Source organism: Coptis chinensis, chromosome 5 (genome assembly GCF_015680905.1).
Source record: "Coptis chinensis isolate HL-2020 chromosome 5, ASM1568090v1, whole genome shotgun sequence".
NCBI lineage: Eukaryota > Viridiplantae > Streptophyta > Magnoliopsida > Ranunculales > Ranunculaceae > Coptis > Coptis chinensis.
In genome coordinates this window covers 95,465,495-95,535,711 of record NC_141460.1, presented here as the reverse complement: position 1 = coordinate 95,535,711, position 70,217 = coordinate 95,465,495, and the positions used below count along the sequence as shown (strand labels likewise).

Sequence of the window (70,217 nt, the reverse complement as noted above, 5' to 3'; positions counted from 1 at the left end):
TACGACACAATTTGTTATGAAGTGCTTATTATGTTATTTGTGGTATTAACGTTGGTGCACCCATAGTTCGTGATTTTGAACGGAATCACGGATGAATTCCGACAATTATTTCAGTTTTCCAAATAACCGAATCGAAACGAAACATCATACAATAACGGAAACATCATACCACCAATGGTATTTTGAGTAAATATATGGAATACCGGCGAAATTATGGATAATCAACTATCTAACAAAACTGCGAAACTACTATGGAATTGGAGCATAAAAAAATTAAATAGTATTTGAATTTTTTTTGTAACAGCCATTAATGGCTTTTTCAGCTTCTTCTTCATCAATTTGTAACTCAATAACTTTAGAGAAGATGAAAGAAAATAGGATTTGCATAAGAAAATAAATAAATAAATGAGTAGAGGAGAATTGGTAAGAGAGTTGCAAAGATTGGGAGAGATGAATGAAGATGTGTTGACGAAGATGAGTGGAGGTGAAAACAGATGTGTTGACGAAGATGAGTGGAGGTGAAAACAGATGTGTTGACGAAGATGCTACAATAATAATATTGCAAAGATGAATAACCAGTTATTTTCAAATGTATTTACTCAAAATAAAATACTACATGCTACAATAATAATATTGCAAAGATGCAAAATAAAAAATAAAAAAACATTCTCAAATTGATCATGGATAAAAATAATTATGAAGATCCATCGTGTCTTAACTTTCTTTGGTAGCTGAGATAACAAAGCCTCTTTGCTAAGCAAATGCTTCAACATAACAAAAACAGACTACGACATCGAGCACATGAGTTTGCTTTTTAAGTCAGTTATCACGCAAAGTCTTTGGTAGATACATCTACTAAAGCTTTGACTCGTAACCCTGAAAATTTAACACCAAAATTAATAACATTACAAAATCATTCCACCATTATTAACGGGTTAATCCCCACTAAAACATGTTTTCTTTTACATAAAGGCTTGACTAAAATATTATGTTAAGTTGGTATTTCTTCAGCACCATTGCAGATCTGGCATGATGTCCATTTGCTCACATAGAACTGGAGCACATGTCTCAACTATCACACCCTCTCATTGATAATTGAAATATTTTCACCCAAGAAAATATCAAGATTAAGCATCAGTAACATATAATATGTGAAAGTGAGCTGGGACCACTTTCCAACATACTTGCCTTTGAATTTTCTAGTTGTTAATTAGGAAGTCTAATGAGGACTTGAAACACTAAGTCCATACAGTCCTTCACAACACTCCTTGTAAGCGTCACTTGCACCTGGAGTCAATATACAAAACGGCATGCAAGTATATCAAAATAAGGAAAAATCAAATCAATGCATATCAACTTGGGGATCACCTACTTTTCTTGGTTTTCACTAAAGCATCTAACATTGCATATACATGTCGGTTGGCATAAGTATAACCTCCAATGAATTTGAAGCAACAAAAAAGCTAAACGTAGTTATTATTTCTTCCAATATACTCACAAACCGGTATATTTAACACCTTGATGACATGTGGTTTATAAAAGTAAGATGGAGCACACGATTTGCATCAACAGTTCTCAATATTGTACTCCACATGGAGAACACCAAAAAACAATAAATCTCTTAAAATTCCCATAATGGTCTTTACTTAAATGTATGTAAGAGAAAACACAAAATAATCTGCATCGGTTTATTAATTAGTTATCCAAGTTGAGCGATGCAATCTAAAACCATTTCGCAACCTGAAATAAGGCTTGCATAGTTTCATTCAAACTAAAATAGCTGAATTTGAAATGAAATGAAAATGAAAACTTACCAAACATGATCGGATTCATTAAACTTGTTCAATTATAGAAATCAGAAAATAGAAAACCTACCAAGTGAATTGGAACTGTATAATTGTATCATTAATAAAAAGAAAAAGAAAGAGTTTATTAATTAGTTATCCAAGTTGAACGATGCAATCTAAAACCATTTCGCAACCTGAAATAAGACTTGCATAGTTTCATTCAAACTAAAATAGTTGAATTCAAAATGAAATGAAAATGAAAACTTACCAAACATGATCGGATTCATTAAACTTGTTCAATTATAAAAATCAGAAAATAGAAAACCTACCAAGTGAATTGGAACTATATAATTGTATCATTAATAAAAAGAAAAATAATGAAAAACTCTGCAAGTACCAAAATTGAATTCTGAAATTGGAATTAAGATTCGCCCAATGAACAATGATTGAAAAAAGTTAGTTTTAAGAAATTGATGAAGACAGGAAGACTTAGACAATGATGTTGGAAATTGCAGTTGTTTTATACCTTATAGAACCCTTCTAGAGTTATGGGGGATGGTTACAACAAGTGAGTTTGAGCAAGTTCGGAAACCACCGATCTTGGGAGAGAGAGAGTGGGGAGTTGGGGTTTTATACGTGAATTGTGGTTCTATTGAATAATTGAATTGAATGGGAAAGGAAAATGGATAAACAAAAGAGGCTAGGGTGTAACGACTATACTAATGACAGTTTTGAATAATCCAATTAATTTTCTGGTGAAGAAAAAGAAAATTTTGGATTTAGTAATGGGGCGGGGAGAGGAAGTCGAAGAGGGAGTTGAGTAACGACTGCCACTAATGAGAGTCTTGAAAAATCAAATAATTTTTCTGGTAAAGAAAAAGGAAACTTCAATGATTCCGTTTGGAATACAAACCGCCACATGTTTGCTAGGCTTTCTAAAGAATTGAGTGCATGGTCTTTCTAAAGTACTCTACCGTTTCAAATTTCATTATTGTAAATTTAGTGGATGCTATATCGTTTTTTATATTTAGATTTTGGTAACTCTTCATGTGATATAATTTTAACTTTCAATATATTACCCTTTCATGCTAAATTGTATTTTTTGTGTTACATATTTTTTTACCTACAACTTCAAGACAATCTTCTCATCAGCAAAATAAGATCAAGTATTAAGAAAAAGGACCTTGAAGATGAGGTCATTGCGAGGCAACTTTTCAAGAAAATAAACACAAACTCTCAACACAAACGATAAATATATAACCAAGCTAGTTGAATGCTCCTAGCCTTCTAATAGATCGTATCATTGTATCATGCTCTTGAAATTTAACAATTGTGTCGGGTATTAAGAGCAGTACTCTCAACACAAACGATAAATATATAACCAAGCTAGTTGAATGCTCCTAGCCTTCTAATAGATCGTATCATTGTATTATGCTCTTGAAATTTAACAATTGTGTCGGGTATTAAAAGCAGTAATGCTACACCGACCCACTTATTTGACCTACTATTTGAACCTACCGATGTGTTAAAAGTCCTAATTATATCATTGATTTACATAGAGATACGTGTCCGTGTGTATTGCAATGCAAACTAACGTTATCCAAATATATATAGTGAGTCGCAATAGTAGGTCTAAAATTAAACTAGGTCCGTGTAATACCACTCTGTTAAAAGTCACAAAGCAATGCAATCAACATAAACGTTAAATTTTTGTACGTTCCGCCCTGTAAATTTATATATATTAATTGATTCTCCACGAACTTGATTAGTTATATAACTATAATATCAACCGTTTTGGGTAGAACAAATTAGAGATAATAGTAGGTGGGGGGAATTATTGTTAATAAACTAATAAGCAAATTAATTTATGATAAAATATCAATAACATAGGAATACCATAGAAAATCAAAATTTAAGAAATGGGGTTGAAAAAGATGTACAAATCTACCCAAGTACCCAACGATCTTACTTGATACAAAAGAAACTCGCTACTGATATGGTCAAGAAATAATAATATTATTACCAATAGAGATTGCAACAAGGTTTCGCGAAAAGAATGAATGATAGTCACAACGGTGCTCAATAGGAAAAGGCATATATTTTTAACAACGACAAAAACAAAAATTTCAAACTGAACTGAAAACAAATTGAACTCAAAACCAATATTGTACTCATTGCCTCATTGGAGAACATTAACCATTCTTCTTCCGTGAATAACATTGTGTTAGACTTATGGGTTATGGCTAGCTTCTACCAGCATACTAACTACCTCGAGTTGTTTATCAAAGAAAAAGAAAAGAAAAGAAAAGAAAAAACGTACCTCAAGCTATATTGTCTTGCACCTAGACACCTTCATCATCAACAAATTGAAACTACAAAATAAATCAATTCAAACATGCTAAAAAGTTGAAATCAAATAAATAAATTGTTGATGTTTAATTGCTACTATTAATGTTAAAAATTGCACGACAAAAAAACATACACAAATATTTGTGGGCAGTCGCAAGAGAAATGAACAAATATAGTTTTACCTTGCATGGTTAGCAACTCTGAGAACATCATGAAGTCATAGTTTCTTGAATCTCGAGATAGACTAAAATTGACGAAGAAACATGTATGTACTGCTCTTAAAGCAACAACAACACAGTTAATTAGTATTATATATAATTCGTATCAAGACAAATATGTCTTAAACATTGGTAATACCATATATGCAACATGGAGTGAACAGAGTAACAACGTACGTAACAAACTAACAATGAAATTTACGTCATATTGTTGAACCCCATATCATTGTCCTTGGTTTTTAGAAATGCATTAAACCTGCCAATAGTATTCATTAGCTTCACAAAAATATGTAAAAGTACCAAAATCAAAGTTACACACCATAAAAAAAAAGGGCTAACATGACTAAAACAAATTAGTTAGAATTAAATAGAAATAATTTAAAACTTAATCAGAAGCAATAAACGAAGAAAACACATAAAATGTTGATGAGAAAATAAAATGAAAAATGAAAAATAGAGAAGAAAAGCAATGGCAAAAACAAATAAAACTAAGAGCTAGTCTAAGAGAAATTGTCATTTTTATTGACTATTGAGTAGTGGTTACATTTTAGAGGTGCCTTTTAATGGTGCTAATTAATGTGAGAATACTAATTAACCTCATATCATAGCTTGTTTACCGTTTTAATTAAGAAGAACAACAATTGTGGAAAAATTAAGATAATTCCAAAGACTAAAATGTAACGTAGGTACATTATATTGATGGGTAAATTGATGATTCATAATTATGAGAATGTTACAAATTGATTATGAGTATAATATTGTGTAAAAGGTCATTCCAAAAGACTACGGGCGTTTCAAAATTTCAAAAATGGTGTAGAAAATTTCTTGGATGGTGTATTAATCCTTACTATTAATATAGTCGTTTTTTTTTGTAATTGATTAATTGAAAATTTCTTGGATGGTGTATTAATCCTTACTATTAATACAACCATTTTTTTTTTTTTGTAATTGATTAATTTCTTTTAATACAATCTTTAAAAACACTTAATAAGTTTAATATAGGTAAGGAATCGACTTAAATGTCATTGAGAATTAGCATCAAAGAGGTTTCAAAATGCTCTAGATCGTACATTTGCCCCAATCTAACTCAGAACCCACGCGATTTCTTAAATTAGCATTAATTGGTTGAAAATGAACAGGTAAGAAACCAATTGGTTGAAAATGAACGGGTAACAAAACGTCACATAAACCGTCTAGCACGGTTACAAACTGACAATCTTAAATTGGTTGATACTCGAGTGTATTTCAAGCTTACATCTTGGGGTTTAATATATTTCAAAATCATACATAATATGATGAAGACTTGTCAAAGGCCTATTTAATGTGTTAAGTAAACACTTTAAATGTTATTAAGGAGACCTTTCAAATGTCCACATTACCCCATATGTGTCAAAAACATCCAATGTATGTATTGAACACAAAATATTTTTTCTCTATTAAATTTTTATTAATTAAAATATTAATTACGATTAGGCATCCAATGTATAACCAATGTATGCATTGAACACAAATTATTTTTAATTAATCGAAACATTGATTACATTAGACATCTAATGTATGCATTGAATTTGTATTTAAAACCCCTCTTTATGCAAATCCCCACAAACATCTAACTCAGATCCCCACGCGATCCTGACCACTCTTTGTCTACCCATTTTGTTTTATTATAATAGAAATAGATAACAAACTAACAATCTTAAATTGGTTAATACTCAGGAATATTTCAAGTTTACATCTTGGGTTTTAATATATTTCAAAATCATATATAATATAGATGAAGACTTGTCAAAGCTGTATTTAATGTGTTAAGTAAACATTTTAAATGTTATTTAGGAGACCTTTCAAATGTCCCCATTACCCCATAGGTGTAAAAAACGTCCAATGTATGTATTGGACACAAAATAATTTTTTCCTATTAAATTTTTATTAATTAAAATATTAATTACGATTATGCATCCAATATATAACCAATGTATGCATTGAACACAAATTATTTTTAATTAATTGAAATATTGATTACATTAGGCATCTAATGTATGCATTGAATATGTATTTAAAAATCCTATTTATGCAAATCCCCAAGACACATCTAACTTTCGGATCCCCACACGATCCGACTACTCTTTGTCTACCCATTTTGTTGGTGAAGACAAAATATTATTTTCCTACTAAATTTTTATTAATTAGAATATTAATTACAGTTAGGCATCCAATGTATAACCAATGTATGCATTGAACACAAATTATTTTTAATTAATTGAAATATTGATTACATTAGGTAACTAATGTATGCATTGAATTTGTATATAAAACCTTCTCTGTGCAAATCCCCATTACACACATCTAACTTTCGGATCCCCACGCGATCCTTTGTCTACCCATTTTGTTTTATTATAATAGCGGTGGAAATATTCACCCAAAGATAACTTTTGGTATTCAAAACGCATTAATATATTTTCAAATAACCATTAACTATCTTTAAGCCCAAAAGTCTTCAAGTAGACCTTACACACTCTTGATTTACAAACTGACAATCTTAAATTGGTTGATACTCGAGTGTATTTCAAGCTTACATCTTGGGGTTTAATATATTTCAAAATCATACATAATATCGATGAAGACTTGTCAAAGGTGTATTTAATGCGTTAAGTAAACACTTTAAATGTTATTAAGGAGACCTTTTAAATGTCCACATTACCCCATATGTGTCAAAAACGTCCAATGTATGTATTGAACACAAAATATTTTTTTTCCCTATTAAATTTTTATTAATTAAAATATTAATTACGATTAGGCATCCAATGTATAACCAATGTATGCATTGAACACAAATTTTTTTATTTTTAATTAATTAGGCAAACATTAATTACATTTAAAACCCCTCTTTATGCAAATCCCCACACACATCTAATGTATGCATTTGTCTACCCATTTTGTTTTATTTATCGATATTTAAAACCCCTGTTTTATGCAAATCCCCACACCCATCTAACTCAATATATGATCCCCTATTAAATCCCATTAAATCCAATTTTTGTCTACCCATTTTTAGTTTTATTATAATAGATATTTTTATTATGTCCTTACATATTTAGGTCCACATTAATTCCATATGTCAAAACGCCCAATTTTATTGAACACAAAATATTTTTTCCTAGTACAAAATATCGGGATATAAGTATTTATCGATATTCAATTTTACGGATATGTATTGTGGATATATCCCCCTTTTGTCTACCCATTTTGATATTTGACATTGTTCCAAATATCCCGCAAATATCATGGATATATTCAAAATATCGACAAATATTCGTGGATATTGTGGATATTTTAAAATATCGACAAATATATCATGATATATTATTTATATTTATTTGAAATATAATGGTAAATATTAAATAAAATTGTTATATACATAAAATATCACCAAATATCATAAAATATCTTCAAATATCGCAAATATCATCAAAATATCACCGATATTTGCAGTTGTATATATTTCTGTACATATCGTGATATTTATATATCTTTCTCTGAAATGGATAGATATCTTCAGATATCGCGATATATCGGGATATTTTGTACTATGATATGTGATCTATAACTTTGTGGTTTTGTTGATTATGAGCTATAATAACATTATTAACATGTCTTAATTAAGAGTGAGAATTGAAAGAAGGGGAGAAACACAGACATGGCTAAAGCTGTATCAGAGTCATTCCCCATGAATGGTGGAGAAGGTGTTTACAGCTACAAGCGGAATTCCTCTCTTCAGGTAGGCTTACATAGCATATATATAAGAAAGTCTATATCAACTTCACTAATTAATTGATTATTCATTTATCTCTAATGAAGTACTATTGAAACTTCATGTTTCATCATGTAGAGAGAAGGAGTGACTAGCAGCAAGTTCATAATAGATGAAGCGATCTGTGAAAAACTCGATATCAAACGTTTTTCGACCTCAAATCCATTTACAATAGCAGATTTTGGCTGTTCCACCGGACCTAATACGTTTATCGTGGTACAAAACATATTGGACGCCGTAGACCTCAAGTACAAAAATTCTCCCAGTCTCAGCACCCATATTCCGGAATTCCAAGTTTATTTTAATGACCACATTGCTAACGATTTCAACATGCTATTTAAATCCATCCCTCTTGAGAAAAAATATTTTGCGGCTAGTGTACCAGGTTCTTTTTATGGCCGGTTATTTCCTCAGAGTTCTCTTCATTTTGTACACTCCTCTTATTCACTCCATTGGCTCTCTGCGGTACCATACGAATTGTTGGACAAAAACTCTCCATCTTGGAATAAGGGTAGGATCTCTTATGCAAATAGAAGCGTGCAGCAGATGAAGAACTTGTGCCTGGTGGATTGATGGCACTTATTCCTTCTCCCAAGTCCGTTTTATTTCGCCTTTTTATCTCATGGGATCTTGTCTCATGGATATGGCGTATGCAGGACTCATATTTTCGTCGCTTGTATTCACACTGACATGAATTTGTCTTTCTTTGAAAAAAATGCTAGAAATTTGTTTTCCCAATGAAGAACTTGTATACTCTCACAGATGCCTGGTGGATTGATGGTTCTACGAAGACTCTTGTAATGCCTAATTTGCTTCGTCTATTCAAGTAATATTTTGTGTTGTTGTTTTAAACCATAACTCTCAATTAAGCATATTCCGGATCAACCAATGTATAAAAATGCAGGGAATACTAAGCGAAGAGGAAATAGATTCATTCAACTTACTCCCAAGTGGAAGGATTAAATAGAGCGTACTTATTGAGAAAATGGAGCCATTTCTTCAAATGATACCTAATGCTGAGACATGTTCTAAGCACTTTAGAGCCGGCACGGAGGGGGTTTTTAAGGAACACTTTGGAAGTAAGATCATGGATGAGTTATTTGACCGGTTTACCAAGAAGATTGAAGAGTCAGCAATCCTCTCTGAAGGCCAAGTTACACCCAATGAATTGTTTGTCATTCTCAAGCGCAAAATCAGTAATTAGAAGATGGCCATCTTTTTACTCAAACTTGTGCGTGCTTGTGTAAATAATTTCATTTCTGAATGCTGAAAAGTTTTAGTCGGTTGAAGGCTACCATAACTTTGATTGTGCTCTACTGCTCTTTTAAATGCTATTTATAATTCTTTGCAAGATGAACAAATTGGCTGATGCTCGCTCAACGCTCGGTCTCAAGTTGAGACTCTCGAGTCTCAACCTATAACATATCTACTACTGTACTACTTAAATTTAACAATGCACAAAAATGGACATATGTAGAAGGACACATCTCTTTGCCTCTTTGCACAGAACCTATGCAAAAATTTAACAGTTTTTTAGATTTCAACCCTCAGCAGCTTTGCCAATTAGACTTCCACCTCTAATTTCACAGCATGACAAAGTCAGCCCTCTTTGACTGAATGACATCCGGTTAGTACATATACAATGTCAAATCTACCCCTCACCATGTAAAATTACCAAAATACCTATTGACTCTTCCAAGACCAAAATCAATCAAATTGCCACTTGGCACCATCCTGTGCATTTAATCCAACACACACAAATATTTTTCTTAAATGACATCTACTACCCCTACTCAAGTAAAATTACCAAACTACCTTTATTCATTTTTACCTCTTCTGCCACGTGTCATCATCCTAACACACAAAATCAACGGTTAACAACACTCAATTACACTATCTTAACTAGCCAATTACCCCGCCTGCGGCCGAGCCTGCTACATTGATAGTTCAGTTTTTATTTTTATCAAACTATTAACAACTGCAATACAGGCATACAGGCAGTACCCAACATTACCTGTAATTAGCTGCATTACCTACTATTGGCAGAGTATTGACTGACCTTCCTCCATTGAAATATAATTAATGCATGAGTTGTATAAAAAATTAATAGCGGGCTGCCATATGAAATTAATTTTCCTTTGTACTAATTCTTTTGAGGAGTAAGTGTAATGATTCTTGTCGGGGCAAAACGTTAACCCGACACTCCCGATGTGATGGTGCTTCCGAAGGCTCGAAAGATATGGGGGATTGGAATTTTTGAGGAAGTGAGACTGCACCAACGTTCTGGTTGACTACATACCCAGTGAAGAATCCGGGATCAAGTCTCTTAAAACGTAGTTCTGGAGGATGCAGAAGTCTCCGTATATATAGCAATCCCCTGCCTTGGCGGCCAAGAAAGGGATTCTCGGAGATTGCCTTCCATGATGAATCCTAGTATGATCCTATCTAAAATAGGATCATTCCCCAAGATTTCATTCTATCCTTGTGCAAGATCTTATCGGATTGCACTAGGATTCTTAGCTTTCGCGGATCGGATTATTGGATCAGAATCATCCGAACGGATTGGATCCATGGATCTGGGCCACTCGGATGGGCCCTGGACTTGTTCTGAACTTTGATGGATTCGAAGACCAAACGATCCGAAAGTGTTTATTTGGACAGCCACTGGACTGGTCCGCTGTTGGGCCCATATCCGGTTCCATGGTTCGAGTACACTTTAGACTGAAAATGTATGGTACACACAATTCTTTCAAGGAATAATAAGTATAAACAAATTTATCAGTATATGTATATTCTTATTTGCTATAAATTTCTGATGTATATATGAATTTCTAAGGATTCATCGTGATTTTGTTCAATGTGAGGTTGTGGGGCAGAGTTTTATGCTTCATCAGATTAGGAAGTTGGTCGGGCTTGCAGTTGCTATCATGAGGGATTGCGCACCGGAGTCTTTGATTGAAACAGCTTTGCAAAAGTAAGTACTTTTCAGTTTCTACATTTCTCCGTGATCTTGAATTCCAACAATGACTTCTTTATGCATATGCAATTTCTTGAGAACCTCACTGATGCTCATTCTATCGACAGCTGAATGTGATGAGCATGCAACACCAATTTCTAGTACAAAAGTCAGGCACTCTCTCATTCCATCTGTCATGCATATCTGCTCTTCAACACCATTATCACCATTTGGAATCTCTTGAAGAACAAAACACGTATCTAAAATGTCCATCAATCCTACAGTTAAGTTTACTTTACAAAAGTTGTGAAGGTTTAGGCTATCGTCAAACATTGCATCAGTTGGTCTCTTTCCTGTAAACATCTCCAACAACATTACTCCATAGTTGTACACATCTCCTTGTGTAGAGACCTCTGCACCCATTACATACTCTACACAACATTCATTGATTTCTTAAGTACGATCATAGATTTCAAAAAATTCACAACAACTAATTAAAACAGTTAAACCCATACCTGGAGGGATATACCCAAGAGTTCCTTTTACGCCCATTGAACTTGTTTCACTTTCAACAGAAATGCTAGTGTTCCCGTGAAGAAACTTTGCTAGTCCAAAGTCAGCAACATAGGCGACTATGTCATCATTGAGAAGGATGTTGCTTGGCTTCATATCACAGTGAACAATTGGTGTTGGACAATAACTATGAAGATAGCATAATCAACATCAATCGCTATATTTAAACTTTGGAAAAGGTTCAAGTTTCTCAAAGGCCTTCGTGATATATCTGATGAGCTTCGATGCAACCAACTTTCTAAGCTTCCATTTGTTATGAATTCAAAAACTAAAGTCTTAAAGTCATTACCTTCGAAATCAATACTGGCGCAAACAGTCTTGATTTTCAATAAATTCCGATGTCGAACCTTTCTCAAGACTTCACACTCTGGCCATGAAACTCTTGGATGCACCTCTTTCCATGAGGTTGAGCACCTTCACTGCTATAATACTTTCATCTCTATTAAGAACACCATTATATACGGATCCAAAATTTCCCGTACCAATCAAGTTTTGTGGAGAAAAACCATTTCCGTTGGAGACTACTTTTCCAAAAGAGTTTTGAAGAAAGATTTGCTCGACGCTTTTGCTTCAAGCAAAATGCAAGAAACATGAATGATATACTTAACAGAGGGAGAAGAACACCAAGTATCACCTTTAAAGCAAGAGACATTTCCTTTTTCTTTGACATTTGGATAGGGCATTTCGGCAAATGAAGTTCGGTAACACCCCCGCATAAGTTATTGTTTCCACCAATTGAATATGCACTCACATTTTCAAAGATCCCTCTTATTGGTACGTCACCCTCAAAGTTATTGAATGATAGATTTAAACTTTCCAGAGCACCAAGGTTTTCAAGAAGTTTAGGAATTTTTCCTAACGGGGTTATTTAAATGAAAAGATCGATATCTTCAATACCTTTCAAACCGCCAAAAGAAGAGGGGACGACTCCTTGAATGAAATTACCTTGTAAATAAATATCAGAAAACAAAAATGAAATTTGGTAACTCAACTATGCATTTGGTGTTCATTATCAGCACAACTACGAAAAGCATATGAATGGGCATTTTACAATACAGATTAGGCAACATTACCCCTATGGTCTTTCCAATGAAACAGCTTAAGATTGGCATGAGCAACACTGAAATAAAGCAGTCGAACTTCTCTTCTAATGCAGATCCTAAAGGTGGTCCATATGGTATAGCCAAACCGAATATAAATGGTGTCATTACATAACCTTGCCCAGATGATCGGTGACAAATGTAAACGCTTAGCAACATAATAAAACTACATAGGTAAATTTCCCGACGACCGTTTTCCTTTTGGAGTCTTTTTGATGACCCATAATCTTTTGGCGGACCAAAAACACAAAGAATGGCTAGCAAGAAAGCACCTGATGTTATGGATCCTAAGGTATTTGCAAATGCTTTTTCGCCTTTGAGCATGAAACTAATCTTAAAAATTACAATAGAAACCACTGAACAGATATCAGATATAAAAGATGAAGAGGAGGCTAGACGACCAAGCCCCGAATTGAGAATCTTGAGGTCACTGAGGAAGCAAGTAATAACAGGGAAGGCAGACATAGACTCTGTACCAACTACAATGCTAAGCACTCTTGATACGTTAGTGTCAACATTCACCTGATTCTTAGGACAATAGGCGCTAAAACACCAAATGTAAAAGGAATTATGTATCCTAAGATACCTATTGCAATGGCTCTCCTTCCAGATTGCAAAATAATGTTATGATCTATTTTTACTCCAATAAGAAATTGGAAAATTGTGAAGCCAAACAATCCAAAAGTTTCAAGTACAACTTTTCCTCAATGCGGGAATACTATTCTCGTGAACTCCTTACTCGACCGAGGAATGAAGGACCGAAAGCATCGGACCACCCCGAAAACATCGTGAAAAATAATAATCAAGAAGCATTACATATCGTAGACTTAAGTATACTTTTCCTTTTGTTTTCATAGTGACGCAAGAGTATGTGCACTGTGTTTTTACTATTTGGCCTCTATATGCCTTTGACTCGATTGGATTTGTTTATTTACGGTACCGCATTTCGGGGTGAGATTGTTAAAGATCTCTACCAACGGAGCTAACATTGATATTTACTATCATCCATGTTTTAGTTTCCCAAAATGATCATATATATTCTCTCCTTTTTGTAATTCAAAACTATCCTTTTAACTATTTTATCGGGGCGAGATTGAACTGCAATACTCAAATATGTTAATCAAGTCATTTTAAGGGCCTCCACATCGTGCGCCTAGATTACTCTGAATTATAATATTAGCAGCTTTGATGAACCTAAGGTTAAGGTATCAAAAGAATTTGTTCCTTATCTTGCAAACAATATGAGTCGGCCATGTCTATGTCCAGGCCGGGCGGAGAAAAAAATAATATAGTTTAAAGTGGACAAACATAAATAGTTGAACTGGTTTCCTTACAGTCCATGATTCTACCTTTAGAATGTTTACCCAGTTATGGCAATCAGGGTTCTTGAGAATCCATAAATTATAATACAAATCCAATGTTTATTGATCAGGAACAAATCCTTATACCTGCAGTTACGGTGACTGGATCCACATTTTCAATGAGACTACGACCAATTCAACAATGAAGAGGCTTAAAGATATGCAGGAAAATAAGAACTAATTAAGAAGACTCGCAAGAAACTGTTTCGCATTTTGTGCTACCTCTGCTTCTAGTACTGCTTCCAACATGATATCTGATCCTTTTGCATCATCTATCATTACATAAAGCCATGAAATCTTGCAACATATTGAAACTAAGAAATGTAAAGAAGCAAAAGCATCAAATGAACAAACATGTAATATCCAAGTTTAAAATTTAAACAGAAGTAAACAGGAATTGACGGTCAAAGCAGGTCATGGATGCAAGAGAGTCGACTTAATGCACACAGAAGAAGATGACGGATATGTCATATATTTTATGGATATGCATACTTAACTTAATAATAGTTAGTAATAGCCTAATAAGTAAAACATTTCATACACACAATATTTTTAAAAAATATATCATAGTTAACAATTAAGAATTTAAGATAATATTGTGAACCGCTTAGAACTTAGGGGTTACCTTGACTTCCTTCAGCCACAGGCTCTTTAAGTCCGGACTACTAAGGATGGTTGACACAATAAGAGCACCATGGATAGGCGGGTTCTTTGTACATAGGTCTGGCAAGCTGTGCAATTGACTCTTCACAGCAACCGCTTGTTTTTCATCTTCACAAAGGACACTGCAAAATAAAAGGAGCTCATTGTTAGAAAGCATGACAAAAATCTCCTGCCCTAGTAATAATCAAAATGAGATGAAGCAGCCTATCATTATCCAGACTTCACACATCAACATATCATTTTAGTTTTGGAAGCCAACAAAAGAGTAACTAAAAAGTATGTACTCAACGTAGGTCTATGCTATTCCAGTTGGTTCGTACATCACTTATATATATTATTTAAGTATTCATTCATGTCCTGCAACATGGAGGGAGAGTATGGCCACATACATGCTTCCACAAAATTATGATGAGAAATCTTTACTGTAGGCGGGGTGGAACATTTTTGGATATATTTCTAACTTACCATCTGTATTTTGGCCTTAAATCTATCTTGCATAATCCTCTTTATCATATCTGTTTCTAAAATGAGCCAAGACTTTACATATTTTAGTAGCTTTCTACTTTCAACTGATTTTTTTTCTAGTTTCAACTTTCAACTGTAACAAATATTGCTTACCTTGACCAAATTTACAAAATAGCAATTAAACATGTAATTGAAAAAAATATATAATAATATAAAACGTACAGACTTAATTCATGTGAACATTTTTTGTACCTGCATGCAAGAAACTTTTCCTCCATTGCTAGAGATAGAGGTGATGTCGTTGACCTTTCGGGTAACGGGGAAAGCCGAAATGGACTTGAGGCCAGTGAATGGTGCAACCATGCTAGCTTGAGCAGGGGTGGCACAGTTATTGATGGATGCAAGTGGCATGCAACAGCTGCTGATGAGACCTCTATCCTCATTTACCATGATGAATCCCTTTCTTGATCCCTTTTTTTATTGAATTATTAATAATATCATTACCTGCCAAAAGTTTAAGCATGATTTTGCATTAGGGATAGAAATTCATATATACATCAGAAATTTATAGCAAATAAGAATATACATATACTTGTATAGGTTTGGCAATGAGAAGTCTAATAACAAATACCGTCTTTTTCATTGTTAGTAAGTACTGGTTTCTAATAATTACGTTGTATGAGCTTGTGTACATAATGTGTCGATTTACCGAATTGATAGTGGATACATTTCAGATTTAATTCTAGTGAACGAAACCTACTTCAACTTGTATTTAAGCATTTAGAAATGAGGTCAAGAATATTAAGCTATTAACTTATGTAAATGACATGAAACAAAGTTGAAGAAAAATACAAATGGACAAAGCAACAGTGGAAAATGTATGAGTATAAATTAACCACTTTTTCAAATTAAAATAGAATTGCGAAGCAATGAAAGGGATAAAAAAAATGTTGCAATTTCCTACCATTATAAATAAAACCGCAAACCATTATTATTATTGGGATTCGTATTTGTTAATTTCTAATAACACCATAAGAAATCAAGATACAGGTAAAACAAAGAATGAAACAACTACTTAAAAAACATAATGAAAAATTAATTATAAAAATACCAGTTCGTTTAACGCGGCCATCATCATCGAAAATGTCAAGTTAAAATGCTAGTACCTCTTACAAAGTTTACTCCAGGAACTGAAGCAGTCTGGGTTGTGTATCCCTCAGAATCTCTTGGAGGTTAACACACCTAAGAACAGGTACATGATATTATAAAAACAATTAGCTCACCAGAAAATTTTACTCAATAAATGAAGATCGTTCACATGCCAATTTCAAAGCGGGGATCGGATAAGTAGATTCTACAAACAACGATATAGAACCAACACCTCATCGGCGCCATCACCCATTATAAGATTCTATGCTGAAAAAAGTTAAGCATAAAAGAAACAAAACCCTGGACTACAATAGTAACTAAAATATTAAGATCGATTCAGAAAATTCTATTTTTGTAATTTTGGTTCTTGGCCGGGCAAAGACATCCCCACGAGATGAAATTCACACTGGTCTACCATCAAAATATTGTCAAACTTTGAGCACCTCTCTATATCCATGTCTACTCGATTATCATATGACATTCCCTCACCAAAGACCCTCCAAGCATTATCCACCATCTCCTCTATGGAAGTGGCTAAACCAACCAAATACACTTAAGCTTTAAGTTCATTAATATACAACCCCTATTCGGGTTCGAAAGAGCACCTCAGTCCCTGACTTTGTGTTTGCACGGGCTTGAGTCGAATGGCTTGCGACATGGAAGGCATTCACGTGGCTCGGACTGAACCAATCCAAAAAATTTGGACCATCATTTTGGCAAAGGGAAGTTTGGCAATATTAAAACTTCAGAACTATATATCGTGATATGAAAGTTTGAACTGACTCCAAAACATATAGCAGATTTTGTTAAGGAGAAAAGGACAACGTGTCTACTTAATGTTATGCTAGATTGGAAATTTGAAGCACAAATAAAATAGCTGGATAAAATATTTTGTCATATAATTCTTATTCCTAGTCTTTCAAATTGGGAGAAACTTTAAATCTCCTCCTAAATAATCCAAGTGCAAGTGTTAATATTAACAACTGTTAACTAATAGGAATGAATCTCACAGCCAATCTCAGCCAGCAAGTTATAAGACCATATTGTTTTGTTAAAAACGGTTCAAAATTAAGATATACAAAATCAACCTCGGTAAAATTCCTAACGCAACATTTCTTTTTGTCAGTAACAACATATAAAGAACTAACAAAGACAAAACATACGTCATTCAATTAATATTTAATTAAACAATGATTATAAAAAATTAGACAACATAAGAAGCAAATCTTAAATATACCCATGATGAATAAGCAAAGGAACATACCCCTCTTCGCTTCAACGAAAGAAATGTCATATAGCGAATGAGCAGCATCTTTAAAATGTTTCAAGGCGTGACTCTCATCAAACATCCATGGGAATATCATCTGTAGTAGTAAACCAAGATGTCAATAAGATGAATCCAGTAAATACAGTAAACACCTAATAGTATGTCTTTGAGGCGGCAGAAATTATACAAAAAGAGAACAGGATGCCTTTGGGTAAACATAAAAACTACTTTTTATGTGAAGGTTATGATTTCTACCTAATAGTATGTCCAAATTTTGCTACATTTAGCTCCCATGTAAAATGCATATAATAGTTTTATTAATGGAGATAATCTATTGTGATAGAGCCTCTTAAAAGTATCACCAAATGACCACATGCTTCTATTCTAGGTCTACCTGCCACTATCACTGCTTAATTTTAACTTATAGTGAGTACCTAATTATAACTGCTTTATTAGTCTATCCATCTTGTCGTTCACGAAATGAATCACGCTCTACATTCATTGGCTAACAATAAGTAAACCATCAAATATACAGAAATAATGGAGGAGCAAAAAACAAACACGCAACTTACCAATATCTAAATGAGTTGCATAAAACAACCAAAAGTATCAACTAAAGAAAATGGATACGACAGAAGAAAAAGTATAACTCACATAGTTCCTTTTCGGCATAGTTTTATTAGTTTCTAGTAACAAAAATGGCTTAGACCTTGGGTGTTAAGGCAGCATTGAAAAGACTATCTCGTATAGTTGCAATCCCATTAATCCCCGTCTCAAAAAATGGCATCCAAAGTTTATCGTCCCACTTGAATTCGAAGTTAAAGTGAATCGAGTTTCGACCCGACAATTTTTTTTTACATTTCCCTCTTTTTCTCCATCTTGTGAGCAAATAAATAGACTTCGTGGACTCACAGATTTCAGATGTAAAATCTATTAGGTCGATTCTTAGTGAACACTCCACATGAATCTAGATGACAATATACAATTGATAAACGAATAACAAATATGTTCACAATTTACATCATCGGGTAGGTATATGGAATCGATCCATATTACCACTAACTTTTAGAATATTGCGAACAAAGACGATTACTGATATCTCAGCTATATGAGGTTGACAACATCATTAAAAATTAATGATTTAGGATTTCGGTTATGGGAAGAGGTTTTAGAAAGATGATGGGTTTTGGGATGATGGGTTTTCAAAACCCCGAGTAAATTCTAAGGTACCAATCCAATGCAAGCTCACTTTTCGATAGAACCACTACTAAAATTCTCTTCACTCTCGCACTAAATCCCAATGCCATACACTAATGCAAACCAATCACAATGCAAGCATATCAACACTAAGTATTCGAAAAGAAGAAGTCGAAAACCGACCATATTACACGATAAATCCGAACAATCTCAACTCTGGCAACTTCTTTCGCCAATGTCGGTAACTCTTCTCCCAATATCTTCTTCTTCTTCTTCTTCTCTCTTCCCACTCTATCATCTAACCAAAAAAAAAACATACACAATTAAATTGAAAGACAAAAAAAAAAAAACAATACAACAGCTAAAAACAATCACAACGAACCTGGATTCGATACAGAGACACGTGTCAAGGACTTAAGATGATTTAATTTGTGTTCAATTACATGAAAAAAACCACCGATTTGTTCTAAATGTGAAGCGTATGTGAAAAGAGATTTTAATTGACAAAAGAAAAAGAGGGTTGTCGAGGGTTATGAGTACCATATTACCTGAAAATGGAGGGAGATTAACCGATTGGTCTGGACATAATAGACATGGGAAAAGGCCTAGCTTGGCTGAACGGTCAAGAGATAGGAAGATATTGGCCTAGAAGAAATTCTATTCATGAGGAGTGCAGTTGCGGCAATTGCTAATTATGGTTTTGATCTTTCAATTCTGAGGAAAAATTTTTGCCCAAACAAATGCAAAGACCAATGTTGGGGAGAACCAACTCAAAGATGATAACACCACTAACAATATGTCAACGAATCGAAATGAGAGAGTTCTCGCTTTAGAAATGAAACATGTATTCTCAGCTAGCATTGGATCGATGGTTCCATTAATGAGCTCTTTGCTTCATATTTCATGGTAATGGCGGCTGAATAAGAAGATTGTAGGTTTTGTTGTTGTTTGTTTTTTTTTTTTTTCCTGTTCGTAATGGTGAAGAGTTTTGTTTTTTTATCCGAACAATTGAAATCTGCAAAAAAAGGCGTAGATTGATTTTTTTTTTTAAAAATCTGATGTGTCAGTCTCAGAGAAAAAAAAGAGGCTGACGTGGGTCACTGGGAGCATTTCCCACTACTCAGTATTAATGGTCTTTGATTATCATTGTATCGCCACATATTCCAAATTATCATCCTCTCTATCTAAATAGCCATCTTTAATCGAAATTAAAATAGGAAGTGACACATATGCTGTGTTCTTAAGATAGGGCGTTCGAACCAAATTAAAAGTTTTCACTCTAATATCTTCACAAATCTGAAATTGGTCTTCTTGAGGCAAAACTTTGTAACTAGACCTCCTTCAAAGTCACCTTTTCTTTTTCAATTTCGGAAGCTTTGTATTGTGCTAAGGGGTGAGAGCTAAGGGGTGAACAATGTGACTTTACTCAAAGTGGTGGTGGTGGTGGTGGTGGTGGTGTTGTTGTTCTTGTGGTTCTTCATGGTAGGATGATGTATATGGGAAGCTCCATGTGGTTGCACTTTGTGATGATAAAAGTCAATGGATTTCCCCTACATCTTGAATTTTTTGGTTCAAACTTTAAAGTGGTGCACGATGGAGTTCATCAAAGAGAAAGAAAAGTTGTGTTAACGAATGGCAGGATTGGCAACATGAATTGGACTTACATATGCCTATTGCTGCGGGTGTACTGGAGCATGCCTTTGCTGTTGTAAAGGCGATATAGAGCACGTGATTTGTGCATAGGGGAGTGCTTAATTTATCTTACATCAGAAATATTGTATACCTTCCATGTGCCACATAAGAAATAGCCACATAGGAAAATAATTACAGAAAAAAAAATAGCGTGCCACATGTGAAAAAAAGGAGACGGTAAACAAAACAGAAACCAAAAGACACTTCGTCATCCAAACTTGTTAAAAAAAAAGTTATTACACCAATGTTTAATTTCGTTATCCAAACTTGTTAAAAAAAATGTTCTTACACAAATACACAAATATTTGATTTCGTATATGGTTCGTTACCCATCTATATATTTTTTTTCAAATAGAAACTAATGAAATTAGATTTTTCCTTTCTTAAAAAAAAAAAGAAAAAAGACGGCCTCTTACTTAACTGAATTGGATTCTGAAAATATCTTATGAAATTTGCACTGAGACCAGAGTATTTCCAGAGGGACGTCCGAGTTGTATAGTGGTAACACATTTTTACTGAAGCGATTCTTTACTAATGATTTGGAAGCTCGTGATTTGGGTTGTTGCGAGCTGACTTAGTGGCTTCTGATGGATCCCTGTTTTCAAAGACCTTATCCCACAGGAAACGGAATAGGGGCCAGGCTGGGAAGCGTTTTGAGACAAAAAATTTGATAAGCAAACTCATGAACGCTAGTGCACTTGAATATCTATGTCAAACATGAACTCCCAAGTCGTGGTGATCATGAGCCGTCCACACTCCAAATTGTTAAATATATTTGATGAGTGCAGAAATGATTGTCTGATAGAGTTGCCAGTAAACCACCTAAAATGACCAAAAGAAAACAACGCCAAGGCAAAAAGAAACAGAAACATATAAATAAAACAAAATTTTCAGAGACGAAATGCAAGGTACCTGAAGCATATGAGTAGTTAATTGCCATGGAGTATGTTACTTTATCCAACGGATTTTAATCACTACAGATTTCTTGTACTGAAAATTCTTGGTATTCAGTATTCAGAACCCAATGCATGGATGGGAAGCTTTGCCTGATTCACATACCTTTGCTAAAAACAAGATTTTTTTTCTAGCGAATATCAGTGTTAAAGATAGTAAGATCAAGACTAATCGCTTCAAAACACCGACTTTGAAGAGGAATTATTGTTTATTGTAGCCTAATTATCTGGGTGTAATCAATTTGACTGGCTACCTGTAATCAACTCCCAATTGGACTGTGAATCTCTACATCCTAAATACACCATATTTGGTTTCTTCTGGGATGGGCTTCATGGAAACAGATAGGCAGAGTCCTAAAACTTTCCGTGTGTCAGCTGGATCTATAATTCCATCATCCCAGAGCCTTGCAGTTGAGTAATAGGAACTTCCTTCTCTTTCATATGCCTCCACAACCCTGTTTTTGAAGGTCTCCTCTTCTTCTTCAGTCCACTGTAAAAGTCACACATTGTGGAAGATTCTATTACTCACTAGTCTATTTTGCTAATAGATCTGTTTTTCTAGTTTGAGACAGCAAATACCTGAATTCCTTTCTTTTTCTTGTTGCTTTTTTCAATTTGAGCCAACACACCAGCAGCCTTCAAAAAACGAACTCTCAGCTTAGTTTTCCACAAAAATTTCTATTTAGGAATTAGCTTGAAGTTCCATAAAACCCAACACAGAATTGTGGTAAATAGCTAGTTTAAATTGTAGCAAAGTGAGCTACGAGTATGGATTATAAGGTGGTCGTTTTATGTTAGGTGGCTGTATCTTGCAACAACGAGAAGCTTCAATGAACCCCAAGTGTGCACACAGTTGACAGTCCTATGTTTAATCTGTCAAGAGATTGTGATTAAGCCACCTAGCATTGTCTCTGGAACAGAAAAACAGACCGTACAAGTCTCTTTTGATTATAGAACCTGCTGATTCGTGTGTACTTATCGTAAGAAGTTGACTTTGAAATCTGAGAACAAATATATTTTTCATTTGACACTTAATATTCAATGTTTTGACAATTGGATAAAAACTACCTGAGGGCCTCCCATCACAGAGATTCGCGCATTGGGCCACATGAACAAAAAATTGGGGCTGTATGCACGTCCACACATTCCATAGTTCCCAGCACCGAAACTTCCACCAACAATAACTGTTACTTTGGGAACCTGCACAGAAACATTCTTCAGTTAAATAATAGCAGCGTCGTCTTTCGATGAAAAAACCTTCAATAAGAAAATCTTAATTAGTACATTTGCATCTCAAACTGCAAGAGAAAACCTAAATTTAGGTATATAGCTAATTTCCACTTGGTATTCATATATTAAAAGTGTTCTTAGTCGAGTGAGATATTGTTCATAACAAGTTGCATCAAACAGAAATCAATGTAGAATGATTGAAATTGAATATTACACATGCTCTGTGGAGATCGCATATTCTCATACAATCAAACGCTGGATGATATCTCAGCAATCATAAGATTCAAGATGGTAGGCAACTTCAATTGATAATTAACATGACACAACCATGATCATCAGAACAATCATCTTTAAGGAAATAAGTTGCCATATGTTTATTTTAGCGGGAACTGTGTATGCAACACTGTAAATGTTTTAGCCTTGGAACTTGTGGTCTGGCATTTTTAACCAAAACATACTATGCATATAGCATAGGTTTCCCAAGGAAGATATTTTTAAAAGAGATTTCCAAAAGTAACCACACTGGCAGACTAAGAATACAGATAGACCACTGATGAAGAGTAAAATGTATACGACCTTTGCACAGGAAACCGCCATCACCATTTTTGCTCCGGCTTTGGCAATACCACTTGCCTCAGATTTTGAGCCAACCTATATAAACAAAAATTAGATTCCGCATTAGTAGAAACAATTTAGATGTGGGGGTGGGGCAGATCAAAGTAATTGTTCTGACACAGGTAGCTGTAAGTTCTGAAGCCACATAAGGTTGAAATTGTGATTTAAAATAAGCAAAAATTTAAAGAGCATGTACCATAAACCCATTAATATTCTGGAAGAAATATCAGTGGAATATTTCGTTGAGAACACAACTGAATAAAGTGGGTTCCTTTTAAAGCAGATTCGGTGAACAGTATGCCGTTGTTTCCAATAATTCCTACAGAACGTCCACAGATCCTTGCAAAACCTGTCACAAGAGTCTGCATGAACTTTATTAGTATTTTCCTCTTAAAGACAAAAATTAATAAGTAAGACTAGAACTTCCAGTAATTCAAGCGCTCTTACAGTGCCATACAACTTCTTAAATTCATCAAACTCACTCCCATCAACAATACGAGCAATAACTGCTCGGATGTCAAGAGGCTGTTTCTGGTCTGTGGGTGCAATTGAACGAAGCTCATTCACATCATACAGTGGATCCTTGTATTCATGAGAAGCATTTAGCAATTCTTTATCCATAACCTGACTCCCCGCCATGTACAAATTCCTGACAATATTCCTCCCAATAGCAAGGCCATGCAGTTCATCTGCAGTCACCACATCAACCATTACCAGCGGGCGTAGTTTTAAAAACCAAGATGTATTCTCATTAGAAAAGAGTACGTATAGTTATTACTTTCAGTTGTTAACGCTATCTACTTTAAATACCTGACTGTGACACAAACAAATGTCAGACGTAGGACCTTTTTTTTATGTGTAATGCTCTTCTTGCCCATTTACAAGATTTACTTGACCAAATCATTAATTAGAAAAAGAGTCTTGGAATAAATTATCTCGTGAAAACACCAGGGAAAAGATCTATTCTTATTAAATGAAAGAAGACCTTCTATAACTGGTTTTGTGCTCTATACCTGCTCACGTATTAAAAAAAGAAAGAAAGAAGGAACTTTGAGACTTGCATTGTGTCGAAGTCCTTCACAATTATTTTATTTTATTTATGTATTTGTTTATTTTTTCTAATCAAACTATGCCATCGTGTCGAAGTCCTTCAAATAAGAGCTAGCGTTGTTATACATGAGGAAGGTCCTCCTCACAAGTTAATCTTTGGGGCTAAAACAACAATTAACATTCCAAAATACGTTGTTTCATCCAACAGAAGCAGCGTGTATCAATTTTGGATATGATACAGAGATAATTGGGACACAATATAACCTCCGAAAAAAGGAGCAAGGATTAAGACCCGAGAGAGGTAGATTAAGAAAAACCAATAGAAATCAAGGGACAAAGTTAAGAAACATTTCCGACTTTTCGTAGTAAAAAATTTCATCTTGTCACATGAGTTCTTGGGAGTGTCAGAACTTTGCTTCAGTTAGCTCATATTATCATATAAATTGCAATTTCTTAACTTGGTAGAGCTTGTGAACGGAGTCCATTTTCTTCAAGAAATTATACAAGATGATAGGCTCCTTACTTAGCAAAAAACATTCAACCTCGTTTCCACCTATTCTTTCCTCTCACAATTTCTTAAATTGTTGCGATACCCAACAAACTACATGCTACTTTGGACAGTAAGCTTCCTTTGTAAGAGTTTAAGGAAAACTTTGCTTTAACTACAAGGTGAGAAGCTTAAAGAGCTTCTTTGTTAATCAATTACCCAAGGATGATTCACTACTAGGCCTAGTTTGATTATTTCAGACCAATGATGAAATACCATTCCACCTTAAAATAGTTGGAAATTCAATGTTTATATGAGTTCAGGCACTCATAAGTCGATAAGTAACAAATCGGGACTAAGTGAAAAAGACAATAAGAGAGAATACCTTCAGCAAAGTGATCTGAAACCCCTGATATCTTACAATGCAAGGATGCGCCTCCCAAATCCTCTGCAGAGACTTCCTCTCCTGTAGCAGCCTATCAAAATTGCTCCTTCAGAAAACCTAGAATTTTAAAAAAATACATTTCACAGATTTTCATTGGTAGACAAAAGATGTGCGTTGCATTAATAACTAGAAGAGTAACACCTAGTTATTTTAAGAACTAACCTTCACAAGAGGAGGTCCAGCTAGAAATATGGTACCATTTTCCTTGACTATCACACTTTCATCAGCCATGGCAGGTATATAAGCACCACCAGCCGTACAAGAACCCATAACCAGAGCAATCTGCGGAATACCCTTTGCAGACATTTGAGCCTGGTTGTAAAATATTCTACCAAAATTATCCCTGTCAGGAAAGACGTCAGCCTGCCTAGGAAGATTAGCACCTCCACTGTCAACAAGGTATAAGCAAGGCAAATTGCATTGATCAGCAATCTCTTGCGCCCTGAGATGCTTTTTAACAGTAATAGGGTAATAAGTCCCTCCCTTGACAGTAGGGTCATTGGCCACAAACATGCAAAGACGTCCATGTACTGCTCCTATTCCAGTGATTATTCCTCCAGATGGTAACGATTCTTCATATAGTTCATGTCCCGCAAGCTACACAATATAAAAACATTTCAGCTCCACATTCCACATTATATTATATGATCGGGACAATTGAAAATCAAACCTGGGACAGCTCGAGGAAGGAAGAACCAGGATCGATCAACCGATCAATACGTTCTCTAGGAAGGAGCTTATTCCTACTCAGGTTTCTTCTTAAAGCTTCAGCTCCACCACCACCACCCAGAACCTACAAACAAATTAATTCCCCATCATAAGCTCTAAATAATTAGTGTGTTGTACAAAAAGAGTTTACCTTTTTGATGTGGGTTTGAAGTTCGGACATGAGTTGGTCCACGGCTTGTGAGTTGCGAATGAAAGCATCGGATGTTCGGTCTAATGTGTCAGGTAACACTCCCAAGCAAAATTCTCTTCTTTGCATAAAACCAATTAAAATTGGATTCCTCCTACATGATGCTGCTCTCTTTACCAAAATTCTTAACATTTTTCTTCCTCCTCCTTAACAATTACTCCTAGATTTTGTAGTTTAGTCTATTCACTTGCCCCATTCGGATAGACATACAATCCTTTCCCACGTAAGCTAATACAGCCATGTGTCCATCACGGGAACCGGTTTGACCGGTTCACTTAAACCTTCTGAAAAATGAAATAAACTTATTAATCTGATATCAAAAATATCGAGTGATGGAGTCAGTGCTCTTTTCTTCCAAATTTGTGATATCCTCAACAAAAAAACTGTCAACTAGCATCACTCTCCCTCCAAAAAAAAAGGTTTTAATTCCAGTTGCATACGGCACAGAGGAAATGGAAGCAGTTATCTTAATTGACGTCATGCGTCGAGCTGGCGCACATGTAGTCGTCGCGTCTGTTGAGCCGCAGCTACAAATAGAAGCTTCTTCTGGGACTAAAATTGTAGCTGACACCTGCATTTCTACTTGCTCTGACCAACTCTTCGATCTCATTGCATTACCAGTTAGTACTCAATTTATATCTCCATGTTGTTGTGCTACATATAATATAATTGAGTTTGTTGATTTTTTCAGGGAGGAATGCCAGGTTCAGCGAGATTAAGAGACTGTGATATTTTACGCAATATTACTAGCAAACAAGCGGAGAAGAAGAGATTGTATGGTGCTATATGTGCTGCGCCTGCCGTTACTCTTCGGCCTTGGGGACTTTTGAAAAGAAAGCAGGTAATTTAAATACATTGTAATATTGGTTATCTACTTTTTGTCAACTGAGCTTAACTGGTTGTAATTATTTTTGCAAGACTACTTGTCATCCTGCTTTCATGGGCATGCTTCCGACGTTTTGGGCAGTTAAAGCAAATATTCAAGTGTCCGGGGAACTTACAACTAGTCGTGGGCCGGGGACAGCGTTTCAGTTTGTTCTTTCGTTAGTTGAGCAGTTGTTTGGTGAAGCTTTAGCGGCTGAGCTTGGTGGGACACTGGTAAGTTATGTAGTGAATCGTATTTATGGAGTTGGACATGAGTTTGATAACAATAAAGAAGGAATGGAGCGGAGAGAATGAAGTTCTAGGAAGATGAGCTGCTTCTTTTTGTTGGAAGTAACTGACCTTATTATCTCACCTATGAAAATGTGGTAGTATAGATAATAGATTGCACAATTGTAGAATATCCTCATCGTGTGCAGAATACATTTTATATAGTTAATCAGTTAATATTGAGCATCTATGTTTACAGTTTATGAAGAAAAATGGAAAAGGAATTCAACTTCTTGTAGCTTTTTTGTCGTCATTATTGAATTTCTAATATCTTCTCCTACATATTTAAGCAACAATTGTCTTTGCACATTTTCTACTGTAGCTGTTGTCTGGTGAGGATAATCATCCTAAAAGGGAGGAATTTAACAAAGTTGACTGGTCCATCAATCATAATCCTCAGGTGAATAGTTTGTGCTAAATTCTTTTGCCCTGATCTTTTGTTGTTTCTTCTTTAATTTGATCCATATGCGAACATTTTTTTATTCCCAATTAATTTCCTGAATTACTACGAATATGTTCAACCCCCCCACACACACACACAGACCAAGTCCTTGTTCATCTCCAGCTATGTGATATACTGATATCAACTTATCTTGAGATGATATGTTGCCTTTATTCAGTTACTTGTGAGTTATAGTGCAAAGTATAAGCATTGCCTTGTGCTGCACTTAGTTGAGTAGCATATGGCTAGTTTTATTGTGATATTTTACCCGCCACAACTCTATTGCACTACTTGTTGCTTCGTTAGTTTGTTCTATGTATTTGTTGAACAATGTATGCACTTTCACTGTAATTTGGCATTCGGTGGTTGATCCAAGGATAAGCATGTTAATGGCTCCATTTGGCAATACTGGCATTTTCACCCGGTCTGTAATATTCTTATTCATACTGCTTGTCCTTTTTGCATCTGTTTTCTCTTTTCTTCTTCCCAAAGGGATCAGCCAAAGGGCAAATGTTTTTTATATGAAAATGTGGGGAAGAGGCGATTGACCGATTGTATTAAGCCCTGTGTGCTTTATGTCTTACATGACTGTAGTGCATAAATCGTAATATGTGCAGTATGGTAAGGAACTTCTACTCATAATTGCAAATTCGCAATAAAAAAAAATCGCGTTTCTGAGGCACTTCATGGAGTTTGGAAATAGTATATCTTCTTTATATTGCTTCCTTGGCAAGCATCGTATCTACAGTCATCATTATTGAACTCTTATCCAGGTTCTTATTCCAGTTGCAAATGGGTCTGAAGAAATTGAAGTGGCGACAATAGTAGATATCTTAAGGCGAGCAAAGATGGATGTTGTGGTTGCTTCTGTTGAGAAATCTATACAGATTGTGGCTGCTATGGAAACAAAAATTGTTGCAGACAAGTCCATTGATAATGCTGCAGCTTCAAATTATGATTTGATTATTCTTCCGGTGAGATAAACATAGTGCTATATAACACACACCGTTCAGTCCCTTTGGCTCATTTTTGCATGCTGATGCAATGTAATGCTTGAATAGAAAATTTTCTTGGTATTGGATTTGAGTTTAGGACAATCTTTTAGCATTAAGCTGCTGTGTTTTCAACCAGGATTTCAGAACTAATAGGATTACCAATATTGCATGCTGATCAACAAGACCACACGTCCAACCACTCCCCTCCCCCACACCACGCACACGCACACCTCTTTGCCGAGGAATCTGTAAGGTGACATGTAATTGACCTTATTTGATTACTTGCTACTTCTGAGTCTTCTTGGCCTGTGGAAAGGTTCTTATTGAACAGTTAAACATTTCCATAACTTAAACTACGCAGATCAAGAAAACATGTGTGCTGCCACATGTTTGGACTTTTCCTCCAGTGTCGGAGGCGAAACCGACTTTGGTTCCTCCACTCAATTCTACCCATATTCTCTGCTTGAACATTTTGTGTTGGTGGATGCCTTAACATGATTCCAATTTGGGGCAGTATTCATAATTTGGCCACCCACTGGCTACCTGACAATCTATTTTTAGTTGGGATTTGGACTGGCAAAGTAACTATAGAAAACACTATTCAGGTAGAGTTGATCATGGTGTAATAACACTATGTATAAAAAGGTTTAATTTATTCTAATCTTTATAATTCAACAAATCACATGCCATAGACAATGGAACATAACATTCTGTTCGTAGGGAGGCATTGCTGGAGGTGAGCAGCTACACAAATCCAAAGTTTTGAAGAAGCTTCTCAAGGAACAAGAAGTAGCTGGAAGAATATTTGGAGCAATTTGCTCATCTCCTGCAGTCCTGCACAAGCAAGGGTTACTCAAGGTAATGTTCGTCAGTTTATTTGAATTTTGACGTAGTTCTCTAATATAACTTCTGTAATATTATTACTGGTACTTTGTGTGCGTAACAGGATAGAAGAGCTACAGGTCATCCATCCATCATTAGCAAGGTCACCAGCCATGCTGGAAATGGTGCTGATGTTGTAATTGATGGTAAAATTATCACAAGTAAGGGCCTTGCAACTGCAGCAGATTTTGCTTTGACCATTGTCAGCAAGATGTATGGTCATGCAAGAGCAAGAAGTGTGGCCGAAGGCCTTGTTTTTCAGTATCCACAGAGCTAGTAATGTCAGGAGCAGATGGGAACGGTTTTGCTGCCTTAAGTCATTGAAAGTAATACCTTTTACCCGTTCAATTCATGTACGTGAAAAAAGAACCAAATTTCTTTGCAGTCATTAACAACATTGAAAGTGTGTCCGCCTGCTGTGGACCAAGATTGCGCTGGTCATGGTTGAACTGATCCTGGTCTTTGATGTGTGTGATCATGCTGTACTTGAAAGTATGCATTGAAACAAGTTCTTTGAATCGAAGGATCCTATCATGATGGTAGGATAGATACAACAGCTTGATCACGGTGGTCCAGAGAGGCATCAACACCAAAATGTGTCCATGAAAACATTCAATTTTTTGTTTCACATTCGAGCTCTTGGATGTGCAAATTGTAAAAGAAAATTAATATATTGTGAGTTTGTGACACTGAAATGGTAAGTTAGAAATAAAATGGGTGGTCCACTATGGAATGGAATGGAATGGAATGAAAAGGAAATAATTTTAAATGGTATGTGTTTGTTGACAACAATGCACGTAAACTGGGGAAAGGAAAGTAAAACTAGGAAAGGAATAATCATGTTTGTTTCTCTTTGGAAAGGAATAATTGTATTGTTGAGTGGAGTGTATTAGTAGTAAGTTCCTATAAATTCCTTTTCTTCCACAAAATTTTCTTAAAATTTTTTCATTTGTTTTCATATGGAAAAGTCCATTTCCTTCCATGGGTAAACAAACACCTTAAAAACTATGGAAAAGGTGGACCACTCTTATTTTCCTTTCCTTTCCATAGTATTTTCTTTCCTTTCCATCATAACAAACACACCCTTAATGTCTTGTTGACAATAATTTTGCCCTTTTTTGTTTTGGTCGTGTTTGGGATAGGTAACGTCGTGGCGAAAGTTATGCGCTGGGCTGGACCGTGGTTGGATAGACTTAATCCATCTGAGTTATGTACTTGGTTATGGAAACTGGAAAGTAAAAAATCCTTGGATTCTGAATTAGTTGCCTCTTCAAATTCTGACATTTTAAATCGTTTTTATACTCTCTTGTATATTGTTCTAGATCTTATTTTTCTGTGTTATGCGTCTCCTTAGGGTGATAGCAGAAAACTTTATGTTAGTTGAAGATTTTACTAAGTTTGTTGCAGTTTGCAAATCATGGAGATGTTCTGTTTCTTCAACGCTTGATGATAAGCGTTATTTTTCTTCAATCATAAAACCACTACCATGGTTGATGCTAAGATTGCTAACTACAGATGAGGATGCAAAAAAGAGACGTTTTTTTTAATATTTAGGCTATGATAAAAAACTTCACCTTTTTAGAGCATTCCCAATACAGGTATCAAGGGGATGTGCCAATATTCACCTCCAAATGGTCAAAAACATTTGCCCAATGCAAAAGTGAATATCAAGATGATTATTTTTCCAAGTCAAAACGAGAGTGAAACCTTCAACCGAGATAGTAGTTGAGTTGGGAACTTCGGACGGGATGTTTTATTCCGTCTCGTGTATTTTTTTAAAAAAAATTGGTTTTTTTTCCGGACGGAATGTTTCATTCCGTCTCGCGTGTTTTTTTTACTTTTTTTCGGTTTTTTTTAACTTTAGACGGGATGTTTCATTCCATCTGGCGCATTTTTTCGATTTTTATATTCAAACGGAATTATCCTCGTTTATTATTTACTTATTCTCATCATTTCAAAACGTCTCAGACCAACCAATTTAGGTAGCAATTTGCACATCTCAATCAAGGGCATATCACAAGTAATAATAAGGTTACAGAGGGTTGTCAGTTCGCATTTGAATTGAATAAAACGCACAATAATAATCCCTTAAAGAAAGTAGTTACAAAGATTCAAACTTGAAGTATGAAATGGGAAACTGAACCGCTACACCACCTATAAGTTCATTTTACAAGGAACCAAAATAATATATATCCTAAGATATATAAAATGGTGCAAAAAATATTTTTCTTGACTATGCATTTTCTATAGGTCCCCGTGTAAGAGCTCGCCTAGAGCCTCCACCATCTCAAAGCCGGTCCTGCTTACCTTATTAACCGCATCCTTCAAAGTCCATTTACCTTTAGTCTTTGTTTATTCTGAAATGCCATGAGCAATGAAGGAAAAGATAAACAAAACTTTGGCAAGAAAGCCATACGCCAACAAAACATCTACCCAAACGAATAAAAACTGTGGGTTTCATGGAAAACCGAAATAGTCAAAACAGTGAACCTACTATCAGGAGAAATGGTTAGATCACAATTCACAGGCACAGCACAATTGCGTTATTCACACCAAGTACATGCACCAAGTGTTTATTAGAAGTTGTTGAGCACAAATGATCAACTGATCCTCAGACCAGTTACTCGGGCGTATCACTGGAGGAGACACACTGCCTTGGACATAATTAAACACCCGGTGGTGGCGTGTCTCTCTGAAAACCAGAATTAACAATTTCCATCAGCAATTCGTTTCTCTAGTTGCTGTTGAAAACTACATTAGGCTTCGCACTTCTTTTCAATCACGAGGTACTTTTGTTAGATTAATCATCCAAAGAAGTCAAACATATCCACATGTGGATTCAAACCCTTGTATTTTTCTCTACGTTCAACTGGTTCAAGTACCTAGACTGGGGAAAACCGATAACCAAATGTAACTCGGCAAACTTCAGAAAATCAGAAATGAAAATTTAGAGCTTTTTATCCAAAAGCCAAAACTTGGAAATCTTTACCAATGCCAATGGCTAGAGTGCTAGGCAATGTGTTACTTTGTCCACCCAAAAATTATAATTCCTGGCCTTCACTTCAAGTTATATATTAAAGAAAATATGTGGGCAATGCCTAATGGCTATAGAGTCCACCTTCATCCATCAAGATAAAAAAAAATTACAGGCTCGTAAATTGAAATTTTTAATGTCTACATTATTGCAATTGGCGCCAATCTAACAAGACAGAATCAACAAAACAATGACTCAGAAAACATATATTTAACTGATTAATGCTACCATTGAAGCCACAGATAGTTGTGCATATGAGTTGATCACAATAAAGATCACAATGGAAGGTGCTTCTAAAGAGACAAAGCACACTCTTTCGTAGAAGCAACTAATGATCTGCTTATATATACAAATTATACATTGACAATAAACTGACAAAAAGTAAACGGCCTTGGCAATTGGATGGATTACATGGTCGATATATACAAGACAACCATTCCTTCATCAATGAGCATAACCACCCCATTGCGAGTGTGCTTTTGTATATCGAATTTGTCTTCAGTGTCCACAAATCAAATTGGAGCTGTAAATCACTTGACCACAATCCAATGATTCCCTTGGACAAAATAACCATAACGTCCTAGGTTGAGGTATCACTGAAATAGGCAGTAACTGCCTTTAATTTGCCATTCAAGAAATTTTTCTCAACCTGAGACCAGAAGCGGCAACACATAACAATTAGAAATTAGACAAATTTAAAACTCCAGATTGGAATTAACGTCATAATTTTAAATTTTTTGTTTTTCTATAATTTTTTGTTTTATTTTTTTTATTTAAAGTTATAAACAGCCATTGAAACAGAACTAATACAATATAGCAAAAAAAATCGAGATATACTTAGTAGCTAAAGTGGAAATGAACTTCCAGTGTTATGCGATTAACAAAACTGATCATACTAATGGCAAATTTTTGCAAGTGTCATATTGCTTCTGATTACAGCACGTACTATTTGAAGCACCTAACAATAACGAACCTGCAACAAGAAAATTTAATTGACAGAAGGATGATACCTCTAGTTTCCATGGAGGATCAGTTGATAGACAGAGCTCAGCCAGTTGGTTGAGGTCCACATTTCTTGGAAGGAACATGATTATTCTGGATGCGATTCCTCTTGAAGTATTGAATAAAAAATACCTGGTGTATGCAGTATTTTAGAGAAGCCAATTACATGGAACTTAAAAGTTGGTCAAGGTAAGAAGACAAACCCATCATGAGGCTTGAGCATTGTCTTGATATTATAGGTCTGTACTTTAGCATAATCAGGTCCCCCCCAGGGAGGTGACAGAAAGACTGTGTCAGCCTGCAGAAGAGGATATTAATGTTAAAAGAAATACAAAGTTTGACATGAACACAGAAGCCAGAAGATATAAGCATCCACAAAGAAACACATAGAAGAAAATTGACATCCGTTAAGCAATCCACTCAAACTTTTCAACCAAGTAGCAATTAGCAAACCACAAAAATCAATACCCTACTACAAACCAATTTTAATAGTTATTTTTTATTATCTTTTTTCATGCTAACACAAAATTAGCATCAGATTGCACTCTCCAGGCTCTGATCCATACCACAGTACCTCTAACCCTACTCACTCAACAATTAACAAATTTGCCCGTAGTATGGGAGGCATTATCTCCTAAGGCTCATCCTTATGGGAGCACCATACTTCTCATTACAAACTGATCATTAGTGAGATGTGCCATAGTTTGCACAACCCATTACCCATCCAATGACAATTCTAGAGTTACAATGTACGAAAATTTTTGTCAACACTTTTTATATTATGTGATCTAACAGCAGAACTTCTACTTCAAACACTGGGTGTAAAACTAAAATAAAATAAGTAAAGAAAAACGCTTAAACCTTTAAACCAGTGTCAAGAATTCAATGATCTCTCAAATAACTTTTCCCAAATCAAATGCTGATTCACTTCAACTCTACATATTACTACATGAATTGTAGGTATGTCAGCTCATTCCAGTTGCTTGAACAACTGATACTAACTTTACAACAAAGATGTGCCAAAAGTGATGCAGAAGAAAGTTTTAGAGTAACAGAATTACCTTCATCTTAGGTGCTAATTGGAAAAAGTCCCCCATTATAAAATCAATGTTGCCATCGACTCCATAGATAGCTGCATTATGCTGAGCATATCCAATCCTTAGCGGATCGATGTCAACTGCAATTACGTGATTTCCCCTGAAATACCAAATACATATATTAAATGGGGTTGCCAAATTATATTATCACTTGAACATTTCTATAACAGACTAAAGATCTTTATGAAGGAAACTAACTGAAGTCTTCCCACGTCATAGAATCAACTGTACAAAGTTGATACAATGGTCACTAGTTTTGCCATGCAGTCTCCGGTTGAATTTCCAACCAGGGCCCCGGGATTAGTCGAGGTGCACGTAAGCTGGCCCGGACACCCGGTTAGCAAAAAAAAAAAAAAAAAAAAGTACAAAGTTGATAGTACAATGCAATACACTTTTTGTATTATTAATTATCCTTTCCAATCAAGAAGAAAAATATGCAGTATATATTCAACTTTTTGAATTCTTAACTATCCTTTCCCTGTATTATTGATCATCCTTCAATGTTCTGAAGTTCTGTCCACAATCAAAACAATCTGTTACGTGTGAAAAACATAGAACAGATGCATCGCTGCTCTATACTAGAGAATTGAAAACTACTGTAAAATGAACTTTCATGTATACACTTTTATTCTTGACTCTTATACATTCATAAGAGTGGGTAATAGATTAAAAGAGAGAGAGAGGTAATAGTATTGTAAACCGTTACACTTATATGGCGTATCCTCATCATTTCCAAGAATTCGGTGTCCAGTTCCAGTACTCCAGATATGGTTAAAACTTAAAAGACAAATATTAATGAAAAAAGTTGATTTAAGAAAGCAGCTTGTTAATTGGTTCCAATATACCTAGCAGTCATTCCTTAAAGAAAGGCCGGATGAACGTGATCAAACAAAAGTTACAATAATGTAGCCACTTTAATTCCTGGGATTACAATAACGTAATCAGGTTTAGTCCACAAACATACTAAATTGTACCATAAGAAAGTAAACAATCAAGACAGAGTGGAGATGTGCACACCTTTTGCCAATTGGATAGCATTACCACCAACACCAGTAAATGAATCGACAACAGTTCCACCACCACAGCGTGTGGCATGATGCCTTGCAATAGGCTCAGGGGTAACAGAGAACCATCCTTCTTCGTCCATTTTAATACCATCATCAAATTTGGAGAACAGTGAATACCTTTGACACCAGTATTTGGTAATACCATGAGGAAATTCTTGTGGCATTTCCTCAAAGTGAAACTCTAAAAATAAAAGACAAGAATATGATTAGGGATCCAACTGTTAACAAAAAACAAGAATATAATTAGGGATCCAACCATTAACAAAAAAATGAGAATATGATTAGGCACCCAAGGTTAGGTACACAATCAGCATAATATACGTTAAAATTAGAAGATTTGGCCACCCCGCATATGTGAATGAAATCCCTAAAGGTGAGAAATGAAGTTATGTACCTGCTTTGTAATCATATTGTCTGCTTCGCATCCGTGCCCTACGCAGTTTTTTCTTCTTATTTTTACTAGGGACAGGATCTTGCTGCCTTTCTAACTCATCAATTGCAGGTGCAATGTATCCCAGTTGAATGTCCTTTGCCTCTTCAGAAACGTTGGTTATAGATGTCAATCTGCAATAGATTTCAAAGTAAGCACCAAGCTTAAACTAATGGTCTATGGAGAAACTGGCAGTGGAGTTGACAAAATGATCCTAACACACAAACACACTTCCAAAGGACGTACCTGCAAGCATCTGAGTCGTGATTTTTACTAGTATCACATACTATACGGGCCTTTTCAGAAAAGAAGTCCATCTGCAGTTCATGAAAATGTTCATAGGAATCCAGCTCAAATGTTTTAGAGTTCATACATCTATCCTTCTGATCCACTCTCCAATCTTCTTCAGAAATCAACTGACTGCAACAAAATGTTAAAGAATATAAAAGACATGATTATGAAAGAAAATTATAAAACAAATACAAAAGGAATTCGAAAGGGGCCGGGCCACAAATTTGTCTGTATGCAAATCATATACATACATGCCAGGGGTCACATTGCCAGTATCAGGTTCAACCCTGGATGAGGATTCCGGGGATGCATGACCTAATGAGTTATCCGAACTAGTGGCGTCCTGAAACAACTGAGACTTGTCTTGCAAATCACAAGGACAGAGGACTTCGGCTCTGAGAGAATTAAAAATAGTATCCTTGCCACAGATCTCATTGCTAGCATCAGGTTCAATCCTGGATGAGGTTACATGGGTTAAATTACCCGATGAGTTATTAGAACTAGTGGCTTCCTGAAACAAATGAGACTTGTCTTGTAAATCACAAGGATCCAAGACTTCCGCACTTGGAGACCCAGAAATAATACCCTTATCAGCAGCATCAACAATCATGTCACTTGGCTGAGGTTCCTCTTCAGAAAATGATACAAAATCAACACCAGGTGGTGGGTCCCAAGTTGACTCATGTGTTTTGGTGTTATAGAAATAGGTTCTCATATAGAAAGCATCCCAGAATGTCCTCCAGTCCCCATATTCTCCGCACGGCTTACAATTGTCATATTCCTCTTTCAAGATAAGATCTGTTGTGATAGAACATTGAGAGTATATACTTGAATCAGGAATGCATGGTTCCTCAGTCGTGATATCAATACACTCTGAATCTGAATCACAGTAGTAGCCCACAAGGGAATCTTCCGAAGTTCTATGCCCAACCAATTGTTTATCCACAAAACTTCCTTGCATAACATTTTGTACAGAATTTCCACCATCTTCATTGATTGGAGACACACCCCCTTCCGTATTACCATTTGACATGATCAGACATGGTACATAGTAACAATCAGCACCATAACTTTCCATCATACCAGTCATTTCCCCATGATCTTCTTCCATGTCAATTGATCCTCCATTACAAGAGAAATGGGGTATACAAACTTCCTCTGCAACATCAGAATAAGATGGTTCATTTCGGACTAATGTCGATATGCAACTTAAAGAAACACTTGCCTTATCATGAAAGTTTATGGGAGAAACAACCTCTCCATCCTTATCTTTAAAAATCACACCGTCATTTGATTTGTCAGTGTCCTCTACTTTTGCATGTAAGTGGGAGGCAATCGTCTCTAGAGAAGACTGCAAAAAATCGTTCTCAGAGTTTCCCAAAATACCATCTTCTAGAGTGCATGGGACAACATCCCGAACTGGTTCTTCTGTCACCTCCTCAAGGCCTATAAATATAGAAATCCCTCCATACCCAGGTTTAGGTTCGCTGATACCACCCTTTCTTTTAGCTTTTGTCAGTACACTTTCCTTCTGCAATGCACAATTCTTAACATTCACAAAACTGTATATCCAAACTTGTCATAAAAAACACACCCACACAATGAAGAAAAATGTGGACTTACCTTGCTTGTGACGAAGGAAACAGGGAGACCAAATTCTTTCATCTGTTGGGAAAGTTCAATTTCTTCCAATGCAAGATGATGGAAATTCTACATTATATATATAAATAGAAAAATGGGTATTAACAATTAATCAAGATATATAACTTTTAGTAAAGCATGAAAAGAGATAAATTAATACCTTGTTAGCAAAAGATGATGACACCTCAGCTTGTTCAACAAAATCATCATCCCTATAAATAATAAATAATAATTAAAAAAAAAAAGTTAAACAACAGTTGTGTTAAGCAAGATAAAAAGAAGCTGGGGGTGTGTACCATAAATAGACTTGAGTTAGTTTGAAAAGAGAACCCAATGCTTTGATAGCTTCGTTTTCAGGTTCTACCGCCATACTAATAATTCCACCTTGAGAGAATTGTTCAAGAATACTAGAGGTTTTTGTCCCCCATATTGGGCTGGACCAAATACTTATATTTGTGAGCCAGGCTTGAAGGCCTTAGGCTGAGTCCAATGGTCTGCCACTCTTTATCCCTCAAAATCACAATGTTACACGGGTAGAGAGTAGGTTTGGGGAAGCAATGGTTTGAACCATCTACGCCACTTGAACTAGCGCGGTTTGAAAGCCATTTTTTCCCTCACCACTTCGACCAGCGCAGAATGAAAACCCAAATTTCAGAAAAGACAAAACTGCTCCTGCACCCTTAAACATAACCACTTTCTTCCTCAACTAATTTCGCCCCAAAATTATTTTAGCGCCACTTCCCAAAAGATTAACAATATGCTTTTGAAATTGATCACCACCGAAAACTATTGGACTCTAAAGGCCACTCTCTATCTCAAAAAAAATTTAATACCACCACCGAAAATAAAACCTTCCAATTCACTCACTCTCTCGTCAATCCGTGTGATAAAAGAAGGTATGTAAGGTTCAAATAAATTAGTTTTTCTTAATGGGTTTCATAAATTTGGGAGTATTTTAGTTTTACTTTTTCTTGCAATTTCTCAAATTTGAATTTTATTGAATATTTATTTATTGGGTTATATTTACATACCCCCTACTAAAATTAGGATTGCCCTCCTAAATTGACAGTCAACTAACTTTTCCGTCATTTGACTAGTCAAAACACATGAAAAAAAATAAAAAACAAACAACACACATGAAATGACATTGATACCTTTTACTTTCTAATATTTATTTTTTTATTTTTATTATTTTGTGAGCCCCACACAACAAAAAAATGTCTTCAATTTATTTTAATAAGTGAATAAAAAATAAAGTGGAAAATTAGTGTTTGTGGGACCATATTTTTTTTTTTATTTTATTTGTGAAATGTAAGTGTTATCTAAATATGATGTTTTTTTTGTAGGGCCCACAAAATAATAAAAAGAAAAATAAATAGATATGGGTGAGTAAAATAGTATTAATGTCATTTCATGTGTTTTTTTTTCATGTGTTTTGACTGGTCAAATGACTGAACCATCAATTTGGGGAAAATCCTAATTTCATTTATTTTGGAGGGTAATCCTAATTGCAACTAATGGTGGGGAGAGTATGTCAATATAACCCTTATTTATTTATTGTTAGTTTATCTTTTGAATTGAATTGAAAAACAATTCTCATACAATATATAGTTCATCCATATTTGAATGGAAAGATTTTCCCATCACAACTCTAAGTCACGAAAAATCTAACCATGAAGTGGAGTGAGATTACTCTGTCGACTGCATTAATTAAGTATACTAAGAAAACTCCAATTCAATTTCTCAAGTGTTTAAAGTAACTCTATCTAGTAAACATTAAGTGATGGCTAAGAAACATAGAAGATTCACAGTGGAAACATACATTATTGGAAGATTCACAGTGGAAACAGACATTATTGCATGTAATACAGGTGATCAAAGTATTTGAATTATTACTGTGGACGCTTTGTGGTTAGAATTTCACCATGACTAAATTAATCATCAGTAATTTCATTTTGTTTTGTTAATAATAGAAATGCTTCACTTCATTACATGCATGTACATATATCATATATATCATAACAAGATTAGCTATCATCAACACTTAAGAAGTGTATAGTAAAAGTAGAAATGCATCGTGTATTGTTTTTCAAGTGGTATTGTGTATCGTTTGTGCATCATATATGAGACTGTGCATCGTGATATTGTGTATCGTGTTTCAAGTGGTATTGTGTATCGTGTTTGTGTATCAGAACTATTTTTCAAGTGGTATTGTGTATGAGAATTTTGTTTAATAAGGTTAGCTTAGTGTAGTTTGTTTCGTATTTGACTCATGAAATATGTTAGTTTAGTAGAATTATTGTTAAATTATATCTTCATGTACTTAATAGCCATTTACGGTCAAATAGATTTAGATTGTTTTTAAGAGGCATTCTTGAAGCGTACGTCCTCAGTAGTGAGTCGTAAGCTTCCATCGCAAAAGTTTTTTTTTGTTTTTTGTTTTTTCGTTTTGTTTTGTTTTTTGTTTTTTGTTTTGTTTTTTTTTTTTTTTTATAGTCATCAACTTCCTCAGTAGTGAGTCATAAGCCTCCATGGCAAAAGTTGTTTTTTTTTTTCAATAGTAGACATCAACTTTGAATAGTTGAATAGGATTAATGTACTAAACTAACCCGTCCTTCACATTTTGTAAGTGCTTTAACTTTTAATTTTTTTTTTTAATCTATATATCCCTTGTTGTCTTGCGAAATAGAGTATAATTGTTAACTCTTAATAACACCAAACTCTAAATAAATCGCAAGTTTACGAATAAATTGTTGCATACAACTATGTTTCACAAAGCTTACTTCACTTTATTGATTTTTGTTTGTTTGCTTTTTAATTTGTACCACTTAACTTTATACTTACATATTTAGATTTTTTTAGAATTAAAAAAATGTTGTGCCCTTGAGACTTAACCTCACGTCATGTGGTCATCAAATGCATTGCCCCACGCTTTCGCATTTTAAAACATTTCAGAGTACTCATTTTCTCATTTCTCCCATCTGACAAACTTGAGAGAATTGCAGATTTAAAGTATATTATGAAGTGAGTAGATGATGAAGATAGGATAGCTATGCTCTAAATGATTTTAGAAGTATATTATTAGAAATTAAGTTATTTTTTAATTTGTGTTGAATTAGAATTAGAATTAGAAATAATTTCAATATTGCATGGCTTAGAATCTAAAAAACCATATTTATTTTGTAAACGAAACCATTATGATTATTATTATAATTTGATTATTATTCAAGAATCTGTCAATTGAATTATTTTTGTTATTATTTATTTTTCTGCTCCTAATATTCATCTTTTTCTTTAACATATTGTTCTTGTTCATTTAAATTTATTATTTTTCTTTTTCACTTCCCTTCTAATTGAGATTTCCGTATCTCTTTCTTATAAATCTTTACCTTGTTCTAATTTAGTAGACCTGCTTCTATATTATGCTTCCGTCTATATTCAAATGGAACATTACAATATGATAGAAATGAGAAACGATGTACTACTCTTCCCCTTTAATTTACATATGTTTCAATTTACAATACTCGTTTGCCTTACTATACATACATACAGCTATCAATGAACACTCTTTGGAGAGTCCAAGATTGCAATCTAATATGCCTTGTTCTTACGGAGTCTAATTTGTGTTACCAGGGGCTAGTCTTCGTCCTTCGCAAACATTTTCTTCGCGTTCTGTTGTTTCATAGTTCTCGAGATCTGTGAGTAAAAAATTTGAGGAAGGTTATTTCAGCCATTCACTTCACAGTTCACACACAGTGATTAACAGATACTGAGATGTTCGTAATCATTTATGTCAAACAACTTATAGCATGTGTGACTGAGATGTATGTGAACAGTTTGGGAAGTTAATCAAAATCCATGGGACTTGAGCGGTTGAGCCTATTGGAACATGTAACTAGAAGCTCAACAGGACACTGAAACAAGATTGCACTACAAATTCGTTTCTTGGCAATAAATGGATCTTCGAAAAGCCACAAGTTCTCTATAATTGTGGTTATGAGAACTTCTTTATCCTAATACACTATGCACCAGTTATGAAAACCATGATAACGGGTCCACATGGCTTAAACAAAAAACTATCTTAAGAGAGCAAAAATCAGTGACTGGAAACTACAAAAATTCACATATCAGTTCATATATCAACCTTGAAGGTTCAGTCAGATATCAGTTTTGAATATATTTGATTCATAAATTCATGGTTTAATAATTTATAATACCTCAGTTGGAAGATCCCGTACCTCCTTTTTCTGCACTTCAATGATTTCAGCCTGGAGGTAAGAGAAAATTTATGAGAATGCGCCGAAACCAGCAGTACTAAATAACATATTCACAGTACAAAGGCTCCCCTTTCATCAAATAATTACCTGTTTCTTTAGCAATTCATTGTTCTCCTCTTTAAGTTTTGCAACTTCTGCTTCCAATTGCATGGTATAGGCCTGTTAGAAAGCCAAATAGACAAGAAAGAAAAATAACAGAGATGCACATAAGCAACATAACTAAAATATGACAAGCTGCATGAGAAAGTATAAGAATGTATGTAAATCAAATTATCTCTCAAATTATTCAAAGAATCGATCTGCTTCATCATGTTAAATGTCATCAAGATTTTCCTATGTTAATCTCCTTTTAAGTTGTTGTAAATTGTGACTTCATGTTAGGATCCTAATTCAGGATGTATACCACTGCAAAAACATCAGTTAAATTTAGAACTTAGTTCAGGTTAGATTGCAGTCTTTATCTGTTCCATGCACTTCTCATTTATATAATAACACATTTGCACCTACCTTGCTAATTGATTATGTTGTTATAAACTTATAATCCGTCCAGCATAATTTCTATTTTAGACGAGGATGCAAGTCGATATATTGGATAAGGCCATGAAATTCTGAGTGAGTTCACAAATTTATAAGTAGCACTGTTGCAAAACTCTATCTTAGTTAGACAAAACTGAAAACAATGTAATATGCATAAAACTATTTTAACAAGGATACACCTGCTTACGAGCACGTGATCTTGCAGCCGACTCTCTGTTCTTGATCATTCTCCTCTGCCTCCTCTCAACAATCTTCTCCACGACCCCACTGTATCCCATCCTCCTTAAACCTCCACTAAGCACGAAAGAAACGGGTGACAAGGAGGGTGAGTCATCGTTACTCCTTCCAAATCCATCAGAAGATGGTTGATCCCTAGGAACTGTAACTGCTTCACCTCCAAAACTAACAGTACCCATACTTCCAGTGTCTAACCCATCACCCTTTACAAAACCTTTGTTCATTGTTGGATCCTCCCTTTGTACAATTGCATCCCTTGTGCCCTGACTAACCAACTGAGCATTGTCCGCAAAATGCAAGGGTAAGGTATGAGCCGTAGTAGGCTGTTTAGGAAACAATTGTCGTTGATGATTTTTCTGTTGCTGTTGAGATGATATAACTCCATTTAGACTCACTGCTAAATTTGGTGATTGATTAGGATGTGGAGGGTTACTACTTTCCATACTCCGATGGCTAGACATCGATGTGTTAATTTCGTTAGCCCGTCCGAACCGAAGCGATAGACTAGTATTTCCATTGGACTGCAGTAATTTATCAGAATATCCATTACTCTCTCTTCTACCAGCTATTTGACTATCTTCCTTCACAACCCCTGCCCTTATCAAGAACTCCTCTAAAGTTACCTCTCCCAAAGTCGTCTGTCTTTGTGACAAATTCAAACCAGAAGTACCACCACCACCATTGTCCTTATACGTGTCTCTCCAAACTTCATCGACAGTCTTCAGACTAGTTGTCCTTGGCAATGTTAAAGAACCCTGCCTCTGCAGATTCCCAATCCCTTCGTTATTACCGAAAGATGTCCCTAAGGTTTGACTCTCTTCAGCAGGTAAAACATTTTTGAGAAACGCATCCATGTTCATTGATCCATAATCTGTTCTAAGCCCACCCATGGTGTTCTGAAGCTCGTCAAACTTCAATGAGTATATTGAAAGCTGTCGAGCGAACTGGTTTCCTCCACCACCATCACTACCACCTGAAACTTGACCAGTACCACCGCCGCCGCCATATGGCAGCATATCAGCCTCCATGTTCTTGCAGTTCATTCAGAATACCAACTTCACTCAATTGAGCTAAGTACTTAAAAAGAACTGAATCAACTGTCTCAGAAGTCAGAAGACACGCATTGAGTCTATGTGTGTTTTCAAGTTTCTAAACTGATTTCTCAAACTTCACATGCACACTTAACCAAACAACTAGAAGAATATATAAGATCCACAAGAATGCTACGTTAAATATTGACATATAAAGGAAACTAATATGGGAATTATGTCTTAGTCTCTTGGAGCAAATGAACAATCAAGACGCAAGTAGCAACTAAGTCATAGCCGAAAAAAAGCAGAAACAAGACGATTGATTTTATTGTTAAGACATTTTAGTCTAAACAGAAGAAAATGGCTTGTACCTGTTTTGGTGGTGTTAGACTATTAGGTGAGCAGCGTCACTTCTTGTTCCTCAAAAATTTAGTGATTAAGAAAGTTGACAAGTGTTCACACTTGGCTTACACAAGTGTCGCTCAAGTAAATGGTTTTGAGTTGATGAGTACTGTTAGGGGACAGGTTTAATCAAGATTAAATGAGGGTCAATTTGTTTGGTTTAGCAATTAATCAGGATTAAATGAGGGTCAAATTTTTTTTTATGCGTTGGACCTTGCAACCCCACCTAATGACGTACTGTTCCACGCTGGTATTTCAACAAAGAGTTAATAGCTTTCGGTGAGCTGAACAAAGAGTAGAAATTATTTTACCTGTCGATATCCATTTGATTTATATGTTTGGCATTTGACAAACAACGCTTTAAAATCCAACAAAGGGTAGCCATCTTTGGAGGGAAACAAAAAGCTATCATTTTTTTCTGGTCATGTCACTTGTGTGTGTATGGCTGATTGGCTTTAGAGTTCCTGTCACAGAATCTAGTTAGTTTTGCAAGAACTTGTAAGATTTTTCAAAAGAGCTTGTTCCCAGGTGGAAAGAGATAAAAAGGGCCATCACTTTGCCCAGAACGTACAAAGCTCAGAATGAAATGCGACAAAACATGTCTGTATTTTTTTCCACAAGGATCTCAAAGGTAGGTGTAGTGCGCGTACTTTGATTCTATAAAAGAAAAGGAAAAAAAGGTGTGGCAATCACTCTCATGCAACCAAAAAGAAAGTCCCACGTGCGAGATTGAAATATTGGATACATCCAAAAATGTCATGTCTCAGTCTCACACTCATCCATTGTACGTGATAAAACTTTACTTTAAAGTTACATCCAATAATGAAGCCCTTTTTTAATTGGGCCTCATGGTCGGCCCGGTAGAAAGAAAGTCGCGCGTACTTGACGATATATATACTCACTCAAAAATGAGTCTGAAGTATTGGTGAATGTATGTTTCTAATAAAACGAAAACCCGCGGCAAACTCAAACTATAAAAACTACTTTTTATTTTCCCACCATGACTGTTACTCATCAACAACTTGTCTTTCTTGCTCACCAAGTCACTTGGATTTCCCCAACCTCTTTCTTTCCTCCACCAAAACTCACCTCGCCAAAAGTCTCCATGCTCTCCTTATCACATCAGGTGAGTCTCAAAACATCTACTTCTCAACCAAACTCGTTAACCTCTACGCTAACCTCGGTCACGTTTCATTATCTCGTCTCGCATTTGAACATATACCTAAAAAGAATGTTTATACTTGGAATTCTATGATATCTGGGTTTGTTAGAAATGGTTGTTTTGAGAAAGGTGTTGACTGTTATTATGAGTTGGTTAAGGAAGGGAGAGTTAGACCTGATTTTTTTACGTATCCTGTTGTTTTGAAAGCTTGTGGGTGTTTAAGTGATGGGAGAAAGATTCATTCTTGGGTATTTAAGTTGGGGTATTGTTTGGATTTATTTGTGGCGTCTTCTTTATTGCATATGTATTCGAGGTTTGGGTTTGTGGGCGATGGGAGGAGAGTGTTTGATGAAATGAGTGTTAGAGATTTAGGTACTTGGAATGCGATGATTTCTGGGTTTTGTCAGAATGGGAAGGCGGTTGAGGCGTTGGATGTTTTTAGAGAGATGTGTATGGAGGGTGTGAAGATGGATTCGATGACGGTATCGAGTATACTTCCTGTTTGCGCGCCGTTGAATAATCTTGATATGGGGATGTTTGCACATGTTTATGTTATTAAGAATGGTTTGGAATTTGATGTGTATGTTTCTAATGCTTTGATTAATATGTATGCTAAGTTTGGTATGTTGGCGCTTGCAAGGAGTATTTTTGATCAAATGATGGTACGTGATTTGGTTTCGTGGAATTCGTTAATTGCTGCATACGAGCAGAATAGTGACCCGATTGCTGCTCTTGGTTATTTTGTTGAGATGAAAAGGAATGGGTTTCAGCCTGATATTTTGACTTTTGTTAGTTTGGCATCTATTGTTGCTCAATCTGGGGATGCTGAAAATAGTAAGTCTGTACATTGTTGTATTATCAAGCTAGATTTAATTCGTGGTGATATATTTATTGGCAATGCTGTTGTGGATATGTATTCGAAACTGGGCAATATAGATTATGCGCATAGGGTCTTTGACGGAATGGATAATAAAGATGTGATTTCTTGGAATACTTTGATCACGGGATATGCTCAAAATGGTCTTGCGAGTGAGGCAATGGAGGTTTATAAGACAATGAGAGAGTGTGAGATGATTGTACCGAGTCAAGGGACTCTGGTCAGCATCCTTCCAGCTTATTCCCATGTAGGAGCTTTGCGACAAGGAATGAAAGTTCATGGACACACGGTTAAAATTGGCCTCCTCAGTGATATATATGTCGGTACTTGCCTGATAGATGTTTATGCAAAGTGTGGGAGGTTAAATGATGCTATGATGTTATTTAAACAAGTGCCTAGAAAGAGTTCCGTCCCTTGGAATGCCATAATATCAGGTCATGGCATCCATGGACAAGGTGAAAAATCATTAAGTCTCTTTGGAGAGATGGAGGAAGAGGGGGTTAAGCCAGACCATGTTACCTTTGTTTCTTTGTTATCGGCCTGTAGCCACGCTGGTTTGATAGATCAGGGTCAACAGTGTTTTAAGTTGATGCAAGAGAAGTACTGTATCCAACCTGGTTTGAAGCATTTTGGTTGCATCGTTGACTTGCTTGGTCGAGCTGGGCATCTGGACATGGCCTATGACTTCATTAAAAACATGCCTGTCCGTCCTGATGCTTCGGTATGGGGTGCTCTTCTCGGTGCTTGTAGGATTCATGGAAATGTTGAATTGGGGGCATTAGCTTCAGAGCATTTGTTTGAAGTGGACGTTGAGAATGTTGGATATTATGTTTTACTTTCAAATATATATGCAAATGTTGGGAGATGGGAAGGGGTAGACAAGGTGAGATCTTTGGTGAATAATAGAGGATTGAAGAAGACTCCTGGGTGGAGTTCAATAGAGGTGAACAATAGGTTTGGTGTCTTTTATACTGGGAACCGATCCCACCCCCTATCCGAGGAGATCTACAAGGAACTGAAAGTTTTGATGGCTAAAATTAAGAATATTGGTTATGTGCCAGACTACAGTTTTGTGTTGCAGGATGTTGAGGAAGATGAAAAAGAACAAATACTAACAAGCCATAGTGAGAGGTTGGCTATTGCCTTTGGTATTATCAGCACTCCACCAAAGACTCCTATTCATATCTTCAAAAACTTAAGAGTTTGCGGAGATTGCCACAATGCGACAAAATACATATCAAAGATCACTGAGAGGGAGATTGTCGTGAGGGATTCAAACCGTTTCCATCACTTCAGTAATGGGGATTGCTCTTGTGGAGATCATTGGTGAAAACAGTTTGTACAGTTATCAGTGGTCAATTTTATGAAGAACAAACCTTCCAGCTCCAATTGCAAAGGTTTTGTCTACGTAATTCTTTGAGAAGGGGGAGCCTGTCTTACAAGCTCTGACCGAAGCTTTTGTTATCAACCCAAAGGCTGGGAAAGTTCTTTAAGAAGCTTTGAGTTTTGGCAGCATGGTTTGGATTTTCGGAAGATATTGTGCTCTTCTGCTTTGAGGATATGAGGACTGAGACAAAAAATGCAGGGGTCCAATTAAAATAGAGATCACACCGAATGCTCAAGCTGCTCCTTTGGTCTGACTTGGAGGATGCTTTGTCATTGAAGTAAAGCTAAGTAATCACTTGCGATCAAACAGGTGAGTTGTTCAGCTTGACTTTGTTCTTGTTAACTTTCAGGTTAGTTGGTTAATTAGCATGTCGAGATGAACATGTTACTCATTAAGTTTACTTTAGTGTTGGCGTGTCATCTTATTAGCTTTGATGTTATGGTGGTAAAGTCAGTTCTGTGCCTAGTGATTGTTTATAGCAGACTAAACGACAAATTTTTGTAAGCATGGTTGGGTGAGGGGGAACAAGAACATATTGAGGCTATAACTAATTCTTCCTTTAGGATGTGCAGAAACACTGGCCTGGCAGGACAGAAACAAATGTCTTTTGTCTTTCAAATTTATCAATTTACTATTGAAAACTTATGGTGTCATACGGTAGCATGCTTATCTTTGACCAGGTACTTTTTCCTGATGTTTTGTTTGTACCAAATGTGCCAAGATTGGTGTCTGTGTAATCTTCATATTGTTGTAAATAAAGAATAAGTGTCTAAATGGAGAAAAAAAATATCTATTATCTAATAGAGCAAAAGCGTCTGTGTGTGTCTAATGTGGTAATATATTAGCCATTTCACCTGTTCCATATTCAGTATTCATGTACTCTGACGTATTAGGTTTTCAGGTCAAAACTATTTATCACTTTCTACAGCACTCCTTTAGAAAAATACTGTTTCATACCTCGGAACAGCGCCCTGTATCTGTGATAGTGCAAGTGGGAGATGTGATGATCGGGACCGGTACCCAGACACTTAGAATGATGGAAGTATATGGAGCAACTTAGACGCATCTGAGCTTTCTTAAACTCTGTATAAGTTAAGCATTGTGTACTGCCATGGATATGTAAATATCTTGAAGAAAATACGAAAATTTATATAAGACATGTGCATTAATTGTTGGTCTGTTCCACCTCGATGAGAACTTATATTTGGGAGTTTAAGAATTCGTTTGTATTTGTCGCTGTAGAAGAACGGTGTGGAGTTTGAGTTAATGGAGTGTAATTTACCAAAATGTCAAAGATAATTATCTATTAATAGCCAAAATGCTTCATCTAAATACTGGTTGTACTAATTCAAAATGTTATTAAGATCCAAAGTGTTGGAGTTATCCCTCACATGAGGATGAGGAAGAAGAGGAGAGAAATCAGTTATGTTTTTATGTGAAGAGATCCGAGCTGCCACAAGACACTCAGATTGGTCTAAGCCCAAAGCCAGCCCGCGCCTGCGCCTTTGTTACTAGAAAAAGAATATAGTTTTTCAGCCTCTCACGAAATAGGCACTTGAGGGCGCGCGCGCTCGGAATTGGCCTTGCCGAGAGCGCGCCTGCGCTCATGTCTATTTTTCACAGTTTCTATCTACAGTAACCGCGAATCAGGTTTTTGGGATATAAACAAAAAAAACAAGGTTTTGGAAAACCTAATCAACACAGAGCCAACACAAGTCACGAAATTAAAACCCAATTTTAAAAGCAATCAAAATTAAGAGAGAAAAGCCTGTATAGAGAGATTAGTGATCTAGTAAGGTGGAGAAACTTGAGATGGGAACACAAGTCACGAAATTAAAACCCAATTTTAAAAGCAATCAAAATTGAGAGAGAAAAGCCTGTATAGAGAGATTAGTGATCTAGTAAGGTGGAGAAACTTGAGATGAGTGATTGTAATCTTTCTTTCCACATTATAAAAGGATTAGCTCTTGTGGGAGTAGGCATCATTGGCCGAACCACGGTACATCTTTGTGTTGTAGTATGTTTTATATTTTCTTTGTATTATTATTTGTTGTTGATAGTTGTTTAGAGAGTTGGGCATACTAGGTTGGTTGTAGTGGAAATTTAGAATTTGTCTAGAATAGTAGTGTGTTCATATTACAAATTATCTGTGTAGTGGGATCGATTGGTATCGTTATTCCCCAACACAAAGTACCACTATAGCACTATACCACGTAAACATGGTGATTTCAGAGCTTTAGTTTAGATCTTCTCTTGTTATCAAGTGTACAGTTTTTTCCCCTTGTTATCCACTTTCTGAACTTTTAAGCTGGTACCACTATACTCTCATGGTGCAGATTTTTTCCTTGTTCAGTGTACAGTGTTATCCAAGCCACTTTCTGAATTTTTCTTTTAGCCACTTTCTGAACTTTTAAGCTGGTGTAGTCTTGTAGCTCCATGTACTGTTTTTCCCGTGCTTAATTTAATATCATGATACCTTTGTTCAGATGTATATGAAAAGTGTTGCTGCGACGGCATTACCTTATCCGTGATAGTGCATTGAAACTCGTATGTTTGAGAGTTGAGACTAAAGAGAATGAATGCTTAACATTCTAGTTTCAATTGATTGTATGATAGTTGAAACACATGAACACATGACAACTAACAAGTACTCAAGTAGCTAGTAACTGTAAACTGATGGGCTTGAGCAGTTGGGCCATTATTGTGATGTCCTACGAAGTTGTTCTTGAGTAGTCTTTATCCAATGTCTTTTCGGAATTTTTGGATTTTATTTTTGGATATTGGATGCAGAATCCATGTACTCCATTGAAGGACCTTCTGTGTGTGTGTGTTTTTTTTTTTTTTTTTTTCGATAATCAAAGGACCTTCTGTGTTACTAACTTACTATAGCCTATAGGTGAGTAATTCTCGATATCTCCATTATTTCTTAGACTTTAGAGCGTACATATATTACAGGTCTCATTACTCCACTAAATGTGGTCTAACCAAGGACCATCATTTTCAAAGCTGTGACCAACATCACACTTTGTTTGTCTCTATTTGTGGGGGATCTCTTGATTTTAACTCCTCCATTTCGGTGAATTATTCATGTCTTTGAGTTATGTCTCTTCCCAAATCTAAGTATGTATTCATAGATATCGTATTCTTAAAGAGGCAATTTAGCTTCAAAATCGCAAGTCATTTCTGATACTGTCGTTTACCAATGGCACAGTACCCTACCACCATACACAGCAAGGGAGGGGGGAGACATGGGAGTTGATCTTCAAAGGAACACACATGGGACCTTGAAAAAACAACATATGGACCAACACCTCATGTGTACAGCCAGTGGAACCAGTAGTAGTCATATCGATGCTATAATAAAAGCCAGAGTTCAAAGATACACCAAACCTACCTATTTCAAAAGGTTGGGTCGTAATCCGATCTCTTGAAGTGCCTAACACCCAGGTGGAACACTTGACAATAAATCCAACCATAGTGGTAATGTCTTCCAGTGTCTAGAGTCTAGACAAGCAAGCAAAACCCCTTCATAGTTCACAATAAGAGAATCCTCCCATCAGACAAGGAGTCCACCATCTCTCAGCAAAAGCGTCACTTAAAAGACAAAAAATTCGTGTCATGTACTATTGAAAAAGACACATTCACTTGTGTCATCTACCTTTAAGTGTATATATTCACCTTTTTTTTTGATAAATTCAAAAACTATTGCATTCTAAAACTGTTTAGTTTAGCTTGTTGATCTGCCATTCTGAAATTGGAATCGGTATCAAGTTCTACAAATAAGGCAATGTAATATAACGCAACACATGAACTCTAGCAAATAAAGTTGGTAATTGTGTTCTTGACTTCTTGCAAGGTGTTCCAAATTACAACACAATTCTGGAATCCTTATAATTTGGACTAAAACCATCTTGATTGGATATGCTATTGATTTTGTATGTACACATAAATACAACAAACCTTTCAGTCAAATTCACTAAAAAGTAAAAAGCCAAATTGGTTTGCGGTTTGCCAGACACCTAAATGAGATATGGACTTTAGGCCCATTCATTTATAAGCTCCAAGTGGGTTCTCAAGTGTTCAACATTCAAAGAACAGTAAAAAATGTCAAAATACAGAATGCTTACTTGCACGTGCCGATATGTATCTGGTTTTAAATGTTGCCAGTGGAACCCACGTGAGAATGATGTGGACGAGAGGTGACACGTGAAGTTGGCGTGAGAAGCGGTGGGGATCAGAAATAGTGAGGGAGAGGTAACGGTCGGTTTAAGTTCCAAGTGGTGGCAGTGACCGTTGGAACATGGATTTCAACTTTAATTGTCGTTCTTGTTTTCAAATCATTTGATTCTTTTGTCAGGTGAGTTATGAGCATTGTCTAACGAACCACGATGATTCTATTCAATAGCTTCACTGCTGTATGGGTGATCGATAATGTGATTATTATTATTATATTATATATAGAAAGCGAACAAATTTGATAATAATATTACGACAGATAGTTCTAATCTTTTGCTAGTTAAGTACGGGGAGGAGGGAAGGAGGCTAATCCAATGCATAGCAAAATTATTCGCGATAAAAACGAATAATTCCTACGAATTTTTGATCACGGTTTAATTCATTAATTGGTTGGACTGGCTTATAATTCTTATAATTATTCAATTATTCACTCAATTATAAGGTTTGGCGAATAAAATGACATTTGTATTATTTTTTCATGAATAAAATTGTAAAAATAAAAATAAAAACGCGTTATTATATATCAAAATTTTAAATGTAAAATATATAAATTTAATTTTAAAAAATATATTCAGATATTATACCCGCTTAAAACATTATATCGTATTTTTTACCGTTAGCGTTTTATTGGACCGAATATTTAAAAATATTATTGTTGAAAATTTCAATATTAGGAGGGACGATGTCGAACTTTTGCCGGCTATGATCCAATGGCATTCTAGGATTCAGTTCATTTGAAATCATGGAACGTTAAACTCGGTGAATATATCAAGGCATGCATTTACCATTAATTGTTACCCAAGGCATGCATCACTCATAAGTCATAACCAAGTCATCAATCATTTCATTTCAGACAACTCAGGATCTCCTATCAAATGTGAAGGCCCAAGCGTTTAAGATTGCTATTATTTAGTATTTCAACGCGCATGAGAATTTTCATACGATTTTTAGATCAATATTCTAGGAGATGGGAAGCTGTATATATACCGTAGTAAATCTCTGGCAAAGCCAGTAACATTATTTGTTATGGCACTAAATACTATTGATACAATTTGTTTAATTTGAAAATTACAGCAATAAATATGATGTTTTTGTTTGGAAGGGAGTTGGAGAAAATGAATATGTCAAATATATTTCCATTGTTAGGTTTAAGTAAATTGTATTTAGTTACTGACTTACTGTAGATGTTAGCTATTTTGGGACTACGATATGATGATTTGTTGGATAGAAAATGGCCGCATTTTTCTTGGGATAAGAGTTGCTTATGTATCAAGTTTTATGTATGTAAAGTCCTAAAATTATTATTAAGGTAAATTAGTAAATGACACTTGAACCTTAGGGCGATTACGTACTGGGCCAGTCGGATAGACGGTTAGCTGACGTAACGTAAATTAATTTAACACCGACCGAGGAAATCCAATTAGTTCCGGAAAACCACTTGAAAAGTTCTTAGATTTTATATAATTGGTTACTTAGAATATACTAAAAATTGATAACAGTGTTAGATAAAATCCAAACACAAAATAAAAAAAATCACAGCTCCACAAAAAATGCTTCCATATTTGATACATTCATTTTTTTCCTCACTGCTCATCACAAATTTTAGATGAAAATAATTGTAGAAGAATGTTCAAATGACACATAAATTTTACAATTTAGTACATTGTAACTTTGTAAGGCCAAATTTCAGTAAAAGACCATGGTGCTGCATTCACTTTGTCTTTAACAAGTTAGGCATGTAAAAGAGTGATAATAATCCTTCAAACTAGTCAGCTCGTCACCACTCTTGGTTGAGCGATACCTGAGCAATTCAGCAAGCTTGGTTATGTTCTGGGAGTCCTCATGGATACGAAGTTTTAGGTTCTTCTTAAAAGCATCATAGAACTTGTTATCGTCGTCCTCCTTGTTCTAAGCAATCTCAAAGAAGAGCTCGAATCTTGTTTTGGCTGCAATCTCTCTCGGGAAATATTTAGGGGAAGATCCTCATAATCAACAATGACTTTCGATATTTGGCAACATCTTTTATTATTTTTAGTGATTTGTAGTGTTTTTTATTTTTGATTTTTTTGGTAGCTTTATATAACACTGTTACTTCTTTTCATTTTGAGTGTGAAATATGTGGACAGGTATTAATTTATTTTTGTAAGATGTAAAATGTGATCTTTTACACCTGAGCATAGTTTGGGATTTCGGAATTCTCGGAATTTCGGTAAATCCAAAAACCGAAATCCAATAAATTTCGACCTTATAGAATTTGGAATTTCAAATTCTTTCGGAATTTCAATTATTTCAACATTATATTTAAAATTTCAATTTTTTAAAAAACCGAAATTCCGAACGGAATTCCGGAGTTTCGTTCGGAATCACGAACTATGCACCTTAGTGGAGAAGATCTTAAAACATCACCACATGGCTATGGTGATAAAAAAACACCCAACCCAAAAGCAACAAGCCAACAGGTGCCCAAAAATAAAAACCAAACAAAAACAAACAACAACTAGCTAAAAAACACACCATCTAGGCATCTAGGCCATCCAAGCCACTAACTATAACATGTACGCCTGTACGGACTAAAAGTACAACAAATATTCACATTTCAAAAATACCCCTAGCCTCCAGAATTTATTACATTACTACCTGAATCCTGATTCCACAATTCAAATATCTGAAGAGCATTCCGTCCAAAAACTTGCCTCGTTATTCTGTCTCTCAAAAGCTAAACCGGCTTAGAAGCTTTCAAAATTTCCTTTGTCAGATTTCTCCAAAAACGAAGCTTTTCTATCAAATTTCAATACACGACACACACGCGCGCCATGGAACTACACAATCATCTAAAACTACTCACCTCGATATTCTCAAAGTTTATAAATTTTCTATCCCGTACTTCGACTCACTTGTTATTAAAATGATCCAAACATCATCGTCACCATAAAACTCATATCCAATGTTTCTATAACAAGCAAAATCAGATTCCCACTTTTTTTAGAAAACAAAATAACTAGATCAGGTGTGTAAGTTGGACCCACTCAACATCTCCTTTTCGATTTCTGACAAACACGTGCGCCTGACATAGATAAATGCATCTCGATCGATATTCCAAACTCGTATTAAATATTGCTTTTTTCTTTACAACTGTTTCTTTCATATACTTTATTACTAAATTATTATTTTTTTGCTAACTTAGTAGTACAACGAGTTTCCCCATATTTTCTGTTATAAAAACAAGTACAAAATTTCAACAAAAAAATTGGATTCCGATTTTTTATGGAACAACGAAACATTCATCATGACCGGGAAACCGATTCAGCAAGTCTACCAATCTTCTCAACGAACTCAGGAGAAAGCTTTTTCAAAGGCTTTCGTTCCTTTTCTGGTCGAAAATTGAAACCGAGAGCATCGGTAACCTCTTCACAACTCCATCCCGATATTCTAAGCGATTCCGAAAACTTATCCACCTTTAACAAGAGCGCGTCAAGTAGTGTTTCTTTATCTAATAAAATCGTTTCACCTCCGAAAAAACTACAAGCCGATACGTGCACCATTTCCGATACTTCAGTTTCGGCCCACCCACCTTCTTTTAAAACTGATTCGACCCGGTTCAAATACCCTTCAACCCATTTCGGTGTTTTCCTTTGATGTACCGGCCGAGATATTTCATAATATCGGTCTGGTGATGATGATGAAGAAGATGAGGATGAATTCCTCCGTCTTTTATCGATTGCGGCATCGCTCCAAAACTCAACCCATCTTGGTGTTCTTCCACTTGCTCCACTTGGATCTAAACTTCTTCTTGAGAAATTTGTAGACGGGCCTGAACTTGAACCACCGGCCGATACTGATATTTCACTATAAGATCGCTGTTTTTTAAGTGAATAGGGATCTTTGTGTCGGAAAACCGATTCTCTTTCAAAGAAATCAGATAAATCCGAACCGCAACAAAAAATCTGGTTTTCATCAACAAAGAAAATTGGGTTTCCAGCTAAAGAAGGATTGCAAGGAATGTAACAATGATTAAACAGAGGAATCAAAAGGGGTGCTTTCTTAAGTGCATTTCTAGCTATACGCAAAGCCTTTTCCGGTTCAGAAGGTTTGGTTCCCCAAGATTTAGGCCAAAATGCATTTCTAGCTATTTGAAATGAAATTGCTGCAATGGGTAGATCAAGTGAAGCTTTTAGATGGAATCTAGAACTAGAACCGGCACGCCAATCTGGAAAACCGGCACCAATTGGTAAACCGGATGAGAGAACCGCTCGTAAATCAGGTGGAAAAACAAAACCAAACTCAGCTTCGATTCGTGCGAACTCGGTTTCTGAAAGCCCATCTAGAACTGTGATGTTTGAGTTACGTAGGTGAGTTATCACCGTTTGGGCTAGTGAAGTAAACGAGAGTAGACTGTTTCGAACTGGTATGGCTGTTGTTGTTGTAGCGGCTCGTGCTGACAAGCGGCGTAAACCGGCTACATGAGCCGGACTAAATCCGGTCATTCTACGGTCTACGTCCACCATGTTTTGTATGTGAAATGACGATTTGTGTTTGGAAGTGGGTGTTTTTCGAGGGATTTTGTTTTGGAGAGAAATGTTGTGTGAGGCTTTATAGATGTTCTAGTGTGGGACCAATTAAAAGTAGTAAATTCTTTAGGATTGAAATTACTTGTTGTCCACTTGTCGGTACTCGGTAATCCCTTGTCTAAATTGTTTAGTTGGAATCTTTTATGATTTTATTTGATTTGATGGACTGAAAGTACAGTAGATATTTTGTGGAATCAATTTAACTTCTAAAACTTGATCTACCAATGAAACGTCTCATAGTCATATCACAAATTCAGAGTGACAAAAACTCTGCTCACCTCCTGGCTCCTCCTGCCATGGCTGTATACCACTATTTTGGGCAAGGGTAAAGCAGTAAAAGTGCGCCATGCCATTCCACACGAAATGTGCTTCTTGGATTAATGGATTCACGAGCACTACTAGACTCAGCAACTTTGTTATTACTTCTTAATGTTTATTTAATTCACTAATGGAATCATTTTTTAAAATTATAGTTATCAGCTTAATCTCCGTTTGTTAATGGAATTATATACTTTTTTTTTCGCTAACAATTAATGGAATTATATACAATGTAGCTTCTCTTGCAATTGTATGCTATTTTCCCTTTGATTCAATACAAAGATATTGGGAATGAACTAGGGGTGGGAATTTGGCCCTAACGACCCTAATCCGGCCCTGACCGACCCGACTCTAAGCCCTATAAAGCCCAGAAAGCACATCACAGAGTTTAGGAACAATGGGGTTCCTTCAATTCAGACCTTGGGTAAAGACCCTAAGGCCTTCTATGGGCGAGTTTGAAAGGAAATTTTTTTTAAGGTTAAAACATAGGCCCTAATCCAACATCTATCTCTGTCCCTAATTCAAATTTACTAGTTATAGTTTCACATTTTCACTATAAATACACGTGTCATAATTGTAAATTGTCCAACCCTTTGTTAAATATTTTAAATTAAAATAACATTGTCAAGGCTTTTTCAGATTTTATCACTTACACCCTTTAGAAAAGATCTTTCAATAACTTGTTTTATATAACAAAAAATTTGTCAACCTATCTTAGCGAAGCAGCCATGAAAACAATGAGTATTAGCCTAATAAAAAAATAATACTTTATTCTTTTTTTCATCAAATCAAAGTCTATAACTTATTATTTTCAATTTATTTTCTCACTTACTTACTTATAAATTATATTTTTATTCACATCCAAACCAAGTCTTAAACAGAATTAAAGGTTTTCATCCACACCATTAAAAGTTTAAATACGAATGTAAATTTGTAAACACGAAAACCAAAAAACAATTTTTTTGCTCCTAAAAATGACATTTATAAAAACGAAGAAAATATATAGGCTCAAAATATAGGAGCGCAAAACCCCTCTAAAGCCTTTAAAAAGGGCAAAGAGAGTAGAGGTCAAAGCTTAAGATTTAGACTTGTGGTAGGCGACTCTCTCTATCGACTTTAAAGGCCGGACCGACCCAATCTTAATATTTAAAAGACTTTTAAATGTTTAGAAATTCTTGACCCCAAAGTTAATCCCGACCCCAAAAACTATTGCCCACCCCTAGAATGAACCATCAGATTATTTCTTTACCACGACTTTACAAGGAATTGAGTACGTGTCACCTCTGTGGTTACATGTACGTGGGAATTATTCATCCCTACGAATTGTAAAACATAGTGTCATTGTTGCATGCATAGAAATGGGATCAATTGATCTCTGAACTTTCCCCCTTATCTAACGCTGTGACCGTTGGGACAACGGATAACTGAAGTAATAATTTAATTAATAGCATGAAGTCATTAGAAGACTTTCTAACTAATTGCAGAAAGCACATGATCTTCTATTTACTTAAGAATCAAACTGAAAGCCTTGACTATATAGGAACAATGGCTTGTTCCTTCAATTCAGACTTTTGACTTGGGTAAAGAAGCTAACATGGGGTATGGGTATACAAATCCATTTTAGTCAACAAAATATATTGCTTTTACAGTCCTATGTATTAGGTTGGGTTAGGGTATGACAAGAAAGGTCAACCATTTTTTTAACCTAATAGATAGCTTTGACAATACAATACTAAACCTGCATTCTATAACTCCACAACCTACCTCATCCAACATCTATCTCTGTCAAGAAGTCATCATCATTTATAAGAAAATGGAACATAAACATCAATTATACATTACGACCGTGAGAGAGTAATGTATGACAGTAGATATGTTGGAGACCTTTACCAAAAAAAAAAAAAAAAGATGTTGGAGACATTTAAAATCTTATTACATGGGCCAGTCTACTAAGGGTATTTGTCAAGTTAGGAGCTACAAAAGTCTAGGAATTGTCACAGAGTTATGGGACCTCAATAGAGAGACCATACACCATATGACCAAGCAAAAAATATATTAGAGAAAGACCATACACACAAATACACAATGGGGCAATATCTCGCTAGGCAAGGTATGGCCCTTGTAAAAACAAGGAGAACGTTTGAAGGCTATGTTACAGGTGAATTATTCCAATCAATCCGGCAACTTGTTTGATGGTCTAAGTTCAAGGCAACACTATGTTTTCTCATGACGGTTGTATAATAGTCCCGAGACGTGGATGACAAACATACTGTACTTGCGTGCAAATGAGGATGGTTTAAAAATTGTAAATCAATTTTCAGGATTAGTAAGTTAGGTGCTTGACAAGAACAAGAGTACAGATACTGAGATGGATACGTGAAATCTTGTTTTCAACAATGATTTGTTACTCCACACCTTTTAATTTGATACTGAAGTGTGGATCAATAAATAGTTGTATTTGAGCCTTTTAGGTGCTTTGCCAATTAGCCTAAGCAATTTGGTAAAGTTTGTAGGAAATAATATTTAATTACAACAAAATTAATTCGTAGTATATAATTTCTCAACTTAAAACAGAATTCTTCAACAAATAGATCGAGAGCTGATCTAAAATCTTATGCTGAGTATTTGATGAATAGATGACATTTTCGAATATTAATACATAATGGTGAAATAGGATTTGTTCAGTACAAGAATTAAATTATGATGATTATGAGTTTGTAACAATATACATGAGTACATGACATATGTGCAGAATAAGAATGATAGGTCCGAGGAAGGAATTTTACTATTTTTCTAGGTGCCCATTGTTAAAGTATCATATGATTCATTTTCATTTTTATTTTGGTAATCAGGTGACTAAGATCATATCATAGCAGAATGACCTCTCTTTTTTCGTATAAGTCAGAATGATCTCCTCGCGAATATTTTTACAAGTTTTCCTTAATTCCTTATATTCCCCACACTAACCTATTTCTACCAATACCAATATCAATCAGTACAGGTATATTATACTTTTTTATGAGTGTTTTGAAGGTTTTGATTTGGTGTTAGTTTGGTAGATCTATATTGAACAGTCTATGTTTGTTGATGCCGGATAGAAGGAGAAACTTTTAGGATTTATCCAAGTGAGTTTATTGTTATTCATATTTGTTTTCTTCTGGCTTGTTAGCAGTTTGTTATAATATTTGGTTCATGAACACAAAAATAATTTATCAAAAAAAAATAATAATAATAATAAAATAATAAATCTTAATGAGTCTCAACTCTCACGTCAATCTCAACCCCATTAATTAATAATTACAATCTCCTTAACCATCCAAAAAGTATGAAACAGATTCACTAAAATCAGTCAATTAATCAGATCTACAAAATGATCAATGGAATCTTTTAGATGCATATATATTGGACCCATTCCACCTACCACAGATAAATCATCGATCAGCTTATAAGGCAAAAACATTTAATTAACCAGCAATATTGAACCTAATTTATATTCCTCCAACGGCTCCAAGGCTCCAATTATGCATTATACATAAAAACAAGTATATCCATTTTGTCCCCATAAGGCCATAAGCCAACCCAGCTCATTTTGTGCCCAATATAGAATGTAGGTGATAGTGTGATACATATGTATCCTCATTCTTGCCACCTACTTTCTCTAAGACTGAGTCTAATGGTGCATCCATTCTCTATCTCCATTTCACAAAAAAAAAAAAATAGTGTTTTGAGGATGGAGAGTAAATTTTGGTGTCTAATGGTTCGGACCATTCTACGCCACTACGACCGGCGCGAAATTAAAAATAAAAGAAAATAAGAATTGGTCATAATTAGCTTCTGACTTAGTAGGGACACAAAACTATTGATTCCATTTCAAATGGCGCCAAATGATATGCTTAACCCATTATGTACCATTTCAAATTGGCCATTTGCATTTCTTCAATTTGGCTCCAATTCATCTGGTAGAATGCACTTTGCATTCCTCAAAAACACTCTATATAGAGAGTGATGTTCGAATGAAGAGTAAAAACCTCCGCTCTCTATACCACTTTTGTGAGAATACGAGCCATTCGACATAGCCTAAGCCACAGTTAAGATTGAATCCGCAGATGAATATTGTATTATCCCTAAATATCTCCTTTCTTTTTTCTCTCTTTTCTCCATCTTTCTCCTCCTCAGTCTCACCTCCTCTTTCTTTCCTCCCCTATTCATTATATACCCCCTCCCCATTTATCCTAGCCCTCTACATCTCCCCTCATCCCATAGTCTCCCTTTTCCACGTGTAAAGCAGCAGCGCACATACGTGTTCGCGGAAGTATCCAGTGTCATGAGGGGTCACCGCATACATTACCATGGTCTCCCCCTTCCCCTATCCGCCGTTCACTCTCGATGTCCGCGGATCGTGCCACTACAAATATGCACGTGTATAAGACAATGACATCATCCTGACGCAATGTTACATTAAAGTTTTAAAACAATGCGAAAGAACAAAGAGTACTCGAGAACAATGCTAAATATTTTGAATGGTCGATATCTAACTTGGCTCGCTCCATGCCTCCATCTCCTTAGTTTATACGTTCATGAACTAAAAGCATGCATATAATCACATTTATTTAAGCAACCCCATGTGCTACTTCAATCTTAAATATGTTTTCTTATACATTGGCTACTTCGTCTCCTATGATTTAGGTGTTTATTAGATGCGATAGATATATCTTTACTTCTTTAGTAGGGATCGGAATAGGAGGTTATTAAAGGCTATTAAAGTGTTTTAGAAGAGAAGGTCTTAAGAAAGGCATCCAGACTTCATTGTTTATGGTATCAAAAGATAAAAATAACCGTACCATACAATAATATATATATTGATAACCAGTATTTTACTAAAAACTAATAATATATATCATAATAAGGTGCGCGGTTCTATTCAATAGAGCAGTCAGTGGAAGATGATACTATTATCACCCAAGCCAAAAACGCAAAATTGTTTAAGAGATGGAGCACTACAAAGTCCATGAATTTGAGATCTTCTAAACTTGAATTGTGATTGAAGTTTGGCCATTGTACTGTCAATCATGGGCCTGACCAATGATTGATTTTCATGTCTATCACTCTAATCCTATGTATAATTGTATAAATATCATCAGAAACATAATTGCCACTCATCGACCTATAAAAAGAAGCCACAAGGCACTACATAAGGTGGTAGATGATTCTGGCATAGGCCACCACAGAACCATTTTGCATGATAACTTTTTATGAAGAAGCTTCTTAGTTATAGTTATATCAAGCTTAGATTATATAGTAATAGAACGGGTGGCAATGAGCCAATGGCCCCCTCGTGTGGTGGTCACAGCTTTTGATTTTATGATCACTCGCAAGGTATAATTAAAGGTGGTATATAGACTATAGTGTGGATAATAAAGGCAAGAAAAGAGATGGGGCATCCCTCTTCTCTTTCTCATGGGAAGCGTGCGTGTGATCGTGATGGAATAAAAGGAGTTTTCAAGTTGTAAGCTTTCATAAGCTCACTGGTTTAGAAGGAACTAGCATAAATCCCGTGTGTTACACGGGATGCCAAAGATGAAAAAGTATGAAGGGTGGGAATTCTTTTCTCCAAGTTGATAATCGGAATGGATTAGACTTTAATGGTTGTACTACAAGTTTGTCCTATTAATCTTTTCTTATCAAGTATCAATTAATCGTCCAATACCATTATCAGGCTTTATAATTCTTCCATATATATAAACTTTTGTGACCGGATCAATTCAAAAACATTCTCGAGTCACTGAAATTGTAAGATAAGGGATTACAGGCACTGAATCATGTCTTGATATTTTCATCTAAGTCAATGCCGCGTCAGCTAAAAAAGTTACTTTTTTTTTGGACAAAACTATTTCAAACTTCAAATTGCATACTTGCATCCATAGTACAAAATATCAGGATATAGTTATTTATCGATATTCAATTTCTGGATATGTATCGTAGATATATCATTTTTTTTTGGGATATTTGATATTGTTTCACATGCAAATATTATAGATATATCCAAAATATAAACAAATATCATAGATATTGTGGATATTTATTGATATATCATGATACATTATTTATATTTATTTGAAAATATAATGGTAAATATTAAATAAAATTGTTATATATATAAAATATCGCCAGATATCTCTAAATATCGCAAAATATCTTCAAATATCACAAATATCATAAATATCATCAAAATATCACCGATATTTACAGTCGTATATATCTCTAAACATATCGTGATATTTATATATCTTTTTTTGAAATCTAGATAGATATCTCCAAATATCGCGATATATCAGGATATTTTGTTCTATGCTATTAAAACTATTTCCGTTTAGAAACGCAGTTTTTCAAATGTTTTTGTTCCTCTACTTTTCATTTTATGAGTTGGACATGAAACAACATTTCATTAGGAGGACAGAATGCAATCGTTCTAATGTACCAAGCTGGGCCTTCATAAATTTATACCAGCAGACTTTAGAAGACTCACCTGTGTCCTTGATCGAGCAACTTTCATTATTAGTAGGTCCACTACTAAACAGCATCTCGAATTGCTTTCTATTTCCTCTGTGGCCAACCACTCCTACCCGTCATTCTATTACATTAGAGCAAGTCCAATTGGATGTTTTATAGGGCTGTTAAAGGCCATATACCACCCCAAACATTTGCCATTTAAGCGTTAATTGGTACCAAATCTCTCAAAGGACTTAGAACATCTTTAGTAGAGCAACCAAAAAAATACCAAAATTTTGAACAAAAAAAACACCAAACCAAAAAAACACCAAGCAACTACGCGGTTTTGCCAAAACCGCACCATATAGCCCACGCGGTTTTGCCAAAACCGTACGGTATTTTCAAAGCCGCGTGCTACTATTATATAATCAGGACCAAAGTCGCGCGGTTCAATCACTTTAAACTCTTTTCTCAATTATAAACCATCTCCTTAGTTTTTAAAAAAAAACCTACCTAAACTTTTGAAATTTTATATGGATCCTTTTGAACTTTTCGACGGTGATGATTGGCAGTACACAAATGACATTAGCGATGAGGGAGAAGAATCTGAAGAAGTACAATACGGTGGGGGAGAAGAACCCGAGGATGTCGCGCCGACTGATAGACATCTCTATGTACTGGAGTATCAGATGAACGACTTCGATTGACAATTTGCACCTGGAGAAGCACTTAATATGGAAGTTGTGTCTTCTACACGTGACCCAAAACATGTGTCGAGTGCAGTGACTAATACTCAGGTAATTAATTAGTTTTGATTAAATATTTTGAATATTAATTAGTTGAGTTGGACCAATTAATTATTTATCTTATACGCATTATTTATTTTTTATAATATCAGCATGTTATTGACTACCGAGTTAGATCGGCTTTACTTGGTGTTAGAGAGTTGTGGAAGGTTATTAGTAGTTTGGATGAGTTTGTACATATTAGAGATAATATTTTGTATACACCTTTGGGTATTTTGATTGATCACGGATTATGAGAAGGCCGATTAAGGCGTGGTCATAGCTTTAGTAGAAAGATGGTGGAATAGAACTCATACATTTCATTTATCTTGTGTGGAGTTAGGGTTCACACCACTAGACTTCATTATGATTTATGGGTTGAGTATCGGTATAGGCCAACCGATACCTTTTCATACAAATTATGAGAATATGGATAGTATGCTTATGAGTTTTCCTCGTTTGGAGTGCGGATGCTTATGATTCTTCCGGGATTAAGCTATCTCATATTAAGATCATATATATGGAACCCTCTTGCATCCCGATACACGAGCGGAGTTAGCTTTGACCGCTTTCTACCGCCAGTGAGGGTGGTGTCGATCGCGATGTTAGGGCTTTTTATGTTTTTATTAAGCATGTTTTGTTTTCCAATGGTCATTCTATGGTACCGAATCGAGATATTATGCTTATGTATTTGATTTGCATACTATGAGAGATTATGACCTGAGTAGCTTAGTATATGCCACATTGATATCGGCGTTAGATAAAGCTTCACAGATATTCGGAGTAGAAGTCCCCGATTGCGGGATTCACGGGACTTTTAGAGATTTGGTTTTATGAGTACTTTCGATGTCTTTTGTCCTAACATAGACATGATTCGCCGATACTAAAATATCCTAGATTTGCTAGTTGGTCGTATCCCACTTTGACTCGTAAATGCAGGGCAGATTAGGAATAATATTTGTATGGCTCGTGCTTCGATTGATATTAGATCATTGTCATCTATTGAGTGGAGACCTTGGCGTTTGTCTACGCCTTTGACGATCCAAATATGCAAAGATGCTTGTGTGTTGTCAAGTCACAAAGTTGTTTTTGCCGCGTGGGATCATAGGGTTTGGTACTATGGCGACAGATGTTGGAGGCAGATGACTAGACGTTATGGAGTTCCATGTGCTCCTGTTTCGGCAGTAAACTGCTTCAACACAACGAGAGCAATGGTAACGAACGCACTAAGAAACAGAGGAATTTGATGTTGGGGAGATGAAACCGAACCAAATAATGGTCACCACGCATTACTCCAAGATCTATTCTCTAGGGATCAAGTTTCCACGTAGTTCCTTATGAAAAATAGTTTGATATTTATAGAGGTAGAGTAGAGAGTCCTTGTAGCTCAAGTAATCTTGTATCTTGAGTAATTATGATAGAGTATAACTGTCAACTGATAACTATCTCTTTGATAAGAAATGAATCCATCTGGACATAAATCAACGTATATTAGTGGCAACCCATGTGGCTAAGGTTCAGCTTTAGACACATGAGTTAATGGGTATGTACATTGATCAATGATATTGCGAATTGGGCTTTAGCCCTGTTGATTAAATGAATAAAATAGAGACCCCTATTAATAGACGTTTGCCACGTAGGTGGGGGTCGAAACAGCTCCCATGCCAGATATTAGTGATGTGAAGTCGTGGGGTAGAACTCATATTCATGAAGTTCATGCTAGTTGTGGTCCTTGGCCAGATGCATCTTCTTTTGTTATTGAATAGACTGCTGATCAGTATTATAGATGGTGGAACCGTGTCTCCATGGGTCCGTTGTTGCCTCTTGTTGGTCGGGCTAGCAACTTCGAGTTTGTGGGCCTGGAAGGGATGAGACGTGAGCTACGTATTCCTCATCCGCCACAGCTTGTTTACAACCCATAACCTCTGAATGCATATCATCCAAATCACGTAATTCGCCAAGAATCCTCGATGTTTGCCGTGTGTGGACCTCGATGGGGAGCCTACTTATATTTCCATTCCCGAGGTGCCTCATGCTCGTTTCTCCGAAAGTTAGAGCCGCATATTGATCAAGATACCATGGTGAGTTTAATTGTTTTATTTATCTTCTTCATTATATATATAATATGTACTCACAATCGTATTTTTTCTTGGATTTTTAGGTTTGAGGTTCTAGAAAGATATGAGAACCGTGTTCTTATGTTTGATGGGATGAAGACCGCCTGTATCATTATAGCCAAGAAAGAGAGGAGACATATTCTCGGATTATATCGCTAATCTCGCGATGCGTGATGACGAGACTTCGAAAAGCGATGAGGATATGCGCAGAAGTGTACACGCAAAGAACATCGTGGATATAAGGAACTTCAGTGAAGTAGTTAACCTCCGTCTGGCATGAGAAGATCATGATTCTCGATTAGGAACTTAGAGGAGCAGCTTTAACGTCCAAATAGAGAGGAGAGAGATCGAGTGGTAAAGGCGTAAGAAGAGAGCTAAATAAATTTGATGTAATATGATAGGTTTTGGATTATTTTGGATATTATATGATTATATCATAATCATAGATTTTGACCGCATAATCATAATTATAGGTTTTAATTTCTTTAATTTTTTCGATTTTGAATTACAATTCTTAGTTTCTTCAATTGCACAATTGTTAATTTCTTAACTTCTATGCACAACTCATAATTTTTCAAGTTCTATGCACTACGCTTCTAATTTTTGAAAAAAAGACGCCAGCGGTTTGGCAAAACCACCCATTAAAGCCTCAAGCCCACGCGGTTTTGCTAAAACCGCTTATAAACCCCATTTAAGAGCTCAAGCCACGCGGTTTTGCCAAAACCGCGCGGTGTTTTTCAAACCGCGTAAGTGATTTGATACAGCATCAAATCTGGAACCAAATATTGGTCAATTTGGTGTTTGGTTTGGTGTTAGAATTTGGTGTTTGATGCTAGGTTGATATCACTGCTAAAGATGCTCTAATAGTGATTAATCGGAATCAGGAATCAGAATTATTAGGATATTAATTTTAATTTAAGTTTTTTCAAACTTGATTTATAGGAAATCGTCAAGCGGCCTAAATAGCTCGATTTTTCAATCTCGCTCAGACCTCAAAAATTTAACTTGTTCAGATCGGTAAAGTAGTGCATAGTGCCTAAGCCGCCAATTATTCAACATTAAACAACGCCAGAAACTACCCAACCCCAAACACCTAAATGTCATTCCAATAGGACTACTAGAAAGCTCTTAAATTTGGCTAGTTTGATAAACCCTAGCCAAATTTGTAGCCTTATCTACCAGTTGCCAAAATAAGTTGTTGGGAGACCGACGGTACAATTTCTACTATCCGTTGGTTATTTATGTACAGACGGCAGAAACTTTGCCGCATGTCCCCTATTTTAATTAAATGGACAGACAGTAGAATGACGTAGAAAGTCATTCGTCTATCCAGACACTCAACATGATCTGTTACAACCTAACATACAAGTCGTCGTAGTCCCCCACGGTAGAGCTTCGTAAGTGTATTCTGATTAACACTCACAACCCCAACAAAATATAATGCCAGATATCCTTGTGTTTGCCATTTAAAAAGAAGCAACGTGCACGGTGCACCTCCTGAAAAGACAAGTACCTTTTTGGTGTGTACATCTGTGTATCTGTATCTTGGAAAACCACAAATGTTAGCCTAGTACCAAAAAACAAAAAACAGCTCTTACAGGAAGTAACTGCTCATACATAGTCTCACAATGAAGATGACACTCGCCTTCTGCAGCACCAAAAAAAGTTTAAAACTGTAAAACACCCCATTCAATGGGACCAAATCCAACTACATCAAATTCAGTACTCGTCCTGATAATTTCAAACTCGTGTCAGCTTTAACAAATCAGCTTACTGCAGTCGATATAGTATTGAATTATCTGGATAACCTTAATACGACAACTACGAATTTGCCTGAAACAAAGTTTTCCATCGAGACAAGAAAGGTATTTTTGGAAGGACGGATAGGAAATAGGATTGAGCTGAATCATCCATGGTGTCTCATTATATTATATCTTTCTGATCTTGCTTCACAAATTTTCCAGTCTTGCTTCCAACACGTTACAGAGTTACTGCACCATGATAATACAAATAACCTTGGAAGCCATAATTGACTGTTTTCTTTTACATATTTTATACAGTGGAGAAAGTGGCACCACCACTGGGTTCATCATCACCATCATACATTGTGGCTAACGCCGTCGGAAATGTCTAAGAATAAAACTGCCAGCATAGAGAGGGTAGTTCTTTTTTATCAGACCCTTTATGCATTTCCAATAAGAAAAATCAACACTCACCGTCCGTCTAACTACGAATAGAATAGACAACGTGAATCTTCAAAATCTGGGTGAAAATCTACCTGTCCAACAAAAATATTCCACACAATGTTAGACTATCCAAATGTACTAAATAGAACTGACAAATATGATGCAAGAATGAGATAGAATGTGTTTCTCACAGTGGAGAAACAAATGCACATGCAAGAAAAAGTTCATCAACATGTACACGTTTCATACAATACACTTGTTGAGTAGGGTAAAGAGTCGCACTCTATCACTAAGTCTTGTAACCCTAATAGGGGCAATATTAGTACTCATAAAACTCTAACCTATAAATAGGTCTTGTAATCCAAAAAGGAAGTAGAAAACTTTCTCATTATTGTAGATCTGTTTTGGACATCAATAAAAGAACTAGCTTTCGAACCTGTCCTACGAACGGGTGTTGTTATATTAAATTATTCTAAAAAATATTAGCAACTATTCATAGCTATGTGATATGAAAATTATATTAATCACTTATTTAAATTTTTTGCACCACTCTTTATCAACGAAAGCACCAAATCTTAGTAAAACCCGTCGATTTATTTTGGTTGTTATGTTTAATAATAGAAATTTGATTGAAATTTTGTGAGAATACTCAATGTGGCGAAGATGATATTGAAGCTACTTAAATAGCAAGACATTCTCAATCATAATAAAATAATTATAATAAACACTACTTAAAATACAAAACTATACTTGTCGAGATATTATATTCTCCCTATATTTAATACAACTATATTTTGAGGTTATTTCAATGCATTTGCATCAAGTTTCTAATTTTACGTTAATTATTCTTTGAGGCTAGTTCAATGTATGTAGTTGGATCTAGTTTCCGATTTTCCATTAATTATTCTTTGAGGTTAATTCAATGTAGTTGTATCAAGTTTTTTATTTTCCGTTAATTATTATTTGAGGTTAGTTTAGTACAGTTGCACCAAGTTTACGATTTTCCGTTAGTTATTCATTAAAATTAATTCAGTGCAGTTTCATCTAGTTTTCAATGTTTCGTTAATGACTCTTTGAGATTAGTTAATTGCATTTGCATTAAGATTCCAATTTTCCGTTAATTACTCTTTGAGATTAGTTTAATACATTTGCATCCAGTTTCTGATTTCCCGTTAATTACTTTTCGAAGTTAGTTCGCATCTAGTTTCCAATCAATTTCCGGTTATTTATGCTTTGAGGGTAGTTCGATGTAGTTACATCCGGTTTTCGATTTCTAGTTAACTATTCTTTAAGG

The 70,217-nt window shown here is 35.5% G+C and overlaps 7 protein-coding genes and 1 pseudogene across 14 annotated transcripts; 3 read left to right on the top strand and 5 right to left on the bottom strand.

Moving 5' to 3' along the window:
- Positions 1–7,989: 7,989 nt before the first annotated feature.
- Positions 7,990–9,478, top strand: LOC147500450 (loganic acid O-methyltransferase pseudogene; annotated as a pseudogene). The gene is made up of 3 exons (XR_015197067.1): positions 7,990–8,129; positions 8,241–8,726; positions 9,130–9,478. The product of XR_015197067.1 is annotated as a loganic acid O-methyltransferase pseudogene (transcript).
- A 4,629-nt stretch (positions 9,479–14,107) lies between these two features.
- LOC147500449 (uncharacterized) lies at positions 14,108–16,523 on the bottom strand. The gene is made up of 4 exons (XM_086559342.1): positions 16,447–16,523; positions 15,533–15,784; positions 14,778–14,937; positions 14,108–14,424 (listed from the first exon to the last, which is right to left on the bottom strand). Exons 2-4 carry the CDS (start codon positions 15,721–15,723, stop codon positions 14,383–14,385), a joined length of 393 nt encoding a protein of 130 aa, XP_086415468.1. The 5' UTR covers positions 15,724–15,784; positions 16,447–16,523; the 3' UTR covers positions 14,108–14,382.
- Positions 16,524–21,645: 5,122 nt separating this feature from the next.
- MCCB (3-methylcrotonyl-CoA carboxylase) lies at positions 21,646–26,473 on the bottom strand. 3 transcript variants are annotated; one of them, XM_086562077.1, is made up of 10 exons: positions 26,225–26,473; positions 26,036–26,158; positions 25,528–25,962; positions 25,306–25,422; positions 23,831–24,072; positions 23,580–23,745; positions 23,345–23,419; positions 22,607–22,738; positions 22,118–22,174; positions 21,646–22,028 (listed from the first exon to the last, which is right to left on the bottom strand). In XM_086562077.1, exons 1-4 carry the CDS (start codon positions 26,411–26,413, stop codon positions 25,414–25,416), a joined length of 756 nt encoding a protein of 251 aa, XP_086418203.1. In that variant the 5' UTR covers positions 26,414–26,473; the 3' UTR covers positions 21,646–22,028; positions 22,118–22,174; positions 22,607–22,738; positions 23,345–23,419; positions 23,580–23,745; positions 23,831–24,072; positions 25,306–25,413. The 3 variants fall into 3 exon arrangements, with proteins under 3 accessions (XP_086418203.1, XP_086418202.1, XP_086418201.1); XM_086562076.1 differs by having other exon boundaries at positions 25,306–25,396; XM_086562075.1 differs by lacking the exons at positions 23,580–23,745; positions 23,831–24,072; positions 25,306–25,422; ... (1 more) ...; positions 26,036–26,158; positions 26,225–26,473.
- Positions 26,474–26,613: 140 nt separating this feature from the next.
- DJ1C (Class I glutamine amidotransferase-like superfamily protein) lies at positions 26,614–31,056 on the top strand. Of its 2 annotated transcripts, XM_086562078.1 has the most exons (8): positions 26,614–26,901; positions 26,973–27,122; positions 27,200–27,379; positions 27,756–27,833; positions 28,649–28,849; positions 29,591–29,728; positions 29,817–30,449; positions 31,015–31,056. In XM_086562078.1, exons 1-7 carry the CDS (start codon positions 26,614–26,616, stop codon positions 30,027–30,029), a joined length of 1,248 nt encoding a protein of 415 aa, XP_086418204.1. In that variant the 3' UTR covers positions 30,030–30,449; positions 31,015–31,056. The 2 variants fall into 2 exon arrangements, with proteins under 2 accessions (XP_086418204.1, XP_086418205.1); XM_086562079.1 differs by lacking the exon at positions 28,649–28,849.
- Positions 31,057–32,977: 1,921 nt separating this feature from the next.
- On the bottom strand, positions 32,978–38,766 carry LOC147500446 (uncharacterized). 2 transcript variants are annotated; one of them, XR_015196361.1, is made up of 11 exons: positions 38,611–38,766; positions 38,475–38,526; positions 38,297–38,383; positions 36,925–38,204; positions 36,629–36,802; positions 36,347–36,516; positions 35,903–36,133; positions 34,850–34,985; positions 33,992–34,086; positions 33,797–33,920; positions 32,978–33,435 (listed from the first exon to the last, which is right to left on the bottom strand). XR_015196361.1 is itself a non-coding variant. In XM_086562074.1 (11 exons), the coding sequence occupies exons 1-11, from the start codon at positions 38,682–38,684 to the stop codon at positions 33,367–33,369; spliced, it is 2,490 nt and encodes an 829-aa protein (XP_086418200.1). In that variant the 5' UTR covers positions 38,685–38,766; the 3' UTR covers positions 32,978–33,366. The 2 variants fall into 2 exon arrangements, 1 of the variants encoding a protein (XP_086418200.1); XM_086562074.1 differs by having other exon boundaries at positions 34,850–34,975; positions 35,895–36,133.
- A 3,006-nt stretch (positions 38,767–41,772) lies between these two features.
- LOC147500445 (ABSCISIC ACID-INSENSITIVE 5-like protein 5) lies at positions 41,773–44,746 on the bottom strand. Of its 3 annotated transcripts, XM_086562073.1 has the most exons (5): positions 44,346–44,741; positions 43,308–44,267; positions 42,679–42,750; positions 42,532–42,582; positions 41,773–42,010 (listed from the first exon to the last, which is right to left on the bottom strand). In XM_086562073.1, exons 1-5 carry the CDS (start codon positions 44,406–44,408, stop codon positions 41,951–41,953), a joined length of 1,206 nt encoding a protein of 401 aa, XP_086418199.1. In that variant the 5' UTR covers positions 44,409–44,741; the 3' UTR covers positions 41,773–41,950. The 3 variants fall into 3 exon arrangements, with proteins under 3 accessions (XP_086418199.1, XP_086418198.1, XP_086418197.1); XM_086562072.1 differs by having other exon boundaries at positions 42,553–42,582; positions 43,308–44,746; XM_086562071.1 differs by having other exon boundaries at positions 43,308–44,744.
- Positions 44,747–45,710: 964 nt separating this feature from the next.
- On the top strand, positions 45,711–49,491 carry EMB2758 (Tetratricopeptide repeat (TPR)-like superfamily protein). The gene is made up of 2 exons (XM_086562070.1): positions 45,711–48,533; positions 49,126–49,491. Exon 1 carries the CDS (start codon positions 45,732–45,734, stop codon positions 48,165–48,167), a length of 2,436 nt encoding a protein of 811 aa, XP_086418196.1. The 5' UTR covers positions 45,711–45,731; the 3' UTR covers positions 48,168–48,533; positions 49,126–49,491.
- Positions 49,492–55,693: 6,202 nt separating this feature from the next.
- LOC147500443 (uncharacterized) lies at positions 55,694–57,021 on the bottom strand. The gene has a single exon (XM_086562069.1). It carries the CDS (start codon positions 56,963–56,965, stop codon positions 55,745–55,747), a length of 1,221 nt encoding a protein of 406 aa, XP_086418195.1. The 5' UTR covers positions 56,966–57,021; the 3' UTR covers positions 55,694–55,744.
- Positions 57,022–70,217: the final 13,196 nt, after the last annotated feature.

What these genes read in the sequence shown, in the direction of transcription:
- LOC147500446 (XM_086562074.1), bottom strand. Translation starts at nt 38,684, where the DNA reads ATGGCGGTAGAACCTGAAAACGAAGCTATCAAAGCATTGGGTTCTCTT. An exon ending in AATTGGCAAAAGGTGTGCAC is followed by an intron (nt 34,976 to 35,894) that starts ATCTCCACTCTG and finishes AGGGGAAATCAC; the next exon opens with GTAATTGCAGTTGACATCGA. An exon ending in ATCCTCCATGGAAACTAGAG is followed by an intron (nt 33,436 to 33,796) that starts GTATCATCCTTC and finishes TTCTGGTCTCAG; the next exon opens with GTTGAGAAAAATTTCTTGAA.
- LOC147500443 (XM_086562069.1), bottom strand. Translation starts at nt 56,965, where the DNA reads ATGGTGGACGTAGACCGTAGAATGACCGGATTTAGTCCGGCTCATGTA.
- LOC147500445 (XM_086562071.1), bottom strand. Translation starts at nt 44,408, where the DNA reads ATGAACTGCAAGAACATGGAGGCTGATATGCTGCCATATGGCGGCGGC. An exon ending in GATCACGTGCTCGTAAGCAG is followed by an intron (nt 42,751 to 43,307) that starts GTGTATCCTTGT and finishes GCTTTCTAACAG; the next exon opens with GCCTATACCATGCAATTGGA. An exon ending in TACGGGATCTTCCAACTGAG is followed by an intron (nt 42,011 to 42,531) that starts GTATTATAAATT and finishes TTTTACTCACAG; the next exon opens with ATCTCGAGAACTATGAAACA.
- MCCB (XM_086562076.1), bottom strand. Translation starts at nt 26,413, where the DNA reads ATGTTAAGAATTTTGGTAAAGAGAGCAGCATCATGTAGGAGGAATCCA. An exon ending in CTGGACCTCCTCTTGTGAAG is followed by an intron (nt 25,397 to 25,527) that starts GTTAGTTCTTAA and finishes CAATTTTGATAG; the next exon opens with GCTGCTACAGGAGAGGAAGT. An exon ending in TTAAGAAGTTGTATGGCACT is followed by an intron (nt 23,746 to 23,830) that starts GTAAGAGCGCTT and finishes AAGTTCATGCAG; the next exon opens with ACTCTTGTGACAGGTTTTGC.
- DJ1C (XM_086562078.1), top strand. Translation starts at nt 26,614, where the DNA reads ATGGAGTCAGTGCTCTTTTCTTCCAAATTTGTGATATCCTCAACAAAA. An exon ending in TCGATCTCATTGCATTACCA is followed by an intron (nt 26,902 to 26,972) that starts GTTAGTACTCAA and finishes TGATTTTTTCAG; the next exon opens with GGAGGAATGCCAGGTTCAGC. An exon ending in GACTTTTGAAAAGAAAGCAG is followed by an intron (nt 27,123 to 27,199) that starts GTAATTTAAATA and finishes TATTTTTGCAAG; the next exon opens with ACTACTTGTCATCCTGCTTT.
- LOC147500449 (XM_086559342.1), bottom strand. Translation starts at nt 15,723, where the DNA reads ATGAGGATAGAGGTCTCATCAGCAGCTGTTGCATGCCACTTGCATCCA. An exon ending in GAAAAGTTTCTTGCATGCAG is followed by an intron (nt 14,938 to 15,532) that starts GTACAAAAAATG and finishes TTTATTTTGCAG; the next exon opens with TGTCCTTTGTGAAGATGAAA. An exon ending in TGTGGCTGAAGGAAGTCAAG is followed by an intron (nt 14,425 to 14,777) that starts GTAACCCCTAAG and finishes ATGTAATGATAG; the next exon opens with ATGATGCAAAAGGATCAGAT.
- EMB2758 (XM_086562070.1), top strand. Translation starts at nt 45,732, where the DNA reads ATGTTTCTAATAAAACGAAAACCCGCGGCAAACTCAAACTATAAAAAC.